We start from the raw sequence: 69,261 nt of genomic DNA on the forward strand, positions 1-69,261 counted from the left end.
CAGATTGAAATTTTTGTCAACTCTGAAACTGTTTGCGTCTCCTTGTTTATCTCTGAGGTTTTTTTTTCTATTTCTGACTGATTAACTGAAATTTAAATTATTTAAACTATATTCTGTAGGATGTCATGTGATTAAGATCACAGTTGCTGTTCTGTGAACAGCCACACTGTCCCATTAAGGCTCAGTGTTGATCTGCAAGCAACTTGGTTTCAGAACTAATACTGATTATTTAACTTCAAACATAAACTAAAAATGTCCAAATGAACTTTAAAACAGTGAAGTATATCAGGCTGTTTCCTTTGGTGTGTTTTTTTTTCTGATAATTCAGATTTATATGACACATTTCTGCTGATCAACACAGACAAACAGTCAGCAGAGTCAGTATTAAATAGGACAAAATAATTACTACCACTGTTTAAACTAAGTACTGTATACTGACTATTGAGAGCTTGCTAAAGCTCTGTCTGTATGACTCAGTTTTTCTGTTATCTAAACCTGAATGTTGCTTCCTGTCTTGGTTCCTGTAAAAACCTATACTTCACGTAATTCTACGCTTCTATCTATGCTCCAGTTTTCAGGCCCCTCTTCTGTGGAACCAGCTTCAGTTTGGATTTGAGAAACAGACACTATCTCTACTTTTAAGATTAGACTTTCCTTTTTGCTAAAGCATATAGTTAGGGCTGGAACAGGTGACCCGGAATCCTCCCTTAGTTATGGGTGGAGGTTTCTTCCTGTTAAAAGGTTTTTTCTTCACACTGTCACCGAAGTGCTTGCTCATAGGGGGTCATATGATTGTTGGGTTTTTCTCTGTATGTATTATAGTAGGGTCTACCTTACAATATAAAGCACCTTGAGGTGACTGTCGTTGTGATTTGGCGTTATATAAATAAAATTGAATTCAATTTAATTGAAATGCAGTCTGCATAGTTCACTTTTAAATAGTAAATTTTACATGAGCACAAAAGCACAAAAGCTCAGATAACTCATCGAATAAATTTGCACATTGAAAATAAACAAAAAACTGTGATGTTTTATAGTATTATATAGTGGAACTAATGTTACAAATCTACTTCTGTGTTCTTCAAAATAACATGCTATGGCATCATATTACCTAAGAGATACAGATTAATCCAGAAAACAAAAACCTGAAATTCAACGTAATATATATATATATATATTTTTTTTTTCAGAATTGTTTTTTCACTTTGAGAATGAAATTACTGTACTACAAGCAACTAACCATATAACATTCATGCATCACTCACACACCTAGCATCACATCATTTCCCCAGAGAACAGAATAATCCAGAAAACACAAAACTGCAATTTAATGTAAAATATTTTTTATTTTTTCTGAATTGTTTTGTCACTTTGAGATTGAAATTACTGTACAAGCTACTAACCACACAACACTCATACATCACTCACACCTTTGAGTAATAAACATTGCAGGTTATTTTTTCCTGTATCACACTGACTGACGCAAAACAGACTTTTTTCTCTCCACCAGACTTTTCTTACAGCTTCTAACAGCCGTGCTTACTTAATTTCCTGTTCCCAAGTAAACAAAGCAGCTTGTATGAAGATAAAATACGTGGTTGCACAACATCATAGATTGCATGTCAGTGCAACCCAAAATGTTTGGTGTCTTGAGCAAATTACTATCTTGTTAGCATTTAGAAATAAATGTGGTATGCTGTGAAGTCCTGATAGATTCGAATTCTTAATCTGCAAACAACAGCTTTATGTTTTACTAAAAATCACAAAATCACTCGCAGGGATGGAGCTTTCTAGGCAGTGGAAACTGTCCAGTGTCTTTATGTTGTACAGACTTCTTTGGCTTATCATAAAAAATAACAAAATCAAGATTGTAAATTTGAACTAGCTCCGCTGTTGATTATCTAAATGAGACTGTTATGAATAGTTAGTATTTCAAAAATGCAGAGGATGTGTAAAAGCTACAAAAACCACACAAAACTGTCTCAGTCCAAATAAAGTGTTTCTTATCTGTTTGATCGAAGTTTTTAAGTTATGTACATACAGATAGGAGACAGGAGGGTGGGGAGGGTGAGAGGGGAAATGACACACAGGAAATGGTCTAAGGCGGATTGAAATCCATGTCCTGCATTGAGAACTCGAACCTTCAGTATATGGGTCGCCTGTTTAACCAGGTTAATTATATCAATACTGTAAACTCTGTCTGGTAAATTTCACAGAAGTCCAAAACAACTCCCAAACTTCCAGGAAGGAGACAACAGAAGTGCCTATTTTTACCTCCACTGTAATTTGTTCCATCTTCCAAGCTGGTGAGAGGTTGTTGTTGTTACTTATGAATCTGTTTTGTAAGATTCCTACATGAAATGATTTGATCAGATATTTTTTATTTTATATTTTTATGGTATACTATTGGCTGCTGCCCTCACTGACAGACAGTGTTGAGGAGTAAAATAATACATGCACCACGTATTTAAAATACAAAATATGAGTAACTGTATTCTGTTACAGTTACTGTTTAAAAAGGTGATATTCAGAATACAGTTACTCTGTTGAAATAAATGGATTACACTTTGTTTTTTTCCTGTTTCATATTTTAGGTTATGCCCTCTCTATTTTTGGTAATTCCACGCCGGTGGAAACCCAAACAAAACACGCATTAAGAGGCTCTAATGTCTGGGTCTCAATCTTGCGCCCCATGTCACCCCTACTTGCGGCCGCATTATGATGTGAAGAAATATTTTTTAAAGTTATTATTCAAAAACGTATTTAATATCAAGGCAACAGGCAGAGAGTTACAGGCATAGCCCTAATGAATGTAGCATCATGGACAGTGTAGTCCGTGCAGCAGGGAGAATGGGCTGGGAGAAAGGAGATTCGAAAAGTCACCAACCAGAAATTGGAGACAGAAGCATGCAAATATAATAATAACCACTGCAGCCATCTAGTTGGTATTGGTATGGCGAATAACCTCCAGTAAAAGTAATAAATCACACAGCAATAGTACATTCATGTAGTTGTAAAATATGTTACTCTCATTGAGTAACGTAACGGAATACGTTACAAAATACATTTTGGGGCATGTATTCTGTAATCTGTAGTGGAATACATTTTAAAAGTAACCTTCCCAACACACTGACACACATGATATGTGTTTTCCTTGTCAGACATTACAAACTGATTCACATTCAAGAAATTCTTTAAATCCATTTTACACTTGGCACCATTTGGCGCACTGTGCCATTAATTTTAATTATTTGATATTGAATAATTTCAAAATGCAAAATCAAAAGAACATGGTGATTTATAAATAAATACATTAATATTCTTCCTTACTCCTATGTTTTTTGCATTTCATTTTACTGTTCACAACAAGAACATTGCATTAATTATAAAATGGTTACATGGCTACAAAACAAAGAAACAAATGTTTCATGTGTTCCTCTCAGAGCCTGAACCACCTGTCGTCAGCATTTCAAAGTCACATTTAGTCTGAAACCTTTTTATTCACATTTAGAGCATCAGAGAAGCTTCACACTACTGATCTGCAAACAGGCGGATTCATAATGTTAGATATACGATGTTTTGTACACACATACGTTTCATTATCACATCATCATCATCGTGATTAGCATGTGATGAATGTATCTAAAAAATTTGAAGGAAGTGATAAAAAGGAAACAACTTATTGAGTAACTTCAGTTTTCTGATGATCTGACAGACACAGACGGAGTGAAGAGTCAGACGCTGTTCTTCTGAAGTTTAACAACTTTTCTGCATCAGGATCAAAGTCAGAATGAAAATCCTCCATTTTCTTTTCTTCTGCTTCTTATCAGGTGGGGACTGATGATCTTAATGTTTCTCTTTAATAAAAAAAAAATGGAAGTCATCTTTATGAATCATTTCATAAAATACACATATTTTCATCTTGTGATATTTATAGTTTTTTTCATCTGACAGATGCAGCTGTGCAAGTCGAGGCAAAACATAATATCTGGTCTGCAGCTGAAGGAGGAAATGCATCATTTTTCTGCTACTTAACTTTATCTGGAAGCACAAAGTTCTTCTGTAAGGACAAATGTGAGCGATCAGAAGATATCCTCATTAAAACAGATGGAAGCACAGCTCAGAGTGGGAGATACAGCATTAATTATAAAGATGGATCTCCGGGAAGAGGAATTGTGTCTGCGACCTTCACACATATGGTCAAGTCGGACTCAGGAATGTACAGGTGTGGTTTGGGAAGACCTTCTGTTCCAGATACATACTATGACTTTGAGGTCAGAGTTTCAAATGGTGAGTTTTTACAAAAATTCCCTGAAATAAAAAAATGTAAAGAACCCCACTAACTCTTATTTAGCAATACAGAGCATGTTTATATCAAGGTGTTTAATTAATTAATAAATGTAACTTTAATGTAAACTGTAGTGTCATAAGTTGAATTGAAATTCTAGCACCTCAGTGTAAAGCCTACAACAATATAAAATAATTTTTGGAGTCAAATTTCAGCTCTGCTAAAACCAACGCAGTTTTACAACAAATCCAACTATTACAGTCTAAAGCCAAATCTGTCTCTTGTTCACATATTTGACTGATTTTGAGTGTAAGTATGATGGGTTATATCATGATTTTAATAGCAAAATTCTATTAATGTATTATTTATAAGTAACAGAAGCCATTTTTGTGTCATTTGAGAAACCTTAAAAAAGATGAATATCTTCCAAAAGTCTCATCATGCTAAAAACAAGTTAGTCACCATTTATTATAAGTTTTGATACCAGGATCTTCTAGCTGCAAGTCCTGAAAAATGTTTCACAAAATAAGCCAAATGAAAGAAAAAAATAACTTCAAGGGTCCGTATCTCTGCCCTTCAACTTCACAGTATGAAGGTAACATTTTTCGTGGCTTCATTATATACTGTACAACAAAAAGTGTTGATTCTGAGAGGATCAGGTAAGCATGTGTTGTTTTCTGATCTAATATGAAATGATAACTTTGTTTATTTTAACCAGGAAATATAATTATGATATAACAGCTTACAGTTTCAGTTCTTACTCCAATCCAACTGAATGTTCTTGTATTTCACAGATCTGGGCAAATGGGTTGGTTTTTATCGCACACAAACTGAGGGAGAAAACATCACATTGGGATGTTCCAATACTGTGTACGGACAGAGGAAGTTCTTTTGCAAGAATGAGTGTAAGAATGAAGGGAAGATCCTCATTGACACAAGCAATGATAAATCTGTGAGTGGCAGATACAGCATTGAATACACAGCAGGATCTCTGTTTGGACTGTATGTGACCATCACACAGCTGACCAAGTCAGACACAGGAGGGTACATCTGTGGTTATGGAAACCCTCTGTCTCCAGATTCATACAGCAGTGTAAATGTTCTTGTCATAGATGGTAAGTTTCTTTTCAAAATAGTAAAAACATTATTATTATTATTAAGATCACAACTCAAACAGGAACTATAAGTATAAGAATAAATACAATCACCGTGAGATTGATGTTATTGCCCGAGATCAGTTGATACACTGGCTGAGACATCATTAAACTGTCCTAAAACAGTCTAAATTGAAATAGAGGGTTTGACGTTTAAAAAAAGGTTGGATGACCAATCTCAGAGTATTATTTTCTTTTTGTGCAGGTAAATTTAATAATCTGTTCATCTGCAAAACCATTTCTCTTATGATGCTTTAATTAAAAAAAAAATGAAGATATTGTCATACGTATTAAGTTTCACAGCCACGTTTTCTTTTAATCACTGCACATATCTCCAAAATTCATTTTCTTTTGTTTTTGATACATGTTTGTATTTACCTGCATGACAGTATTATTATTATGGTGTATTAGTGTGTATCACTATTGATTTTTTATTAATTGTTTATGTATATCATTCACAGCTTTAAACACAACTGCCTCCTCACTACAAACAGCAACACAAATGGCTTCAAACCCACCTGCTTTCACTCTACAGACGGAAGCAACACAGAGTGAAAGTGTCACTGCAGGAGTCTCTACACATTGTCCTGACTCCTCCTGGCTTCTGGTTGTGCGTGCGTCCTTGGATGGTGTTTTGCTGATGGCTGTTTTCCTCATGCTCTGCTACATTAGTAAGACAAGGAGGAACTTTGGACTGAACACCAGAGAAAATGACACAAACATGGAGGTGAGTTTGTGTCACTTGTGTCACTCATCAAACTTCTTTTGATATTTTGAATGTTGCATCATTTTATTCCTGTCTCTGAAAAAAAACAAACACTTTGTGCTTCTTATTTTTAAACTTCAATGTCCATGAAACGGTAATGTGGTAATATGGTTGTTGAAAATCTGTTGTACTTCTCATGTTTTATGTTGTTTGCTTTATTTTCAGTTGTTTGCTGCACATGACAACTTGGATCCAACCTCAGAACATAAAGAGCCCAAACGCAGCGGGACCAAACCTACTCTGCATTATTAAAGACCAAAATCTAAAAAGTAAAAAAATCCCATGATTTAAAATTTGGTTATCTTCTCTCTCATATCTGTTTAGTTTTGATGTTTTTGAGCATGTTTCTGAGATTTGATGATACAATCTGCTTCACTATGTTTTATTGTTGTTCCGTTGTTCTATATCTGTATCAGCATAATTAATAAGGAGACTTTGGAGGAAGTTCAAAGCTTGGCTACCTAATCATGTAATCAAGCAACATTGTTGTGCACAGGTTGCAGGTTGTGCACATTTGGTTTTACTTTATGTATTTGTGTACTCTGTGATTTAGAAATTTATGTGCTTACTTATGCAATGTGTTTGAAACTACTAGCTTTTCTTACAACGTATATACAATCAAAGACAAATGAAGATATTGTCATACGTATTAAGTTGAACAGCCATGTTTTCTTTTAATCACTTATACAAAAAAAATAAAAATCTGCAAAATAATGTGATGTTTCCTTAAATGAATTAGAAATATACAGAGTGCTCTACAATAATGAGGCTGTGTCCCAATTCAGAGATCGCATTAGTGATGTTCGATTCGTGAACGAATCGTTCAATACTCGAGAATCACTTTACTGACTCGTGAATTATGATTCACAAGTCCAACTGACTCACTGACTCATCCCTGTTGTTGTTAGCAAACTAATTCGCTTAGTAGAAATATATCTAGCTTATAATTAAAATTGGGGGGGGGGAGGGACAACAGCCAGAACTGGAAGAAAAAACCCTGAGTAGAAGCTCACATCAAGAAAATAGCACCTCGGTTCACAGTAGCATCGCTCTGCTAACATGCTAACAGCACATTTGAGCTACTCAACCCCTCCCTTCCTGTGCTGAATCGTAAGCATAAGCGATTCACTCAGGACTCACTAACCCCTCCCTCCCGTGCTGAATCATACAGCGAATGAATCACTCAGGACTCACTCGCTAACTCCTCCCTTCCTGTGCTGAATCGTAAGCGTAAGCAAATCACTCAGGACTCGCTCACCCCCTCCCTCCTGTGCTGAATCATAGAGCGAGCGAACGAATCACTCACTCACCCCCTCCCTCCTGGCTCACAGCTTCTTCTTCTTCTTGGTTGGAAACCAATGTTAAGGCGCATTACTGCCCCCTGGCTCACAGCTCAGTGGACATTTAGATGAGAACATATTTGACACATTTAAGGAAAATACTAATAAATACAAATAAACAAAATAAATGTTTATTAAGCAATTTTGATAGGAAATTGCTTAATTTTAGAAATGTTTTTGCTCTATAAAATAGTTGGTTTTTTTTAGAATCATTCATCTTAGCAGTGGGATTTACATGAAAAGAGAAACAAATTAAGTTTGAGTGAAAATGTAAATTTTTTGCACTCTCTGGTCAACTGACTCAGTGAATCAAATGACTCAAAAAAACCCGATTCAGCAGCAGAATGGAGCTAAAAATAAATGTTTGTTTCAGTTCTATGAAGCTTTGGGTATTTTGGATTAGTAGCACTGCTGTGTTTGTTGCATCATATTGTTGTAATTGTTTATATGCTTTATATATTCTGAGGTAAGTTGATCTATAGTGTTACATCATATTCTATAAGGATGTTATGTGTTTGTATACTTTGTGCCCAGTTTGACCCATTTAGCAGAAGTCAGCCTGTTTGAGGCTCTGATATCTATTCTGTATGACTTAAAGCAGTTATGACATGGTCTGATTTTCTCACCCAATAAAGGAATAACCGTTCGATACAGTGCTTTCAGTTCGGTACGCATATGTATCGAACAATACAAAATTTTTAATTTATTTTATCAACTTTTCTTCTGACGATGCTGTCTGTGTTGAGCGCTCAGTGGATCTGCGCTCGACAGTGCAGCCTAGGCGGAGTAGTCGAACGCAGATTCACTGACCGCAGGGCAAGCTAGCAGACAGAAGTTAAGCTCTCGTTGCAACATGGCAAATTGAACCTCCCCCACCCTAATTCAGATCTGGCCTTTGGAACTATTTTGGTCTTCATGTGAAGTGTACATCGCACTCGCTTACGTCATTGTCATCATACACTCTCGCAAACAAAATCACGGTTTCGTAACGCAGTAACACAGCGTGCTTACGGGAAAGTAACAATGATGTAATTACCTTTTTTGCAATAGTAATCCCTTACTTTACTCATTATTTGAAAATAGTAATCAGATTACACTAACGTGTTTCTTGTTAACGCATTACTGCCCATCTTGGCTCATAGGGGTTCATTTGATTATCTGGTTTTCTCCGTATGTATCTACCTTACAATATAAAGGGGTTGACTGTTGTTGTGATTTGGCGATATATAAATATAATTGAATTTAACTGAATTGAAATGCAGTCTGCATATTTCTCTTTTAAATAGTTAATTTTACATGAGCACAAACTGTGATGTTTTATAGTATTAATGAGAAATTGGAAAATTCTCAAACAGACAGTGGAACTAATGTTACAAATCTGACAACCTACTTCTGTGTTCATTAAAAACAGCATGTTATTTTGAAGAACCTAGTATCACATAATTTCCTCAGAGAACAGAATAATCCAGAAAACACAAAACTGCAATTTAATGTAAAATATTTTTTATTTTTTCTGAATTGTTTTGTCACTTTGAGATTGAAATTACTGTACAAGCTACTAACCACACAACACTCATACATCACTCACACCTTTGAGTAAGAAACATTGCAGGTTATTTTTTCCTGTATCACACTGACTGACGCAAAACAGACTTTTTTCTCTCCACCAGACTTTTCTTACAGCTTCTAACAGCCGTGCTTACTTAATTTCCTGTTCCCAAGTAAACGAAGCAGCTTGTAGATAAAATACGTGGTTGCACAACATCATAGATTACGTGTCAGTGAAACCCAAAATGTTTGGTGTCTTGAGCAAATTACTATCTTGTTAGCATCTTATCATTTATCTGACATAGTTTAGAAATAAATGTGGTATGCTGTGAAGTCCTGATAGATTCGAGTTCTTAATCTGCAAACAACAGCTTTATGTTTTACTAAAAATCACAAAATCACTCTCAGGGATGGAGCTTTCTAGGCAGTGGAAACTGTCCAGTGTCTTTATGTTGTACAGACGTCTTTGGTTTATCATAAAAAATAACAAAATCAAGATTGTAAATTTGAACTAGCTCCGCTGTTGATTATCTAAATGAGACTGTTATGAATAGTTAGTATTTCGAAAATGCATAAGATGTGTAAAAGCTACAAAAACCACACAAAACAGTCTCAATCCAAGTAAAGTGTTTCTTATCTGTTTGTTCTAAGTTTTTAAGTTATGTACATACAGATAGAAGACATGAGGGTGGGGAGGGTGAGAGGGGAAATGACACACAGGAAATTGTCTAAGGCAGATTCAAATCCATGTCCTACATTGAGAACTCGAACCTTTAGTATATGGGTTGCCTGTTTAACCAGGTAATTATATCAATACTGTAAACTAAGTACAGTTTACAGTCCTTGGATGGTGTTTTGCTGATGGCCGTTTTCCTCATGCTCTGCTACATTAGTAAGACAAGGAGGAACTTTGGACTGAACACCAGAGAGAATGACACAAACATGGAAGTGAGTTTGTGTCACTTATTTTCTGTCTGTTGTTGCAGGTCTCAGTGAGTGTTGTTGATTCATGCTGTCAGTGTGACTTTCTCAGTGACATTTAGTGAAAAGAGGGGATTATCAAAGTTCTTTAACCATACCGTCTTCACCACCAGAGGGAAGTGAAGATAAGATGAACAATTTTTATAACAGACAGAAAGCTTTTCTATCTCTGAACTATCTCTTCTAATTCTATCTCTGGGAAAAAAAGAAAAAAAAAACAACAACTTTGTGCTTCTTATTTTTAAAGTTCAGTTCCTTTCGACACTGTAGCAATCAGAATTGCTGTCTGAAGACCAAGAAAAATGTCCAACAGATTTATTTTTCCAAGTGGATCTTCATGGCTTTGCCACACTGTTCAACTTGATGTTACCTGATTTTTCCACAGTATCATAATTAATGATCAATGGTCATGAGAATTTGCATAATTAAGATTAAGGAACTGACCTCCCAGCCTATTGTTCCTTCAGTGGGCTGGTTTCAGTCATGTAGAATGTACTGTTTATAAGATTGGGGAAACCTGCAGTCAGCTGAGACTGAATAAGTCACTTGGATGAGTAACAAAATGTTTCTCCCACAAAACGCTACGTCCAGATAAACAGAATCAACTTTTTGGAGATTTACTTTCCTGGATAATTGAGCATGCATCAAGAAATTTCTTTGATGGGTTTCTTTTGTTTTTAGAACTTAACGATGCCTTTTTCTCTGCATTCTTCTGCATCTCCATGTTGTCTTTTCACAGCAAAACATGCCAAATGCCAGCACCACACCACAAATCAACTCCAAGCCTTTTATCTGCTTAATTGATAATGGCATAAAAAAGGGACTGCCACACCTGCCCATGAAATAGCCTTTGAATACATTTTGCAATACTTTTGGTCCCTCTAAAAAATGTGGCACAGGTTAAGGAGCTGAAACTCCTAAACCCTTCATCTAATTATCACAGTAACATATTTGTTCCCATGTCCATTTTATAACTACAACTGGCTTATGTTTCAGTAAACAGGTCACAAAAACAAAACTTGTGTCAGTTTCCAAGTATATATACAAACCACAATGAAAACTGTGAAGACTTTAACATGTGCACTGTTTTGAGAGTAAATCAAAGTGCAGGTTTTTCTTTAAAGCTCAACAACAGATTCGTAGTGAACACTGATTCAGCTCTGGTAGCTCTAAAGTCAGTGTCACTGGTAAGTTGATTCAGTAGAAGTTAATATGTATGCTGAGAGGGAGAGAGACAGTATATATCCTCAGTTTGTTCAAAAGCTTCACCGCCATCTGGGCAAGACGGGAACTTTAGTTGCCAACAGGAATAAAATATGTACATGTAGAATTTCTAAAAAAGAAACTTTGTTCATCTCAATTTAATTAATCGTACATCCTGTAATTTCCTGTATTTGTAATACTGTACATGTAAACCTGTGCATTGTTGTATCTATCACGTAGGAGCAAATCCCCACCAGGACATTTATTCACTATACTGCGTCTCCATCTGCTCAGGGCCGCGGTTACCATAGCTACTGTGGAAGGTGCAGTGAATTAAACAGCTGGCACTGCGATGACTTACCGGCGATATGATTGCTTATGTTTTTCATTACAAAAGAATTGTCTGATGTGGCTGTGTCCTCGGAAATCTGGATATACACCCCGAGTTGAATACATATAAAAAAATGGATGGTGTAATCATTTCTGGAGGCTGGAGTTTTCAGTATACACAAACAACAAGCTGCTTCAGACACTGATCCTCCCGGTGGAAATGCACCTTCTCTTTCATCCTTGTATAAAACAGACTTTTAATGTTAGTTTAAATTCAAAATACACGGTACATAAAAATATATATGAACACTAGATAATAAAGCAGGAGTGGGGAACTCCAGGCCTCGTGAGCCGGTGACCTGCAGGATTTAGATGTGTCCTTGATCCAACACAGCTGATTTAAATGGCTAAATTACCTCCTCAAAATGTATTGAAGTTCTCCAGAGGCCTGGTAATGAAGTAATCATTTGATTCAGGTGTGTTAACCCAGCGTGAGATCTGAAGCCTGCAGGACATCGGCTCTCGAGGCCTGGAGAGGCCCACTCCTGTAATTAAAAAAAGTGAATGGTTTAGTCCAATGTGTGCTCTAGTGAGACATTAAACTTCACTAAAACTATGCAATTATGAAACATAACTTTAATCTGAGCCAAAGCGATTTGCTTAGTTGTAAATAAGAGTGCTGTAAACGTGACCCGACAGACAGAAGCTAATTATGCCCAGTGTTTAACCTCCACTGAGAGCTAAAACTCAGTGAAGTTTTAAAGCTGTGTGCTGACTATCACCACGTTACATGGACGCTACAGAAACACAGAGACACGAATCCAGGCGGAATTGTAGTTAAAATGATTTCATTGTTGGCTGAAGAAAATACTGATACTATCACATCCATATCTGCCACACAGAGCTCTACATTTACTGCTCATTTAGAACAAATGACTGTCTAAGCAAACGAGGACACAATCACACAGCCCACTGTCTTTGTTAGATGCGCCTGTTTCAGCAAAATTCACAAACTCCCTCCAACACAACGTCCGGCCCACTGTGCGGCTCCACCAATGAGATCCGAGGGCCCGCGCAGTGGTATTAGCATACAGCCTGTATAAAAAGCGCTGCTCTCAGTCACCGAGTTCATTCGTTGCTGTAAAGTATCGAGGAACGAAAATGCCTGAACCCGCAAAGTCCGCGCCCAAGAAGGGCTCCAAGAAAGCCGTGACCAAGACCGCCGGGAAGGGCGGCAAGAAGAAGAGAAAGACCAGGAAGGAGAGCTACGCCATCTACGTGTACAAGGTGCTGAAGCAGGTCCACCCCGACACCGGCATCTCCTCCAAAGCCATGAGCATCATGAACTCGTTCGTCAACGACATCTTCGAGCGCATCGCTGCCGAGGCATCTCGCCTGGCGCACTATAACAAGCGCTCCACCATCACCTCCAGGGAGATCCAGACCGCAGTACGCCTGCTCCTCCCCGGTGAGCTGGCCAAGCACGCCGTGTCTGAGGGCACCAAGGCCGTCACCAAGTACACGAGCTCCAAGTAAACTGGCTATCAGACGTCAACACAACGGCTCTTTTCAGAGCCACACACTTCATACTGACGAGCATATTTCCTACTATACATACCGTTACTATGTTGTGGACCTTTGTTTCACTGGGTGGTATAATCTGTTGTACTGACTGAGGCTGTTTAAATGTTTCCTTTTTAGATTTTAGGAAGGAACTCTCTAAAAATCCAGCATTGATATGACTTTGTGACACTCGTTGCTTTTATTACACGGTCTTGTGTCTGTATCGTTTTCGGTCGTCTGTCTTTTGTTGCAGTTTTTTTTTTTTTTTTTTTTTCTTCTCCCACACACGCACATTTATGTGGTCATGTGTCTGTTATATGGAGCACCATGGTCTTGGAGGAATGCTGTCTCGCTTCACTGTGTACTGTAGCACTGCACATGGTTGAAATGACAAACCCACTTGTCTTGATGATGCACATTAACATTGTAAACAAAACTAGACTAACAACTTTGATACATAAAGGGCTGATTTGTTGGACTATCAACAGGCAAAAATTGGCGGCAACTACATGCCAAAATGTAAACACAGAAATTAGTATCAGTTTTTTTGTAATTCCCCCTTGGTAACCTTGAATGGATGACACCTTTAGCGTTTGCCTATATTCCCTATGCCACAGGCCCTGCTGTGTCCTTCACGTCAAGTTTTTCTAGCTATAACCGAAGAGGAATTTCCATCAAAGCTATCTTCAATCTAACTCCTAATTTGATGGCTCCGTAGCCACCTTTTTATCTGCCTTTATATAATGTAACTATTGTAGTAAATGCTGTGCATAAGATGGAGTTGTACAGGATGTCGGTAGGAATGATTTCCTGTGCTGTTCAGAGGTGAATTTTGGTTCAGTCTCTCACTCCTGTGACTGGGCAGCATATGGAGTGGGTCGGAGGAAACAGTTTCTATCATGGACAGAAATCTATGATTACACATTTCTCAGTAGGTGGAAGAATAACAGAATCCTCCAGAAAGAAGAGCAGAGATATACTGGGCATAACTAAAGACAGTAGATTAAACTGAGGTCTCTATCCAGGACATGAAATAAGCTTTATTAGTCCCACAGCTGGGAAATTCACCAACATGGGCAGAGCAGGATAAAATAATTATAACAATATTACTATGAATAGGATTAAACATGTTTGACTAGTAGAGTCAACAAGTCGAGGTTTAACAGGGAGATAAACTGGATGTTTTGCAGGTATTGAGTATTACACATTGAGATACTTAGTGATCAGTTTGTGGATGTGTGTATTGACGTGTTCATTCACTGCTGTTGTTTATTGTAGAGTCAGTAACTGTAGAAGGAAACTGGGTCAATGCAGACTAAGAGATCAGAGCCAAAGTGTGAAAGCGAGCTGCTGTAAGGTCACTAATGAAGCTTCTGATGTACAACAATGTGAGTGAAACTGTGCTTTGGTTAGAAGTGAGCAGCTGTCGCACAAGTGTCGCTGCTCCGTGGGCCTCCAGCAGCATCGGTGTGTTTGCTGGGAGCTCGCAGCATCACTTTGTCCCACAGCTGCGCTCACCAGATGCTGCTTTTAACTCTGAGTGCGTGAACAAACATGTGTATCAGCTAGAAAAGGCTTTTTACGGAGCTCTGCTGCGGCTCCATCGGTTTTAGCAGAGAAAAGAGTGCAAGAAGCCGCCGAGCAGCGCTGAGCTCCGCACCGAGTCGCTGAGCTTTGGAAGCTCCACGAACCGAGAGCAGAGAGCACGAGAGCCCGACACGAGGCCTGCACGAGGAGACACGAGCCCGCTGTGGACGGCTCCATTGTCGACCTGCAGTGCTGCTCACACACTCACTTTGAGCTCTTTGATCCCGAGACACGAAACACAAAATGAAGCATTGCGGGGCACACGCGAGAGCTGCGCGCGCTGCCTTCACTCTCAACGGTTCTCATGATGCGTTTAAGTGCAGCGTGGCGCTTCCGACTTGCCATCACTGTACTGTGAATCTCGATCAGACACGAAAGAGGAAAATGTCCGAGGAAGCTCCCGCACCTGCTGCCGTCCCGGCCAAGGCGGCCAAGAAGAAGAAGACGACGGCTTCCAAGCCCAAGAAGGTCGGTCCCAGCGTGGGCGAGCTGATTGTGAAAACCGTGGCTGCTTCCAAGGAGCGCAGCGGCGTGTCCGCAGCCGCGCTCAAGAAGGCTCTGGCTGCCGGAGGCTACGATGTGGACAAGAACAAAGCCCGCGTCAAGACCGCCATCAAGAGCCTGGTGGCGAAGGGCACTCTGGTGCAGACCAAGGGCACCGGGGCCTCCGGATCCTTCAAGATGAACAAGAAGGTTACTGAGAGCAAAGCCAAGAAGCCCGCAAAGAAAGCCGCTCCTAAAGCCAAGAAGCCCGCCGTGGCCAAAGCTAAGAAACCGGCAGCAGCTGCTAAGAAGTCGCCCAAGAAGGCAGCAGCTAAGAAGCCCGCAGCCGCTAAGAAGTCGCCCAAGAAGGCCAAGAAGCCCGCAGCGGCGGCCAAGAAAGCGCCCAAAAGCCCCAAGAAGGCGGCAAAGAGCACCAAGAAGGTGCTCAAGAAGGCTCCCGCAGCAAAGAAGTCCCCCGCCAAGAAGGCCCAAAAGCCCAAAGTCAAGAAGGCGGCCACAGCAGCCAAGAAGAAGTGAGCTGACACCACTCTCACACTCAACAACGGCTCTTCTCAGAGCCACCACAGCAACACACAAGAGCTCCTTCCTCTCACTCAACACTCTTGTCATTCACAATAATGTCCTTATTATTAAAACCCCCACTCCCCCCATTTTACTCATTACAATTACAACTTGGATTACTATCATGGTGCACATTAGTGCTGTCTAAGCAAGTCTACAACTCAAGAAAAAGACAACAATACAAATATTAACTCAATATTTACAATCAGACCTTTGTAATACAAACCACCACACCACTTCTTTTACTGTGAAACATTATCATACAAGAATAAACTGTTAAAAGTTATCATCTACATTTTAAAATATTCTATTAAACAACACATAATGCATTCATAGATGCATGTTATTATTCATGTATGAAATATTGAGTTCTATTTTTTGAAAGCCTACACTGGCTGTTTTAGTAGAAGTACACTGTATATTTTAATGATACCTAGCCAATATTATCCACTTGAAATGCTCTAATCTACAACCTTACCTGACTAAATCTAGTCCAGTTGAATTGATATTAGGTGATTTCAAGGACACACATTTTACTCCAAGCTGAGCCCTTACTGCTATTTATTTTACCATGGAGTTCTGTAGCGTGAAGGATGAGGTGAATTAAATTATTTCAAAATATAGTCTTGAGGTTTACTTCTTCTTGCCCTCAACAATTCTTTGGATATCCCAGCTGAAGAAGAGTCCAGGGCTGCCCTGTGTCCCCCTCCACAGTAGTTTTCCACTAATTCTATTGTTCAGTCTGGGGGGGCTGTCCTCTTCCCAGACTAGTAACTGTGGCTTCTTGTTCTTGGCTGAGGCAGCTTTTATTCATTTTATAACAGGCAGACCCCCACTGTCAATGCATTTTTCATACTATACAGTTACACACCAAAGTTTATAGCTGATTTGGCATGTCAGAGGTCAGGGTTCAGCAACTTAATGTCATTCTTGAGAACTTTAAGGTCGCATGAAATGCTTTGAGAACACAAATCCACTATTGTCTTTAAAACAGGGGTTGACAAAGTCATTCTAACAAAACCCACCCTTAGGAATCATTTCCTGTTGTTCTGATTTCCAGCTGCCCCCAATTATCTAAGCAAACCTAAACTCCATCTATTCTTCGAATTTTTTTATTCTACTCACGACAGACACAAAAACCTAAGCAGTGATGTAAGTGACTTTGCAAAATGTCCCAAATTCAGCAGCAGTGCTGAACACTCCTTGTCATTGTTTGTTCTAGTATAATGTGATCACTGTTTTTGTCCTTGTCACATGACCTGTAAATAGTGTCTCTGTATGTTTTTACTAACTTGTGTTTAACACCAACCTGCCAGAGGGTCTGCAGATGGAAATTAGCCCAAGGTGATAATCTGGCATATTTACATTTGTGAAAAGGTTCATTAATATGTATTGCCCCTCTTTCTAAAAATAAAATAAATAAACACGTCGCAAGCAGCTCCACATTTTCCTCCCGCTGTACCGAAGAACTCCACCTGTCCCTCTCGGTTATGATTTCCTATTGTGTTTTACAAGGTTTGATCTTGCCACGTGTCATGAACGGCATGTTTCCATGAGTTTAGAAACCACTTTAATTATAAAGCGAGTGAACCGTGATGAGTGTCTACAGTCATAGTTTAGCTATTAGTGATATCCAATTTATTCTTAATTAGTAAGATGAGCAATGAGGTTGAACAAGGCACGAGCCTTAACCATAAAGCAGGAGAGACTGAGAGCTTTTTGCTCTCGTTTTATATCAAGACCTGAAGTTTGCTTTATTCACAAGACAAGAATAGACCAAACACATAGTTTTGGAGTTAATAAAAGTAGTTTTGAAGGTGGATTTCAGTCCCTGACTATGTAAGATGACATGAATGAACATACATTTCAAAGTAAATCAAGATGCATAATCCACATTTTTCTGTACACAAGTTGTTAGACACAGTCAGAGCAAGAAGGATGTTTGCTTCGAGAGAAGTGTGTGGCTCTTAAAAGAGCCTTTGTTTTTGTTGAAGCCGAGCGCTTTGCGTTTACTTGGCCTTGGCGGGCTTCTCGGTCTTCTTGGGCAGCAGCACAGCCTGGATGTTGGGCAGCACACCACCCTGAGCGATGGTGACTCCCCCCAGGAGCTTGTTGAGCTCCTCGTCGTTGCGCACAGCCAGCTGCAGGTGACGTGGGATGATACGAGTCTTCTTGTTGTCGCGGGCTGCGTTGCCAGCCAGCTCCAGGATCTCAGCGGTCAGGTACTCGAGCACAGCTGCCAGGTAAACGGGGGCGCCGGCTCCCACACGCTCCGCATAGTTGCCTTTGCGCAGAAGTCTGTGGACACGACCCACGGGGAACTGAAGCCCGGCACGGGATGAGCGGGTCTTAGCCTTAGCTCTGGCTTTACCTCCGGTTTTGCCGCGACCACTCATTTTAACAGGTTTTTTTCTTCGTAGTATCGAGACTAAGAGAAAATGTGGCTCGATCAGCTCAAAGCCTCGCTTATATTTCCGCAGAGCGCGCGCAGCTTCGTCACGCACCAATCGCAGAGAGGCTTGCGGCAGCGCGCAACATCAATGCACGTTTCTCCAATGAGCAGCACACACCGAGGCGGGGCGGTGCTCCTCTGAACGCTGCTGAGCACCACGTGGAGCCTCTCACCAATCACGAGCCGGAGCGGCACCGCGTCATAGCCAGTCACACACTTTAAGAGCAGCGAGTCTCGCCTGTTTCTTGCAATTTCTGCTCTTATCACAGGGAAAGAAAAGTGAGGAAGAATGGCAAGAACCAAGCAGACCGCTCGCAAGTCTACCGGCGGCAAAGCCCCCAGGAAGCAGCTGGCCACCAAGGCTGCTCGTAAGAGCGCCCCGGCCACCGGAGGCGTCAAGAAGCCTCACCGTTATAGGCCCGGTACCGTAGCTCTGCGAGAGATCCGCCGTTACCAGAAATCCACCGAGCTGCTGATCCGCAAGCTGCCCTTCCAGCGCCTGGTCCGCGAGATCGCTCAGGACTTCAAGACCGACCTACGCTTCCAGAGCTCTGCTGTCATGGCTCTGCAGGAGGCCAGCGAGGCTTACCTGGTCGGACTCTTCGAGGACACCAACCTGTGCGCCATCCACGCCAAAAGGGTCACCATCATGCCTAAAGACATACAGCTGGCTCGCCGCATCCGCGGAGAGCGAGCATAAGCTACAAACTCTCCTACCAACAACGGCTCTTTTAAGAGCCACCTCACTCAAACCAAGAGCTCGCTTCTTTAGTGGCAGTAGTAGTATATCAATCTCGTACTCTCACTTCAATCTTCATGCTCTTTCTATTCTAGAAACTACAGTCGGCATGAGCATGAAGTTCACTAACTTCCGTTTTTAGCATGAATTGTTGTATGCTAAAATGGCTCCCTCCTTTACTTATTCACATAATATTATCCAAAGCTCATCATATTTCAGTGCTTTGCACTAGACAATATGATAGACAAAGTGCTCTGAAGTACCCAGCGTAGACTCCTATTGTTTACTATAGATACTATAGATATGACAGTAAGGCAAACACGTTAATATTAGTTTGCGGAGGCTGTTAAAATGTTATCTAACATTAACATGTTGGTGACACAATTTCATCCTAATGGTAATGACAAATTCATAGGGTTAATTTTTGAGACCAATATCAAGATCTGCACAAATTGACAGAAACACTGAAGTAGCTACCCATTTTATTCTTGTTGTCATGTATGTCCTATTGTCAGGTGACAGAAGAACCAACACCAAACTCAGAATAATGGTGATACAAGATCACAGGTGAAGTTGGATGATGACTTGGTGGTTCATGACTGTATTTGAAGCACGTGTGACTGCATGTATTTGGAATGTCTCACTGTTATTTATCAGGTGACAGAGGTGAAGAGGTGAGGTCACAGGTGACTGACTGATGATTTGGTGCTATAGATTAACTAGTATTTATTATGATGATAATTGTCAGGCTGCTTTTAGTCATCCCAGTATCCTCGGCTGAGGCTGAAAGAAGCTTCAGTGCTCTCACAAGACTAAAAACATGGCTAAAGTTAACAATGACTCATATGAAATTAAACAATGCTGCTGTGTGCCATGTCCACCAGGAGACACTGGACAGTATAGATATAAAACAAATATGCCAGCAGTTTATCTCAGTTAATGAGAGAAGGCATGTGTTTGGCTCCTTCACACAGTGGACATTGAGTTGTTGTGTGGGCATCAGTAGTCCATGTCTGTTGCTGTAACAATAGTTCATGCTTAGAATAACAAATCCCAGCTCACTGATTTGATCGGTTTGAAGTCTAAAATACTTAGTCAATCATTTGTTCAATAGTAATTTAACATTAAGTAATTCACATATAAAACTATGAATTTTAATTTTAAATTGTTTAAAAGCATGTAGAATAGCATATGTAGGCAAGTATATTTCTCCTCTTTTTTTTATCAGGAAACAAAGACAAAAGCAGGGCAGGGTTCGGTGGTTGAATCATCCGTCCCCACCAATGACAAAACCAAATCTACACCCTTTCCAGGATCATCCCCCACCACCTGCAGCTGGCCTTCCACAACGACGAAGTGTTGAACAAGCTGCTGGGCCGAGTGACGATCGCTCAGGGTGGTGTGCTGCACAACATCCAGGCCAAGAAGACTGAGAAAGCTAAATAAAGTCCTGCGACTGTTCTCAACCAACTAACGGCTCTTGTAAGAGCCACTCACAACCTCTGAGAGTACACTTGATTGAAGTAATAAAACTAAATCTTTAATCCATAGGTGTCAAGCTCATGTTCAAACTAGAACTGAAGTGGCCCAGCCCTGTTAGTCTATCAGTATGTGCAACACATTTAGTTGTTTTACTGCATGAATAAAAATCTGACAGACTTAAATTGTAAAGTTATTACCCAGACTTTTTTTTTTAAAAACTTGTTGTAAAAACAGAAATCTGTGTAGTAAGAACATGAACATTGTCTCTTTGTTTTTTCCTTAAAGTACTTGCACTAAAACTTAAAAAAAAGACAGCTGAGTAGATTAAAGAGGTTCAGACTTATAATTATAAATCACTACAAACTCTCATTTAGGTCTCAGATTCATTTAGACCGACAGCGAGCCACAGCTGTGAGCTACATGCAAACACACTTTGTGTGTGGTGTATTTTCTGTAATTCTGATCTGCTCCCTCAAAGGAGCTATTTTTTCTTTTTACCTGGAAGCATGTCAACGTAGACAACCTGTCAAAACGTCTTGTTTGCGATGTGGGTCATTTTATCACAGAGATTAACAGTTGCCTTTGATACTTTGTTTGCAGTTTAAACAGACATGTTGCATGTTGGTGAAAATAAATTTCAGGCACACATCAGGAAGAGGCTTCAAAAGCTTCATAGGGCTTCATCCACTCATGTCCACCCTCTACTACAGCGGTCCCCAATCCCAGTTTACGAGGGCCGGTGTCCCTGCAGGTTTTAGATGTGTCCTTGATCCATCACAGCTGATTTAAATGGATAAATTACCTTCTCAACATGTCTTGAAGTTCTCCAGAGGCCTGGTAATGAACTAATCATGTGATTCAGGTGTGTTGATCCAGGGCGAGATCTAAAACCTGCAGGGACACCAGCCCTCGTGGACTGGGATTGGGGACCCCCGCTGTACTAGATCTAGACCTACTACATAAGCACTAGTGATGTGTCGGTCGCGAAGGAAATTGCTCTTAGAGCCGGATCTTTGACGTGAACGATGCGAGCCGGCTCATTATCGCGAGCCGTGGGTTGTTGTTTTTTTTTCTTTCTCCACAACTATTTTCAGTTGCGGATGATAAAGGATTCAGAAAGTTTATTCATGCAGGCCCATATGACAGATTATGTACATCTTCTTTTTGTTTTCATATTTTAATTTATATTTAATTGTGTTGTGGTTGGCAGTGTTTTGTGTTGTTTCACTTTAAATTTGTTTAAAAGGAAAAAGATGAAAATGTAAATAGTTAAAAGCTGAACTGTGAATAGTTGGTTTTTGTAATATATGATTTATTTATTACATTTTATGTGGAGTGAATAAATCAAAGTATATTTACGGTGGACACAAGAGACAAAGCACGTACAAACCCCAAAGCACGTACAAACACAACAGAAGTGCTCCAGGATGCTAGGCGCAGTGTTAAGCTTTAGTTACCGAGTGGCTACACAAGCCAGCAAGTACCAACGACCGGATTTGGTGTGTGGTAGTAACAGGTAAATGAACATTTTAAATTATTTGAATATATATATATGAGTGCTTGTGTATAAATACACAAACAATACACATATGCTTTCAATTGTGTAATTTAAGTGATCTAGGCAGCTCTGGTTTGGAAGTTCAGTTAACGCTAGAAATGTGCTTTGGAGTTTGTCTGCTTTGTCTCTAGGGTCCACCGCATATATTTATAAACATAGATAAATAAAAACACTTTATTTTGCATTAGTAATTCCTTTTGTACATAATTTTATATGGTTAATAAGAAATTGATTAAAGCAACAAAACAACCTGAAGACCTGGCTCTATTTAGTGAGCCAAGCTGATTCTCTAAAAAGAGCCAGAAATCCCATCTTCTTGTGCATTTCTGCTTTAAGCGGATTTGTGGCAGGAAGACATTTACAAATAAACAGATCAGTGAAATCTTTCAGTTTTCTTTTGGTCTGACTGTTCACACTTCTGCTATAGGCGAGTTCAATTAAACAGTGGTATTGAATAGATCTGTAACCTCTGAAGTTCAGTTTGTGGCTCTGGCAGTTAAGAAAGAAAAGCACACATGACAAACAGATTAATTTTATACACTTTAGAAAAACGCCGAGTCAATAATATGTTAGGTAATTGTTTGTTGTAAACGTTGCTGGGGAGATACTGGCATGTATTTTTTCAGGACTTCAAACCAACAAGACCGCAGAACAAAGCTCTCAAAGTGAGGTGGGTGGCTCTTAAAAGAGCCGTTTGTTGATTAGGGCGAATGAGTTTAACCGCCGAAGCCGTACAGAGTGCGGCCTTGCCTCTTCAGAGCGTACACCACATCCATGGCGGTCACAGTCTTCCTCTTGGCGTGCTCAGTGTAGGTGACGGCATCACGGATAACGTTCTCCAGGAACACCTTGAGCACACCGCGGGTCTCCTCGTAGATCAGACCGGAGATACGCTTCACTCCGCCACGGCGAGCCAGACGACGGATAGCGGGTTTGGTGATACCCTGGATGTTATCACGGAGAACTTTACGGTGACGCTTGGCGCCTCCTTTACCGAGTCCTTTGCCACCCTTGCCTCGTCCACTCATGGTTACAGTTTCTTCTTCGTACGAGAAAAGTCGAATGAAGTTCAATCAGACGGAGCCGTGTTATTATGTGTGCTCGGCGGACGTAAAAGAAAACAGCTGGACGGCTCGAAGATCAGTGGCTCCGCCCTCTCTTCTATTCTCTATGTGGAAATCATGTCTTTTGTTAATGACAAATTAAGTCTAACCAAAGGGAGGCTCTCACCAAATCGCACCCACAATGCCCGAGTCGAGTTCATATTTTTATTTCACATAATTAATCAATTGAAACTAAACCCAAGTGTCCACAATAGTAACAAAAAACAGACACCCTCTTAACGTTTTACCCAGAGTCTAGCATAACTTTTCAAGCTAAATTAAAATGTATTATTAATATTAAACATGAAACTAAAGGCTAAAAGTACAAAAACAAATCCCGTTTATTTATTGTATTTGTAAGCCTGTCCTTTACAGTCAGAATTGTAATGTGAAGCCAAATGTTTGCTTCACCAGGATGAGCGCTATAAGCTCTTCTTCACATGTCATTTTATTTCTGAGAAATCTACAAGTGTATTTATTCAGTGTACAGTAAAATGCTACGGGGACAACCAGAGCTACTCCACCCGCAGTCACAGTCATGCTGTTCCTCATTTCCGCCAAAGGCCAGTAGATGGCGGTAGTTTTAGCCGCTCCTGTTTTCTTTTATGTCTTCTTTTACATGAGATGTACATTTAGGAGTCCATCAAGCAACCCTTCAGATTCATTTCCTAACAGCAAAAGTGAGTGGAAGAGTTAAGTCTTTTGTTCACAAAGACATAGCTGACAGGCACTTTTGACTTTTTGTACACAGTTGATTTTGTAAAGCCCCTCGCATTGCATTCATAATCAAGTTCACTGATTGACTGTCCCGCAGTGTTGTTTTGTGTATTTCTGTTCCATCCACTTTAATAAAGTGTCCTGTGTTGTCAGTGAGTTGTGGATTCACTTAATGAATGCCTAAGTTGGGCTTTAATCGGCCTTAGACTTACTGACCTTCTTTGAATCAGCATCACAATAATCCTAAGGGCACTGATAAAACATACAAATATAAATAAATACAATCAATATATAGAGAGAGAAACATGTTTGATATGTTTTTTTTATTAAGTTACACAAAAATAGCATTCTCTGCCAACAGGCCCTGAAGACACAACTATGTAGAATTACATAACAGACCAGAACCAAAGAAGCAATGTGTACAGGCAGGTGGCAAAGACATGTTTTTGAAGTATTTGTACAACACATGCCTCCCCAACAGCTTCAGTGTTTCCTGGAATTGATTATCTATCTGTTATGTCAGTCAAATTCCCCCCAGATAGTCTTGGTTGAGATCTGGTGACTGTGAAAGCCATGGTATATGATCACACCATTTTCATAATCAACTATTCAGTGACCCCTCTTCAAATACTTATTGACAGGACAAAGATTATGTCTCACAGCACTGACTTTACGACTCTTTTCCCTTTGACAAGTGGACCCTAACATGGCAGCAAAATGCAACAATCGCTGTGTCCCAATTCAGGGTCTGCACGCTTGAAGTACGCATTTTAAGTGCGATTACGTCACCGCCACGCGACGATGGCTGTCCCAATTCGAAGTGTACTTCAAATGCATACTCCAAATGTGCCGTCGATTTCCCCAAATATCAAGCGTGGTCCGGTGCACGCTTCGTGGTCCCATATATCCCACAATTCATAGCGCGGAGGTGGGTGTGGATAATTTTGCCAAATACGGCAGAAGGGAGCGGCCGAAGAGTGAACTGTCAAAAGTACTGAATATGACGTCACTTATTTATGTGTGAATGTTTAATGACTAAGAACATTAAAACATTGCTGTTGGCCACATGTCGGCAAAGTTATGTGACATTAGTGATGTTTGTACTTTCAGCATTAACTTGGTTTTAAAGCCTCTACTTCTAAATATACAGTGGGGCAAAAAAGTATTTAGTCAGCCAACGATTGTGCAAGTTCCCCCACTTAAAATGATGACAGAGGTCAGTAATTTGCACCAGAAGTACACTTCAACTGTGAGAGACAGAATGTGGGAAAAAAAAAAAAAAAAAAAAAAAAATCCATGAATTCACAGGGTAGGATTTGTAAAGAATTTATTCGTAAATCAGGGTGGAAAATAAGTATTTGGTCAATAACAAAAATACAATTCAATACTTTGTAACATAACCTTTGTTGGCAATAACAGAGGTCAAACGTTTACTATAGGTCTTTACCAGGTTTGCACACACAGTAGCTGGTATTTTGGCCCATTCCTCCATGCAGATCTTCTCAAGAGCAGTGATGTTTTGGGGCTGTCGCCGAGCAACACGGACTTTCAACTCCCGCCACAGATTTTCTATGGGGTTGAGGTCTGGAGACTGGCTAGGCCACTCCAGGACTTTCAAATGCTTCTTACGGAGCCACTCCTTTGTTGCCCAGGCGGTGTGTTTTGGATCATTGTCATGTTGGAAGACCCAGCCTCGTTTCATCTTCAAAGTTCTCACTGATGGAAGGAGGTTTTGGCTCAAAATCTCACGATTCTTGGCCCCATTCATTCTGTCCTTAACACGGATCAGTCGTCCTGTCCCCTTGGCAGAAAAACAGCCCCATAGCATGATGTTTCCACCCCATGCTTCACAGTAGGTATGGTGTTCTTGGGATGCAACTCAGTATTCTTCTTCCTCCAAACACGACGAGTTGAGTTTATACCAAAAAGTTCTACTTTGGTTTCATCTGACCACATGACATTCTCCCAATCCTCTGCTGTATCATCCATGTGCTCTCTGGCAAACTTCAGACGGGCCTGGACATGCACTGGCTTCAGCAGCGGAACACGTCTGGCACTGCGGGATTTGATTCCCTGCCGTTGTAGTGTGTTACTGATGGTGACCTTTGTTACTTTGGTCCCAGCTCTCTGCAGGTCATTCACCAGGTCCCCCCGTGTGGTTCTGGGATCTTTGCTCACCGTTCTCATGATCATTTTGACCCCACGGGATGAGATCTTGCGTGGAGCCCCAGATCGAGGGAGATTATCAGTGGTCTTGTATGTCTTCCATTTTCTGATGATTGCTCCCACAGTTGATTTTTTCACACCAAGCTGCTTGCCTATTGTAGATTCACTCTTCCCAGTCTGGTGCAGGTCTACAATTCTTTTCCTGGTGTCCTTCGAAAGCTCTTTGGTCTTGGCCATGGCGGAGTTTGGAGTCTGACTGGTTGAGGCTGTGGACAGGTGTCTTTTATACAGATGATGAGGTCAAACAGGTGCCATTCATACAGGTAACGAGTGGGGGACAGAAAAGCTTCTTACAGAAGACGTTACAGGTCTGTGAGAGCCAGGGATTTTCCTTGTTTGAGGTGACCAAATACTTATTTTCCACCCTGATTTACGAATAAATTCTTTACAAATCCTACCATGTGAATTCATGGATTTTTTTCTCACATTCTGTCTCTCACAGTTGAAGTGTACCTCTGGTGCAAATTACTGACCTCTGTCATCATTTTAAGTGGGGGAACTTGCACAATCGGTGGCTGACTAAATACTTTTTTGCCCCACTGTATGTATAGTCGACTTTGATCTTACAGAGAATCTGATGATTTTATGGATAATTAAAGTCAGTCATATATCCACAAACACAACAAGCTGAAAGTCAGTGATATATGTATATATGTATATATGTATATATATGTATATGTATATATGTATATATATGTATATGTGTATATGTGTGTGTGTGTGTGTGTGTGTGTGTGTATATATATCATAATAATCTGACAGTACTATAATATTGGCCATATTCTATTTACATTACCACAGTGAGATGACTTTAGTCTCATGAACAACATCAGCTAATTGTTATTTACTAACTAATCTTGAACTGACTGTTCAGTACAGAAATGAAGCCCAACAATCATGTTTTACAGTCCTGTGGTCTCAGCCTCAGATACTCAACTAATCAAAGTGATGTCATGACAAAAATGAATGACCAACAAAACGTTTTTCTCCTTCATTTCTGTCACACAAAGCTGTATGTAACGTGTCTCGCGGTTAGTATCATGATTGCTAGGCAACCTGAACAGCGCGACGTAGGCTAGACCGTCCCATTTCACAAGCCTCTCACTTCCGCACTTCTCGTACTTATAGTACGCACCGTACGTAGTACGCGTAGTGTGCATACTTCAAGCGTGCAGACCCTGAAATGGGACACAGCTAATATCTCTCCGTGTAGGGGTCAAGAGTTCAGGGTATGTCTAATTTCTTGCCTGTCTTTAAATGACAGTGTCATGGTATGAATAATCCTTCAGAGTTTACCAGTATAAAAGTAAAACAATTACATCGTCTCATTGGGACAACCTAAAAGACTCCTTATGGCTACTCTTTACACATCATAATAACACAGAAGAAAAGAAATCAATTCTCCATTTCTGTTCATTTCAGGGGATTTTCCAACCTCTTTTGGTTCAAAAGAGGCAAAGGAAAATCCTCATCAATGTTTTAGTAAAAACTAGAATATAAATTATCAGTATATATTATATATACACTGATAATGCTTACTGTTGTCTCACTGTAAACCAGTCAAAATAAATAAATAACACACTGGGATCATGTTGAACCACAGACAGCAGTCGAGGCATTAGGCGGGATAAAGGAGCTGGAAACATCACCTGATAAAGAAAAAAAAGACAACGGACTGAATGAAAAACAAAAGTGTCCTTCATTGCACATTTTTGACAAATCAGAAATCCCCATCTTTCCCCATCTTTCACTCTAGACTTTTGACCAATCACTGATCAGCAGGAATTGCAACACCATATGGTCCATCCCCTACAACAGATTACTTTGCGGAGGAGTTGCTATTTCAGCCCTCTTGGGTGAATCCTCACAACATTTACTCTTTCATCTTCCTGCCAAACAGAAGAGCCATTGAGCTGTGGTTTTTCCAGGAAGCCCCGCTTCGATGTTTCGTGGAAATTGTCCTTTCAAACTCTGGCCACCTAACATGGAAAGACTGGACTATAGACCCATCTCTTCAATTAAAACGACAACACTCGTGGTCAAGTTTTGGACACGAAAAATTCCTAATAAAGACATTGAATTATAATTGAAAAGATATTGTGATGTGATGCGCTACATCCACTTATTAAACCTGTGGTATGGGGTACGGAAGTTTAAAGTTCATCTGCGGAGGGATGAGGATAGACATCTCATCCAAATCCCAAACTCCATCTCCCTGGGCCCATACAATGGTCGAGTTATCTATCCCGGCTAGCGGCTAGATGCTTCATTTGCCAGGCTTTGGATCACCAAGTAAAAGAATCAGAAATACTTTATTAATCACAAAGAAAATTATGGGTTACAGCAGGCAGCATCCTGGTTGGCACATGCGCACTAACAAAGGAACCCTCCGACGAAACACACTCTAAACAACATCACATTGGGGAGACAGATCCGAGAGATAGGGTGATAAGAAAAACAATGATAATACACAACATGAGTTGAGAGGAGGAGGAAAAAAGCTCCACCCAGAATAAACTCCTAATGAGAGAACAGTTTGAGAACAGAAAAAAACACCTCAGCACAAAAAAGCACATGAATCTTAATACAGCATAGAAACACATGACAAGCGACAGGGGTGGGTATGGGGTGACAGTGAGCCAGCGTAGACAGCGCATCTGGTCCTGCAGCATATCTGCGCTGGTCCAGTCGACCTGCCATTTGCATTGGGAGGGGACACACTTAAAAAGTTAAACTCAGAGCAATATGAACATAATTTCATTTGAAAAATGTTTTTTCAGGGTTTTTATTTCCTAAATTGCTTCCTGACACTTAAACAGATGTTGAAGAGTTTATTAAGGTTTATTGGTTGAAGCTCATTTAACTCATCTTGATAGAAAGTTCATCCTCCAGAAGGAGTCCTGCGACTGTTATTGGCTGTCTCTCTGAGGTATTCAACATAAGGCTGTGTATCGTCAGGAGAGCTTCTGATAATCCCAGTGCTAATCCAGCAACAGCGGCCTGTTTGCACTTCATCAAAACAATCTGTAAAAGTCAATAAATTAATTAATAAATAAATCTGATTTTTTTTTTAAAGAACTATCTACACAGTGGGTGTAACAGATAAAAATATTTTTTTTAAAAATCAACTTACTAGTGATACTAAGTTTACAGCTGGCAGAGTTGAAGCCATGATCAGTGTTCACCTCACACAGGTACAGAGTCATCAGTCCTGAGTCTGTTCAAGTCTGATTTTTTTGATCAGTTATCTCTTCACAAAATAAAAAAAATATACTTCCAGGATCTGTCAGGTTTGGTTGTGAACGCCCACTACAGTGTGATGTGTGTCATGTTTTAGTCTCTAACACAGGCAGGCCCTGTGAACAGGCGAAACAGTGGATTTGACCACCTGTTGTTGAAAACTCAAAACAGATTTTGGCACAAAATGGAGAATACACTGTGTGATCATGTAGTTCAAAGTTCAGGCTGGAAGTGAAACAAGAACAAAAGTGAAACTGAGATTCCACCAACCGTTAAACAGAGATGCAAAAAACTTGTGTTCAGCTCGACTGCAGGATTTAACTTCAGGACTTCTCTCTGACAAGTTTTAGGTTCCTCCTTAGTGCTGTGCACCATCTAGTGGCATCTTTGAATATTGCACTGGTGTAAGGAGTGCAGTAAAACTAGCACTGAATCAGTTTTTAAAGAAAAACAAAAACAAACAAAAAAAAACCCACTTTTATGACACATACATACTTAATTATTCTGCTTTATTTTTGGAACATTTTTTACTGTATTTGGCCAAGTTTGCACACACACACAGACACACACACACACACACACACAGACACACACACACACACACAGTAAGTGCACAATAAGTAAGACAAATTAAAAATTAATTTTTAGTTTAATGCTAAAAATTAAAATTAATTTCAAGGGTTTTGTAACATTTTCCGTATTGAAAGTAAAATAAAATGTTGTGTTAATTAAAATGCATTAATAATCAAAATCATGAAAATAAAATCTTGTTTCACAAACCAATAAAAATGGACAAACTAGGCCAACAAAAACTCTGAGCCAATTACCTGAGGTTGGACACTGAATTATTATTAATAGTAATTAACATCTACACCATCATAGCATCTTATTTATTTGCATCTAATCACAGGGCATTTATGTATCTAAATTTATATTTAGAGTTCATAATGAAATATTTGCCTTTGTATTGGGATTTTGAAACAGCTGATCTGTGCTACACATCAGTAACTTGCTGTCTTGAGGAGTTGTTGACTTTTGAAAAGTGCAATTTTCCAATATACCTACATTAAAATTTCTAGTTGTACTTAAGATAACAAAGATCCATATAAGTATGGGCTCATATTAGCTCCTATTACAGAGGATCATATTTTTTGTTTCAAGGTCAACACACACACATAATTATTATTATATTTTACTTCTGCTTTTACTGTTGTCTTCAAACATTACTCATGAAACCAACCCAAAATAATAACTGTGCGTTTCTTCGAAGTTGCTGAAAACAGAACTGAAGCTGTAGTGAACACAAACAGAGGAACAAACTGGCTGATGTAACCTGACTCCAGGCAGCCGGGCGTGACGGCTGTGTTTGCATATGAAACTACACTTGGTTCCTTAATGACTGATAAAACCTGGCACAGAGTGAAAGAAGTGACACACGGCAGACGTATGTATTGTATTATTTTTCTTTACTGTAATTCTGTGTCTTCTGTCCTGTTACAAATCAATTAGTAACCATCCAGCTATCTGGTGAATGTGGTTAAATTTTTCTGTCAGTGCACATCATCATGTGAAGCTAAGACCAAACAGCTGATTATATGGGATAATGTTGTCCTCTGAAAGGGGCTCCTGACCACAAAACCTTTGAGAACCTTTTTTCTGGACTGAGGAGGCTGAAAGTTTCCCACTGCAGGCAGAACAGACTCTGTTGGAAGGACTAAAGGTGAAATATGAACCATGAATTTGGTGTTTTCAGACATGAGTTATTTAAGCAGATGATGGTTTTATGTGCTTTGACATAACCATTAATGCCTCTGGGTGATGAGCTCTCTGTGTAATTTATCATGTTTTTGATTCAGATCATTTCTCGTAGCGAAATGTGTTATTCAAAACTTTGTCGGGACAGAGAGTTCTACAGTTCTTAAGACAATTATTATTTGATTAAAATGTTATACTCCATTTAGTAACTGGATAATTTATGTTTTGCTGTTCAAAACTTTCACTTGATAGAAGAAATTCAGTAGCCATGGGCAGGAAATTCAGCAAAACATCAGAACAAAGCAGTGAGACTAAAAACTTGTTTAACCAGTTGGACAGTGTGGGTGTGTCAGCCGGGTACGGTGAGCACCTATATTCAAATCATTAACATCCAGGAGAAAAACAAGGAAGTGAGCTGCAGAATAAAACACAGTAATGGTGGACATTTGGCAAGCTTTGAATTATTATCTTTGTATTTGTTTTAAAAATGACTGTGTGAGGAAGTTACACTTTAGAGTGTTAAACAAGAATGAAAGAAAAGCTGAGACAGCTGAAGTAGAGGATAATTTCTAAAATGTGTGTTATGTGATTTATGATATTAAGCAGGAAAATACTTTTACTTAAATACAGATTCAAACTCCTGAAGCATAAAGTGATGAAGGGAGTAAGACAAGACCTTAATAGAGAAAGAACACAATCAGATCTTATCCCAGTGCAGACAGCAAAGAACTGCAGACAGACAGTGTTCAGGACGATGATGAAAAAGTTAACCTTTGATCTGATTTAAATTATGTATGTTTTTATATTTTTGTTCTATTTAAAAAGTTTAATAATTACAATATTTGTTTGTTGACTTGTTGATGGTCAGACAAAAAAGCTCACTTTATTTCAGTTTTTTTTTTTTTATATCATATATCATATCATAATTATTATTCAGCATTGTTATAATTAAACAGGTCACCACCTTCTAGTTATCAAATATCTCAATGCTTGACCCCCAAATTATATTCTGTTGTATTCTCACTTTTCTCTTCCATCAGGTGACTGCAGGTTTTTACCAACATGGAAAGGTATCACACTAATAACCTCACATTATATTCACTGCTAAAAGAACAAATACAGAAATTATTCCAGGCTACATGCAGTAACTCTATACAACAGATCTGTTTACCAGCATCATCTGGTCTCTTTGTTAATTCAGTTTAACCCTGCAAAGTTTGTCCAGTATATGTTCCATCTGGAGAGTAAAAATGGTGGATATATTACCCTGCCCAATTCCTTTCCTCACTCCTCAGACCAGACCCTCCTGAACATCAACCTGGACTCAGCTCTGTAACAATGAGGAAGAGAACCAATCCACAGGAAGACTGCTCTGACTTTAAAAGCAGGAAACTGTCTCCTGATGTGAAGTAAGAGTGATAAACATGTCTAAAACTCTATGAGTAATCAGTGAGAAGGTTTGGTTTGCCACATGTGAAGTAATTTATCATTATTATTATTATTTTTTATTTTTATTTAATTGTTGTTTTTTTTTTCTGTGTTCATGCTGTGGATTTAAACACACGTTGTTGAAAACTCAAAACAGGTTTTGGCACAAAATGGAGAATCCGCTGTGTAAAAAAAAAAAGGATGTTCACTTTTCATGACTTATTTACATAATGAACTATTTTGACTCTTAAACCGTAGTTTATTTACTTTTTGAACATTTTTTTATTTTATTTGGCAAAGTTTATATACACACACACACACACACACACACACACACACACACACACACACACACACACACACACACACACACAGTAAGTTCACAGTAAGTGAGAAAAACAAGTTGCATAAAATCTATACAAACTAATTAGTCTGTTTTTTCACAGTGTTGAGTAACAGCCTGAGGGAAGAAACTGTGATTATACAAAGAAGAAAAGACAGCTGGATAAACACACAGACTAAAGTGAACAAAGTCATTCATTGTGAAGAGCATCAAAGATTTTAGCCTTACTGTAATATTATTACTGTGACTAGCTCTAAGTTTATCCAGTTCTTCTCGTTTTCTGAAGTCTAAAAATGTAATTCCTCTGCCTGATGGTCTTTTTCTCTGTTCACCAGGATCACTGAGGCATCAGATGCCCCTAAATCTGAACCTGGACCCAGCTGTGTGTCTTTGAAGAGTGATCGGTCAAAGCATTTAATCTTTGAATTTAAAGGAACAAAACCCGCTTCTGCTGAGAAGTAAGTTACCTTATAGCTGTGTACTACATTGGGCCTGGCATCATAAAAGCCCTGCATTCCCTGCACTGGCCATCATGCTGATTATAATTTATGTAGTAATCAGAAGGAATGTGTCAGTTTGACTCTGATACTGTGGGTGCCAGTTTTGCTTAGAAAGGTGAAGTGATCCACAGCTGTCTGTGTGGTGGCGGAAACCATGAGCTGCTGGAATTCTCCATAATATGGTCATTACAAGAACACTGGTACAGAACCATCACTGACCTGCTGATTTTGGACTAGTGGAGTCCAATAAATGAATAAATAAATAAGTCTAAAAATTAACATAATAGGTTTGTGACAGCACAGTAGCACTTTTTTAATCAGGATGATCACCAAACAGTAGAAGAAGAAATATTTAGCTTGTATTTATGTTCATAATAGTTCTGATTTCATCATGGTGTCCACAGAGCCGATCAGGAGAGTCTTCATCATACCCAGCAGCATCAAACTGATCTGGACTCAGTATTTAAGGTTTGTACATGTACACCACTCTGTTTGTAATTATTTTCATTTTGCACAGTTCAATATTCATCATAAAATAATGGCAAAATTCCACAAACAATTCAAAAATGAAATATTTTCACTTGATTTTTTTATTTATAAAGCATTTTTTAAAACTAAGTTTCAAACTGCTGATAAAGAAGAGAAGCAATAATGGCAATTAAAAAAAATATGTGCAGAAGGATGAGGAAATGATTAAACTACTTTGATTCACAGTATCAAAAACTGAGCTAATGAGCAGCAGATTATTTGAGACCTTGATGAAAGGAGTCTCGGGATTACGATGTGAACGAAACACAGATTGAAATTTTCCAAAGATCTGAGTTTTTGTTTATATCATCGATGAATTGAGTGGCAAAAGATTGTTCACCCTAAAATTGTGAATAAAAAGCATCATGTGATGATAAAATTACTTAAAATTGATGGATCAAAGCAGGCTTTTTTGTATACATCATAAATACATGTATTTATTTATCACATTTTTTTCAGTTCAATGTTAATAATCACTGTTCTTATATCAATAAGAACCAAAATGACAATCCACAAAAAAAATATTCAGAAATGTTATACAACAATAACATTTTTGAATTATATTTTTTTTCTCTGACAGGAGTTTTATTTTAATGTGTTACTTGCATATATTTTAACACATTTTTTTTTTTTCAAATTGAAAACAAACATAAAAGAAATCTGTGAAAATTTATTTTTACTTTGAAGATCTGATTTTCATGAATTTTAGCTTTGTCATTTATTTTCCAGATGCTGGAGGAAAACATTATCACTTTTGTGAAGAACGAACTAAAGAAGCTGCAGAATGATCTGAATCCAGATTATTCAGAGTGTCAGAGGGATGAAGAGGTGGTGTTGGACAGTGAGGAAGAGAAGCAGAGAAGGAGCAGCAGAGAGGCATTTCTGAAACTTGCAGTTAACTTCCTGAGAATAATGAAACAGGAGGAGCTGGCTGACTGTCTGCAGAGCAGTGAGAGGATTTCTCTCCATTAATTCATTCTTTACAGGAATGAAACTGTCATATTTTCTATAATCATAACACTCATGTTTCTGGTGCTTTCCTGTAGAAAGTCCTGATCCACTTTGTGAGAATACATTTAAATGTAACCTAAAGAAGAAGTTCCAGTGTGTCTTTGAGGGGATTGCTAAACCAGGAACCCAAATCACTCTAAATGAGATCTACACAGAGCTCTACATCACAGAGGGAGGGACCGGAGAGGTCAACACTGAACATGAGGTCAGACAGATTGAAATGTTCTCCTGGAAACCAAACAGACCAGAAACAACAATCAGGTGTGAAGACATCTTTAAAGCTTCGACTGAAAGAGACAAACCAATCAGAACAGTTCTGACCAAAGGAGTGGCTGGCATCGGGAAAACATTCCTGACACAAAAGTTCACTTTGGACTGGACTGAAGACAAGACCAACCAGGACATCCAGTTCATGTTTCCATTCACATTCAGAGAGCTGAATTTACTGAGGGATAAAAAGTTCAGCTTAGTGGGACTTATTCATCACTTCTTCACTGAAATCAAAGAAGCAGGAATCTGTAACTTTAAAAAGTTCAAAGTTATGTTCATCTTTGATGGTCTGGATGAGTGTCGACTTCCTCTGAACTTCCACATCACTGAGATCCTCACTGATGTTACAGAGTCCACATCAGTGGATGTGCTGCTGACAAACCTCATCAGGGGAAAGTTGCTTCCTTCTGCTCACATCTGGATTACCACACGACCTGCAGCAGCCAATCAGATCCCTGCTGAATATATAGACATGGTTACAGAGATCAGAGGGTTTACTAATCCAAAGAAGGAAGAGTACTTCAGGAAGAGACTCAGAGACAAGGAAGAGGCCAACACCATAATCTCTCATATCAAGACATCACGAAGCCTCCACATCATGTGTCACATCCCAATCTTCTGCTGGATCACTGCTACAGTTCTAGATAGCGTGTTAAAAACCAAACAGGATGGAGGAAAGCTGCCCAAGACACTGACTGAGATGTACATTCATTTCCTGGTGGTTCAGACCAAACTGAAGAACATCAAGTATGATGGAGGAGCTGAGACCGATCCTCTCTGGAGTCCAGTGAGCAGGAAGATGGTTGAAGCACTGGGGAAACTGGCTTTTCAGCAGCTGCAGAAAGGAAACCTGATCTTCTATGAATCAGACCTGACAGAGTGTGGCATTAATGTCAGAGAAGCCTCAGAGTACTCAGGAGTGTTCACACAGATATTTAAAGAGGAGGAAGGACTGTACCAAGAGAAGGTTTACTGTTTTGTCCATCTGAGCATTCAGGAGTTTCTAGCTGCTCTTTATGTCCATCTGACATTCACCAACTCTGGTATCAACCTGCTGGAAAAGGAACAAATGGCATCAGTGCAGACTGGAGAGTCTTTAGTACAACATTTCTACCAGAGTGCTGTGGACAAGGCCTTGAAGAGTCCAAATGGACATCTGGACTTGTTTCTTCGCTTCTTCCTGGGTCTTTCAATACCAGCCAATTGGGATCACCTACAAGGCCTACAGGCCATCAGCTCACAGATAAATCAGGAAACAGTCAAATACATTAAAGAAAAAATGAATGGCACTCTCTCTCCAGAGAAAAGCATCAATCTTCTCCACTGTTTGAATGAATTGAAGGATGACTCTGTCGTGAAGGAGATCCAGCATCACCTGGGTTTAGGACATCTGTCTAAAGTTAATCTCTCTCCTGCTCAGTGGTCAGCTCTGGTCTTCATCCTACTGTCATCAGAAACAGGTGTGGATGTGTTTGACTTGAGGAAATACTCAGCTTCAGAAGAGGCTCTTCTGCAGCTTCTGCCAGTGGTCAAAGCCTGTAAGAAAGCCCAGTAAGTATCCAGTAGGGCTGGGTATCGTCATTGATTTCTAGAATCAATTAGATTCCGACTCACAAGGTCCCGAATCTATTCAATCCATGATTCAATTCAATTCTATTTGATTCGATTAGATTTGATTGGGGAAATTTTACCTCAGACAGTCAGAAATATTATAATTCTGATCAAGTATCAGTACATTTCCATATTTTTATATCTATAAAAAGAAAGCTGAAACTTGCGAGACTTTATCAAAAGTGTAAGCATCACAGCAGATGCCTTTGTGTCAAAGTAACTGAGGATAAAACACAGAAATGAATTCAATTTTCCTGGCCTGGGATTTTTTAGCAAATGACCTTTAAAATGTTCTGCAGTAGATCAAAAACGAAAGAAAACCATTAATCAACATATGAACATGCTGCCGAAGTGAAGCAGAGCAAAGTTACAGAGGTTTTATTAGAGACACAGCTAGGATCTCTTTTCGGAAGTAAGTAAAAGGAAAAAAAAAAAAAGCGGCCGTCAACGCTGTAAACAACGGTAGACTTGTGTGTAATAAGCAAGCGAATAACCCAGAAAACAGATCTTTAGATGGGAAACTGTTCTTGAAGTACACACACACATAGAGAGAGAGAGAGAGAGAGTGAGAGAGAGAGAGAGAGAGCTGTGGATGAAGTGTGATTTTATCATGGTGGAAGCAAAACAGCAAAAGTAAGAGGGAATTCATGACAATGTTTATGTGAAGCAAAATGTGAAGCGTATTTTGGATCTTCTTTTGCTGCTGGTTCAGTCAATATTGTTTGGAGAGAGATAAAACCTGCAGCTTCAGAATCAGCGCAAAAAAGGGTGTAAACACAAAGCGCGGACCGGCGGAAACATCAGAATCAGCTGCCTGTGCCGTCAAAGTGTTTATTTATTCGAGTTTGGAAAGTTCACTGATATACTGATATGTTTCTAGGTTAAGCGGCTGTAACCTCACAGAGAGAAGCTGTGAAGCTCTTTCCTCAATTCTAAGTTCTCAGTCCTCCAGACTGAGAGAATTGGACATGAGTAACAACAACCTTCAGGACTCAGGAGTGAAGCTGCTTTGTGTTGGACTTGGGAGTCCACAGTGTATGCTGGAAACATTCAGGTTAGCTGACTCTTTGTTTCAGGAGATTTGGATATTTCACAACTGTCATTATTTTATAGATTTTAAGATGTTGTTTCTGTTGTGGTGTAAGCTCTGAAAGAGAACAGTAGAATAGAAAGTGAAAAAAGACAGACTTCATAAATCATAAAAATATAACTTTATTTATAATTGTCTATCATAGCAAAAAAGACAGAAAGTCACTGCTTTTATTTCTTTTTTTAACTGAGTGAAGAAAAGCCAGTTTGTTTGTTTTTGTAACAACTTTAACTGAAATCTGAATCCGTTAATTTGACTGCATGTACATCATCAAATTCAGAGCAGTTCCTTACAGTGATTGTGTTGTATGTGTTTGAAGGCTGTCAGGCTGTCAGATCACAGGAACAGGCTTCACCTCTCTGGCCACAGCTCTGCGCTCCAATCCCTCCTATTTGAAAGAGCTGGACTTGAGCTATAATCACCCAGCAGACTCCGGAATGAAGCTTTTGTCTGCTCTAAAGGAGGATCCACATGTGAAACTGGACATACTCTGGTAGGAAAAGAGGAAATAAAGCTAATATTTTTTTTTTCTCCAGCATATTGTAAAGTAACCACTGACCTGATTGCCAGTAATACAGCTGTGTGGGTGAATGACTCAGAACCAATCACAGTTTAAAGCCCATCTGTGGACACACAAGGAAGGATACACAGCTTGAAGGAGAATGTAACAAATACATAAGGGTTGGACCCTCGATACTGACGTTTCAAGACTGTGTCGATCTTCCTAATTACAGATGTTTTAAAACACTGCTCTAAAGTGTGGCTCAAAACACCCACATCACAGCACTTCGTGCTCCACACAGTCACAGCCATACCTCCCTGTTTTTATTCAGCTCTGACTTCTCGGTTTTAGTTTTTTCTGAAAATGTTATGAAACTTTTACTAAAAATCAGCATCAATTGATTTCATCCTCACTCTGTCATATGAACAGGACATGAGTGGACCCTGCATGTAGGACTCAGTAGCTCTAATGAGGCTGGAAATAACCAAAGCAACCAAACAAAAACAATATCACGAACAACATTAACTGATATCAAGCAGGCTAACAGAGATTACATGAACCACGAGGAAGGGGGCAACACAGAGCAGAGTGAGATGAAGATTAGGGCCGAGTGGGCGCACCCGGGAAACGCAGCTGAACAACTAATTGATGAGACTGGGGAAGCAAAACTGAACGTGACGCACATGAGATGAGGAACTGTCAAAATAATACAGGAAATAACAGGATACCGAGACTGTGACAGAGACACATAAACTTGACAGAGACAGAAAGGTAGATAAACATGAAGACAGATGCTGTGTCCCAATTCAGGGTCCGCACGCTTGAAGTACGCATTTCAAGTGCGATTACGTCACCGCCACGCGACGACGGCTGTCCCAATTCGAAGTGTACTTCGAATGCATACTCCAAATGCGCCGTAGATTTCCCCAAATATCAAGCGTGGTCCGGTGCACGCTTCGTGGTACCATATATCCCACAATTCATAGCGCGGCGGTGGGTGTGGATAATTTTGCCGCAAAATACGGCAGAAGGCAGCGGCCAAGAGTGAACTGTCAAAAATAAGTACTGAACATAACGTCACTTAATTATGTGTGAATGTTTAATAACGAAGAACATTAAAACACATGTTGGCAAAGTTGTGTGACATTAGTGATGTTTGTACTTACAGCGTTAACTTGGTTTTAAAGCCTTACATATACACACATATATATATATATATATATATATATATATATATATATATATATATATATATATATACATATACATATACATATATCATAATAATCTGACAATAATATAATATTGGCCATATTATATTTACATTACCACAGTGAGATGATTTTAGTCTCATGAACAACATTAGCTAATTGTTATTTACTAGCTAATCTTAAAATGACTGTTCAGTACAGAAATGAAGCCCAACAATCATGTTTTACAGTCCCGTGGCCTCAGCCTCAGATACTCAACTAATCAAAGTGATGTCATGACAAAAATGAACGACCAAAAAAACATTTTTTCTTCTTCATTTCTGTCAAACAAAGCTGTATGTAACGTTTCTCGCGGTTAGTATCATGGTTGCTAGGCAACCTGAACAGTGCAACGAAGGGCTAGACCGTCCCATTTCACAAGCCTCTCACTTCCGCACTTCTCGTACTTATAGTACGCGCCGTACGTAGTACACGTAGTGCGCGTACTTCAAGCATGCAGACCCTAAATTGGACTCATGGAGTGACAGAGGGAAAGCAGGCAACAATTGGAAACTCCAGGAATCAAAATGAGCAATTACTATTACCAGGAACACGAAAAGCAGAAAAAGCACAATTTCATAATAAGTAATGAAGAAACCCAGGAGCACTAAATCAAAGACACCTACCATCAAAACTCTCAATTATAAAAATCAGAGAATAATAAACATCAGTCAGAACTTAGAGTCCAAACACAAACGTTTGATCGAAGTCCCAGGACCATGACAGTGTCGGCAGCAGTCTGAATGAACTGGACAGGCAATTAACTTTGACAGGGTGACATTCGACTCTTTTTACCATTTTTAAATAAACAAAAAAATCAATATATATTTACAACCATACAGTCACAGTATACTCAGAAGGAAATAAAGTCATGGTTAAAATAAATACAAAGATATCTGTGTTAGATTGTAGATGCAGGAGACAAGCTGGACACAGTGTTGACCTGGACAGCTGACTTTGAACACACAATATCCTCAGGAATGTTGGGCTTTGAAAAAGTAATTAATTATAGTTCCTAGTTACTTCCTCAAGTTAGTAACTGAGTTACAATATTAGAAAATTAATTAATTACTAGGTAAAGTAACTATTGCGTTACTTAAAAAAATGTTTAACCCTCTGGGGTCCATGGTGTAACTGGCCATTTTTGACTACTTTTGATTTTCCCTCTATATTTTACCTTTAAAAACTGTTTATCTTGCCTTGTTTGGTATCATTCTTTTCAGCACAACCTCACATGTCTGAATTTACTGTATTTTTTTATTTTGACATACTGTATTAACACAATTGATCTAAAATCACACATAAAACATAAAATCAGGAGAGTAGAAAAAACGTAGATTTTTTTACTGTAATAACCACAAACATGTTTAATGAATCATATTTCATAGCTTAAAATGCAAATAGAAATTGTAAATTTTAAAATCCTGACACCATTTACATTGTAATCTGCCTTTGGTGACTTTTCGGCAGCACCTGTGACATTCAGTAGTCACCTCATTGTTCTGACACACAATACAAAACTATCAACTACACTACAAACTATCTATGCAAGACAACACACTAGCTACACACTCTGAACACACTAAACGTCACAAATCTCTCACATCTCAAAACTCTCTCTCTCTTTTTATTCCACTATCTTTCTTTCTTTCTTTCTTTCTTTCTTTCTTTCTTTCTTTCTTTCTTTCTTTCTTTCTTTCTTTCTCTCTCTCTCTCTAACCGCCAACACTCCTAAAACTTCTCCCTTTTCCTAAACAACCAAAGGCCATGTTGCCATATTATTTTTTGATTGGTCGACATGGTACATTTTTCCACCAAACAATCAACAGGCAATCTGTGTACACATACATCTGCAGACACTATGCGCTAAAGCACATTTTTTCCACATTTCTAATAGTTTATGAACAAAGCCTTGTTTAGCATTAACATTAGCATTGTTTGTGATGAAAGTATTTAAGAAAAAAACATTGTTTTTTGTTTTTTTTATCATGACTCTGGTTTTACGTGGCTTATCAACACAATTTAAAATCTGGCACATGACATAGCACCTTTTTACTATGTCATCTTAAAGTGGTAAAGTGGTCGTGTGATTGGTTTACCACAACTACTTTATTCTTCCTCAGCCAATCAGCAGCACTCATGCAATTACACACACACCCCCACACCCCCATCTCCTGGTCAGCTGAAGACAGCTTTAACCGTGTGTTGAAAAGTAGTATTGCAACCACACTGCATTTTCTTGTTCATTACGGACAACGGCGTTGCAACGATAGAAATAGGAATTAGTTAGATTACTCGTTACTGAAAAAAGTAACACCGTTAGTACTGCTGTTACTTTTAATGCCGTTATTCCCATCACTGATCCTCAACATATTTACATGATGATGAATGAACTAGACTTTCCATGATGCTCATGCTGCCCTGATGCCTCCTGCTCTGTTATTCCCACTGACACTTCTGGTGGAAACATCTCATAAAGGAGAAAGACTTGCAGGTTCAGTGGAACCAAAACCACAGACTCAGACTGAGTAAAATCTCGTGGCCATTTCAAAATATCTGTCATCCACAGTAGTACAGGTGGTAAATAAAGTTAAGGAAACTTTATTTAATGGTTTAGAGGTTGCACAGAATGACATGTTTGCTCAGATTTAGAAGGTAATGGACAATGTAAAAATTATGTTGTGACTGGTCAGAATTAGCTCACAAAAATTAATAATTGTTTTTAAATATTTATTTTTGAAAAAACTGGAAATAAAAGTTAATTCTTCACCAGCTTCTAGCTTTGTTTGACGGTGTGTAGGACAAACTGGATGTCACACACTCCCAGAAACCTTGAAAGCTAACCAGACTTTGAGGGTATTTCCCACCAATGCTGGAACAACAATGACAAAGACAGAAGCTGACTCAGACTCAAATAGCTTAAAATCTATGTGATTATAAGAATGAACAAACACATTGTAGTGACAGAAACAGAGGGAGGCAGAAAATAAACCAGACTGAAACCAAGAAATGCTGCTACAAGAAAGTATGAAACCAATACAGAATATATAATCATGAAACCAAGAATAATCAAAAGTAAAAAAAAAAACAGAAAAACCTAAACATCCCAAAACTCCAAACTCCAAAAACCCATCATGACATCATGTTACACTTTTGTTTCATTGCTCCCTCCTTACCACATTTATACCTTGCCAGTGTTTTGGCTCAGATTGTCTTCCCAGAGTTACTCTCAGTTTGGAGCTTACTGTGTACCTTTATGCCAATAAATGCTGATTTACTGTAAGCATTGAAACAGGAGTTTGACCTTCCTAGTGTCAAATAAAAGTGAAATAAGCACTTGCTATTTCATGCAGTGCAGATATAGTCATGTGAAAAAAATAAGAATTCTTCTGTAAATGATTCTTCTTAAGTTATTCAATTACTACTCATTGTTGAGGTGATCTTACAGGGGTGCACTGTTTTATACAGAGTGTTCTTTATACAGGATTTTGGCTTTTTACATCTCTTATACACATCATCTGATACAGACCAAATAATTTTTGATACATAAAAACAAAAATAAAACCTTAAATGGGTAAATGAGAAACTATGATCATTTTCACTTTATTGTGAGATCAAATAAAGCACAGGATAATTTCTCTAGAAGAGATGAATCAGAGAATATAAAGGCCATGTTTTTGCACTAAATGATAATGTGCTTATTTCAGCGTGGAGCCTCAAGGAGACCAGTGGATGAGACCAGGTCTAAGAAAATGTAAGTGTGTTTTTGATTTATTAGCTGTAAATCATGCTGCACTGTGTTCTACATTTTGTCACATTTTTTTATGCATTTTTTATGCATGTGAAAGGACCTTTATGCTGCGCACTGTGACTCACAGCAATGGTCCCGGGTCAGCCCTGACGTTGTGTTAAACTAATCCTAAAGTAATAATGGTATTTCTAACCACTGATATACCACAACTTTATCCTTTCAACATCTGCTGAAAGTTAGGGGACCTAGCTTCTACCAGATATTTATATAGAGATCGTCCAGCTTCAAACTGTATTACCCTTCAAGGACCTGCAGTTCAAAAAAGTGCCCCTTCGACAGCCAAATCCATCTGTTCTCTGATTGGATAGTTAAATTTGTGATTGACATGACATTGGCCAATCAGATGAAAGGAAAAAAAATCGAGTCAAAATTCATACTTGTAACTTGAAACTTGAGTGCAGACTTTCTCACGTAGTTTTTTTTGGCTCAGTCCACACACAAATCTTTTTTACGCACATACAAATTCTTTTTACACATACAGATCTTTTTTACACACACACAAATTCGTACACAAAAAAGTACAAAACTGATTTACAAGTACAAAATATTTATGACCACAATTTGAGCCCATACAAAAGAGTCTCTGGAAAAGAGTAGAATTCTTGGAATAGAGTTTAATACACTGCAGCCCGGGACATCTCGACCCTCCTCTTTATATAGGGTCAGTGTCCCCTCCTCCTGATGTTAGGTATTTTTTCATTCCTTGCTTTTTCCCTGTTCAATATCAAAAATTAGACTAATACGTATTTTCTCAACTCTACAAATGTCAACATTAACCCCAATTATTGATATAATATGTTTGTCAATACTTTTCCCCAGTCAATTGTCAATTTTCCACTTTGTTCTTCTTAAATCCTCCACACTTGCCTTACATAACCTTCTGGCACTGCTCCATAACTCTCCGAGCACTGTTCCCAACATCAATCATTTTTATTGGGTACTTTTTGACAGTTCTATGACCAAAACTCCGGAAAACTACAGATATCAAACATACAGCAAAGAGAAAACAATTAATCTTCCTTACAGCTAAGTCGGGTTCGCTGCCAGGGGTGGGCTGCTATACACATTAAAAAAGGGTTTTTCACAATTTTGGCAACAAGAGACGGGCAAAAGTGTCCCAGGTGCACTCATAGGCGGGGAAGTTTTGTTTACTTTTATGGGATAGAGATGGGTGCTTCATCACTTTCTGGCAGTGGAGAGGCTTCCAGGTGTAGCTCAGCGGGGCAAAGTTTATTTAACCCTTTGTTTGGACTGGTTACCATTGGCCATAATACAATCAAAGGTTACTTATTGATCCTAATCAATACATTTCAGACAGTATTGATCACATATGCTCATTCAACAAGTAGCACCAACTTCATTAATATACTTGTGAATAATATTTGATCTAAAGATGTGGGTCTTGTGATTTTAAACATGCATTTTAAAGGCTTATAAAAGTGATTCCATTATATACTCTGGTGCATATATATATATATATATCCATCCATTCGCTTCCGCTTATCCTTTTCAGGGTCGCGGGGGGCGCTGGAGCCTATCCCAGCTGTCATAGAGCAAGAGGCAGGGTACACCCTGGACAGGTCGCCAGTCTGTCGCAGGGCCAACACATAGAGACAGACAACCATTCGCACTCACATTCACTCGCACATTCACACCTAGTGGCAATTTAGATTATCCAATTAACCTATCCCCACAAGCTGCATGTCTTTGGACGGTGGGAGGAAGCCGGAGTACCCGGAGGGAACCCACACAAACACGGGGAGAACATGCAAACTCCACACAGAAAGACCCCGGCCTGATGGTGGAATTGAACTCAGGACCTTCTTGCTGTGCGGCAACAGTGCTAACCACCGTATATATATATATATATATATATATATATATATATATATATATATATATATATATATATATAGAGAGAGAGAGAGAGAGAGAGAGAGAGAGAGAGAGAGAGAGAGTATCCGTGTATATATGATTGCATAGTGTACATGTGAGTATATGTCCAGTGTATGATATATATGTCATAAAAATCCACAACAGTATCACAGCTTCTCCTATCATCATATAGAGAATTTGGGGATGTGTGGGAAAAATAAAATATGATCATTTCAATCTAGAATCACCACAGGAGATATTTTCACCGTGTAGAAATCAGTGTAAAACAACTGTGGCACTCCTAGTTGCCTAACAACACATTTACACACATTTCGATGTGCACATAAAATGAAAATAATCAAATCACATAACATCGCTTTCATGTTTGTGTTTAGTGTTGATGGTGCACCTTAGACGTTAATGCATGTGAAGTGAATGTAAATGCAAAGCCTGTATGCTTATATTTAAATGTTAATATTTATTCTAATTCACTTCCCTTTCAAATAATTATTGTTGATAATTTTATTTTTTAAGACTATTTTTTTCTTTTTTCTCATTTACACTCATCATCACACTGCGTGCATCCTTGAATGTTTAAGCTACAGACCACAAAATATGAGGACCACATTTACTGTTACACATTGGCTCTAATTAATAATTTGCTAATGAGTTGTTAGAGTTAAGTGTTTATGCACTGTGTCTTATTGGCCCTTTTAGATTTCTGTGATCTGACGCTGGATCCAAACACAGCACACAGGAACCTCAAACTGTCTGACGACAAGAAGGAGGTGACACACATGAAAGAAGACCAGCTATATCCTGATCATGAAGATAGGTTTGATCACTGGCCTCAGCTGCTGTGTACCAACAGTCTGAGTGGTCGCTGTTACTGGGAGGTCGAGTGGAGTGGAGATGTTCATGTTGCTGTAGCTTATGGAGGAATCAGAAGGAAAGGAGAAGAGGATGAAAGCATGTTTGGAAGAACTTATCAATCCTGGAGTCTCTACTGTCGTGATAATATAGGTTACTATGGAAACCATGATTACATAGCAAGAGCCATCCCTTTTCTCCCCTCAGCTCTCTCTCACAAAGTAGCAGTGTATGTGGACTGTTCTGCAGGAACTGTGTCCTTTTACAGTGTCTCCTCTGATAAACTGATCCACCTGCACACCTTCAACACCACCTTCACTGAACCTGTATATGCTGGGTTTAGAGTGAAGCCTGACTCTAGTATCCACCTCTGTGCTGACTCAGAATAATGGACTTACTGTGGTGTTTCATACTTTTTTGCACTTAATTATTGTAAATGTTAAATCTATCAGGTAAATTGTCTCACATGTAGTACATATATTAGTTTGATTTGCAGTCCAGAGATTCTCCTGAAAAAATGTATTTTATCATCTTATTGTCTGAGGTGCTTATTTTTCAAGAGCAGTTATCCGTTTCTACTAATATGTTACAGTTTAAATACCCACAGGACTTTGCTTTAAAATCTGTTGCATTATAATCAAACACTGTATTTGTTCCATTATACATATTTTAATTGTGTTTAGACTGATGGATGAAATCTTTGGAACAGAAAATTAAGACATTTTAGACGTTGTTGGGCTTGTGAGGAGGAGAGCTGCAGGCTTTAAATATTTTGGGTTTGTAATTTTTTACATTGCATAACTATACATTTGTGTTTTTCTCTCTTGTTATGCAAATGCAGTAACAATTCAGTACAAGTAATTCCTGGAAAAAGGTAATATAACCACCATGTGACCAGTTTTCTCCCAGATGGTTCTGGATTCACAAGCACTTTATTCATCTGTGTCGATTCAAATGTAGCTTCAAACACTTATAAATAATATAAGTGCAGTTTATGGAGGTTGTACCTGGAAGCTTTGGAGACGTCTCTCTTCATTTCATATTCAGTAAAAAAAAGTCTGACTTATAGATCTAAGGAAAGTGTCTGGACTTCTATAAGTTAACTTAAAGAAGTCCAGACACTTTTCTTTCCAAGCTCTTTAGACTACGGTGACCTGGATGACTGAGAACCTTCACAGACATATTTCTCGACTTATCAGAAACTGTTTTACAATCTCAGAGTTAGATTTTTTTTTTTTTTTGGACCGGGGGTTTCTATGTATAAAAATACAATCCCGAATTGTAACAGAAAAGGGAAGGTGAAGAAAAAAGAACTAAGATGCAAACAGTGGGATTTTTTTTCTTGTTTACTTGTTGCATATGAAACAAACACTGAGACAGTGTCAGTGTATAAGGTGTGTTGACTTCTCCCATGTATATATGTGTGTAATAAACTTTAAACCTTTGTCAGTTTAAATATTCTCCAATTGGATTTAAAATCAGCTGGGTTTTTTTTAATAAATGAAAAAGGACTGTTCATCTGTTAATGTGTTGCAATGTTTATATAAAACAATAAAATGAAACTGTTTATATCAGGATAAACTGTACACTGTGTTCAGAGGAGGAACAGAGGACAAAACAGAAAGCAAGATGTTTTTAAAGTGTCTTTGTAAACATTTATACAACAAGTGTATTTATAGCATACAGGTGTGTTATGCTGAGGAAGTTGTGCCAGACGGTATGTTTGCAAGATGGCGGCTGTCGAGCTAGCGTTTGAAGAGAGAGTCTCCCTTCTCTATTTACTGTGGAGAGCAGAGCAGCGGCGTTAAGGACGTCCTCGCCGTACCTGGGTCCAGGTCCTCCTGAAGCGTGAGCAGTCTGGTGAGTTTCACCACTTGCTCCCGGAGCTGCGCCTGGATGACGGCCGCTTTCAGCGCCCAGTTTGAGGAGCTGCTGTCCCGCATAGGTCCAAGCTTCGCCCGCCTAGACACCAACTACAGGCATTCAATCCAACCTGCAGAGCACCTGTCCGTCTGCCTGAGGTTAGTAAAAGTCTTTAATACAGTAGTCCTTTATTGATACCTGTGCTAATATATGCTAAACTATCGTTTATACAGTGCTGACATGGATGTAGTATGCTATCAGCGAATGCCGTTGGTGTTTACTGATAGCAAACTGTGGTATGGAGACGACTGTTTATAATATTTCTAGTGATACTCGAAAGGTCTCATCAAGTCCCGATTTAATTTGATTTATGCTGTTATCAGTGTTTGCAATGATAGCATGGCTGTGGTGTCATATCAGTGTATGCTCTCGGTGTTTGCTGATATCAAACTGGTATGAGGACCACTCTGGGTTAATCTTTGTAGTGATTAGTGATGTTCGATTCGTGAACGAATCGTTCAATACTCGAGAATCACTTTACTGACTCGTGAATCATGATTCACAAGTCCAACTGAGTCACTGACTCATCCCTGTTTCTGTTAGCAAACTAATTCGCTTAGTAGAAATACATCTAGCTTGTAATTAAAATTGTGGGGGGGGGGGGAAACAGCCAGTTTCTTAACAAAAGCATTTCTGCTCTGAACTGGAAGAAAAAACCCTGAGTAGAAGCTCACATCAAGAAAATAGCTCCTCGGTTCACAGTAGCATCGCTCTGCTAACATGCTAACAGCACATTTGAGCTACTCACCCCCTCCCTCCTGTGCTGAATCATAGAGCGAACGAATCACTCAGGACTCACTAACCCCCTACCTCCTGTGCTGAATCATAGAGCGAACGAATCACTCAGGACTCACTAACCCCCTCCCTCCTGTGCTGAATCATAGAGCGAGCGAACGAATCACTCACTCACCCCCTCCCTCCTGTGCTGAATCGTAAGCGTAAGCGAATCACTCAGGACTCGCTCACCCCCTACCTCCTGTGCTGAATCATAGAGCGAACGAATCACTCAGGACTCACTAACCCCCTCCCTCCTGTGCTGAATCGTAAGCGTAAGCGAATCACTCAGGACTCGCTCACCCCCTCCCTCCTGTGCTGAATCATAGAGCGAGCGAACGAATCACTCACTCACCCCCTCCCTCCTGGCTCACAGCTTCTTCTTCTTCTTGGTTGGCAACCAATGTTAAGGTGCATTACTGCCCCCTGGCTCACAGCTCAGTGGACATTTAGATGAGAAAATATATATTTAACACATTTAAGGAAAATACTAATAAAATACAAATAAACAAAATAAATGTTTATTAAGCAATTTTGATAGGAAATTGCTTCATTTTAGAAATGTTTTTGCTCTTTTTTGCTCTATAAAATAGTTGTTGTTTTTTTTAGAATCATTCATCTTAGCAGTGGGATTTACATGAAAAGAGAAACAAATTAAGTTTGAGTGAAAATGTAAATTTTTTGCACTCTCTGGTCAACTGACTCAGTGAATCAAATGACTCAAAAAACCCGATTCACTTTGGTGAGTGACTCCTTAAAACTCGATTCAGTAAAAAGAATCAAATTTACCATCACTAGTAGTGATACTCCTTTTTTTTTTCTTTTTTTTTCTTTAGACCTGGTTTAATTCTGGTACAGAACCAGTTGAATATTTGTATATAATCCCTGCAGTTGTCACACTCTATAGCAGGGGTCACCAGCCTTATTTAAAACTGAGAGCTAGATAAAATTGTGAACTATTAATCTTTAGTTATATTATAATAACAATTCTATCGTGATATGCTGTCTTATCACAGGTTATTTTTTCAAAAAAAGGCCTGGGTCGTGTAGCAGCCAAAAACTCCTCCAGAGAGGCTGTCCTGGTGAAGAAGTAGTTCATGGCCCACTTCTTGGCGGAGGGAGCAGTGTCTTGGCAGCCAAAAGAATAGCCTGTTTGAAGACCCATTGACTTCCCCACAACCCTGCCTTTTAAATTTTTTCTTAATAAATGGAGGTCTACTCCAAAATAAACTAACCTCTCTTTATTCTCTTAAATAATTGATCTTCACTATGTTCCTATATAGTAGTATATTTTTTCATTAGTATAATATGAAATGAATTCTACACGTGTCAAGTTGTGTGCCAATATTTGCTGTGTAGTAGAACTGAGACATAAGTCATTACAAAAATTTATTTCAAATAATATTAAAATTCTCAAACAGAAAAACGTTAAACATAAATATATAAAATATAAGTATTTACAGAGAGACAAGAATAAAAAGGACCCAGCTTAAAGTGGAAAAGCCTCAGGGGGAAGGAGGAGAAGAATAAGAACATTGTTTCTGCCCTGGAGAGCCTGCTGCCTCATCAGAAAACTACTGATTGCTGGGGTTCAATGTTTCCAAATTTAACACAGCTGTGCTGTTTTCAAAAACTAATTTATAAATTTGAAATTTTACAAATTCTCTCGTGTGAGGCGGCATTGCTCTCAAGAGCAGGAACAAGGCTGAGGAGCAAATGCTCCGTTGGAGACTGGCGTGGCCTCTTCAGGGACTCCAGGATGGCCAGCTCCACTGCTGATGGACCGTCCTGGGACCTGTCCCTCGTCCGCCTCGGAGCTGTCCTTCTCTGTGGCAGAGGCGGAGCCAGGCATTTGAAACACCCGGGGCTTAGCCCTAAAGGGTAGTATGCATGTGGGATGGTTTTTTTTTTTGTTTTTTTGTTTGTTTTTGTTTTTTTTTTGGGGGGGGGGGGGCAGAAATGACTGAAAGATTAATAGGCTCTGTTTTGAGTTTTGTTCAAAAAAGAATGACTTCATATAGGAAAAAAATATATCACATATGCAGGACACCTTAAACTAGTTTTTTAATTAAGCAGCGAGGCAGAACAAAATCAGGGCTGTATCAAGACACAGGGACTAAACCCCAATTCAACCAGACCCAGAACTGATCTGGAATTAAAACAGGACTACAAGAGTTCAAAATCAGGACTACTGAGGACTTAACCAAGACAGAGCAAGAATCAGAACTAGATGATAGTAGCACTAAAAATCATCATAGACCTGCACTACACTTATTTTTTAATTCTACCAAAGTCCACTATTTAGATTGAGAAAAGTTTATATAATTATTTAGCCTTGTTGTGCAAACAAGCCTGCATAACTTAATAAATATAGAATTTGAAAAATAACAAACCTAAAAAGAAACACTAGGTACGACCCATATGGAAAAGATATATATAAATCTTATAAAGTTTGTATCTGTTTTGTATGAAACTTGTATGAAAAGCATACAAGAGTGAAAACAGATATAAGATCCCTTGAAGAATTATATAATGAAACTTGTATGTTTTGGATACTTACTAAAACAATATATGAAAGTAATGAGAAAGTGGCCACTTTCATGAGTAAATCATATAAGTTTTTACTATTTCTTTTCCATATGGGGAGATACATGAGTACCTATGATACGGTGATACTTTTGGTAAACAACCATTTGACTAACATGTGTGTCTCACCTGCTCTTGTTGCATCTCTGTTCTGTCCTCATTCTCCTCTCTGTTCCTCTCTCTCCCTCTTTGTGCTGACAATCATCAAATATACAGTTGAAACCAGATATTTACATACTCTTCAGATAAAAACACTTTTTTAATTGTAACATCAAATCAGACTAAATGTTTATTTTTTTTAGATTGATAAATATAAAAAACATATTTGTTAACTTTAAGAGTAAAGAGAAAAATTCTGTATTTCTTAATTGCAAATGGCACCAAATTGTATTCAAATTGAGCCACACTTATGGAGCTCCACATTTCTTTTCCTGGTGTTTTGGTTGACATTTCTTTATTTTCCCATTTTAAAGAAACAGGCTCTGTGTTTTGCCTTATATGCATCCACAGGTGTGCCACCAATTTACTCACATGGACTCTGCTAACCTATCAGAAGCTTCTTCAGCTCAGAATGGAATCGTCTGCAGTTTTCTTATTGATTAACAATAAACTTAGTGTACATGTACTCCTAAATTTGATGAAAGTGATAAAAAAAAGACAGCTCTGGCTCTTTATTCTGACATTTAACTCATTCAAAAGATATTTCAATATTTATTTAACCAAAACAAAACAAGTTTACTCTAAATTGATGTTGTACAGTAAAAAAAAAATTGTGTTTTCCATAAAGTGTATATAAATATCTGGTTTCAACTGTGAATATACTGCTGTGTATTGAAGTTCCTCTTGTTTTGCACAGAAATATACTGAACAACATACAAAGCATAATATATAAAATACTACCAGAGTTTTTTCTTTGAAAGAAGCCCCTTATGTCCATTCTTGTATATCAGTGCATTATTGAAACCGATTTATTTAGCCGTGGAGGGAAACAACTGAAAATATGAAATAAACACACGTAAGCTAAGACTCTCTAAAGAAACAGCATTGTTGTTGTTCGGCTTTTCATTTCGCCATTTGTTGATTCACTTAAAGAGCAAGTAACGTAATATGGGTCAAGTGATCAGTTTGTTATCAATCTTTCGTGATACACCGTACATATTTGTACAGTACGAATGATTTGCTTCCGTAACTGGTCGAACTTCAGTTCTCCTCTATCTGCCTCGCTGCGTTTCTCCAACAGGCAGCAGCTGCCCCGCCCCCTCGCTCAGTCGTGTCTGAGCTCGGATCATACCAATATTAGGGGGGGATTTACGCACAGTCGTAAATTCCCACACTGTGCACTATGTGCTTCGAGTATTGTGTGTAGTTTTTGTTTTATACAGTGTCAGCAAGGCATCTAACTATGAAAAAATTACACTCCAAAAGACCCCGGGCTTCTGAAAAAACAACCCGGGCTTAAGCCCAGTAAGCCACCCCCCCCCCCCCCCCGCTCCGCCACTGCTCTGTGGGCCTGTAAAATACAACACAAAACAACACAAAGAAATGAGAAGGCTGCTACTAGATTTTCATTTTCAACATTGAAAAAAAAAAAAAAAAACAGGATATAAACAGATATTTAGTAAAGGTAATCACAAGGGAATCCAACAATCCATCGTGAGCAAATGCTTCGAGAAGCTGGTCAGGGACTTTGTTTGCGCTTCACTACCCGACTCACTGGACCCTCTACAATTCGCATACCGCCACAACAGGTCCACTGATGATGCCATAGCCCTGACACTACATACTGCCCTGTCACACCTGGAGAAGAGAGACACGTATGTGAGAATGCTGTTTGTGGATTACAGCTCAGCATTCAATACCATCGTTCCCTCGAAGCTGGACAGGAAACTGCAGGATCTAGGACTGAGCAGCTCCCTCTGCAGCTGGATCCTTAGCTTCCTGTCTGACAGACGCCACGTAGTCAGACTGGGCAGCATCACCTCATCCCCCATCACACTGAACACTGGTGCTCCACAGGGGTGTGTACTGAGCCCTCTCCTGTACTCACTCTACACCTATGACTGCACAGCCACTAACAACTCCAACATCATTGTGAAGTTTGACGACACTACAGTGGTGGGTCTTATCACCAACGGTGATGAGACGGCCTACAGGGAGGAGGTCAGCGCCCTGACCCACTGGTGTCAAGACAACCATCTCACCCTCAACGTCGCAAAGACAAAGGAGTTGATAGTGGACTTCCGGAGGTGCAGAGAAGTACACACCCCCATCACCATCAACGGTGCTGCTGTGGAGAGACTGAGCAGCTTCCGCTTCCTTGGTGTACATCTGGCGGAGGATTTTACGTGGTCAGTACACACAAACAAAACAGTGAAGAAGGCGCAGCAGCGCCTCTTCTTTCTCAGGAGACTGAAAAGATTTGGCATGAGCCCCCGCATCCTCAGGACCTTCTATCGCTGTGCCATTGAGAGCATCCTCACTGGATGCATCACCACCTGGAACCACAGGAAGCGGTGCCTGAGGAAAGCGGGAAGGATCATCAAGGACTCCAGTCACCCAAGCATAAACTGTTCGGACTACTTCCATTAGGAAGGAGGTTCTGCAGCATCCGGTCTCGTACCAGCAGACTGAGAGACAGCTTTTTCCACCAGGCCATCAGACTGCTGAATACGTCATAGACACCTCACCTTCACTACTGGAACTTCAACATTATGCACTCCACACTGTATATAAATGCCACTTATTTTGCACATGTTCAACTACCAACCTCTGTATATTTTATATATTTATTTTATTGTTTACTCTATTTAATTTGTAAAATATGTACACACACACACACACACACATAGAAAAACATATTTAGTATACACATCCAGTAATGCATACACTCTTATATTGTACATATATTTATTAGTCTCAGATTTAGCCATTCTTATATTTTACTTGTTTTATGTTATTGTATTTTTGCACACCTCTGTTGCTTGTGAAGCTCGCACACAAGAATTTCACTCACATGTACTGTACCAGTGTACCTGCACATGTGATGTGACAATAAAAGTGATTTGATTCAGAGTAAAAAGCGATCAGTGCTTGCTGACATCTGTTGCTACAATTTCATACCTGTGGTTGCAGCAGCAGGAGCGGAGGGACCAGGGACTGGGGAGCCAGGAGATGCAACAGGGGATGCTCTGCTCCAGAATCAGTTGGTTCTATCAAGACAATATTAAATGTTAACAGGTTGAAAACAATAGTCATAGAGAAAGTATATACAGTGGTCCCTCATTTATTGCAGCAGGGGTTCTCAGAATAACTAGCCCCTCGCCACGCACTTTATAAACGTTTTCCCTACACACATGAACAGTAGTCACAGTTCTCACAAGTTGATTCTCAAAGTGCAAACCTTTGTAGATTGCAAAACGTAAAAGTGTTATTGAGGTTCCGAATGAGGGCCATAGTTATGGGTGTTTTTGTGCTGTTTTTTTCTATTGGACGTGATGGTTATCAAAACCAAACATGACAAATTTGGCAAGCGCAGGAGACACGACATGGAGGAGATTTGTCAATCAGGCTGTCAATCAATTGAAAGTTGTACTGTGCAATAAAAAAATCAGCGAAAAAGCGAGGCAGTGACGGATGAACAGCGGGACCACGGTGTGCTGTTTATTAATAAACAATAACATGTCTCAGTAAGTCCTTACTGAGAGGACTTACTGTCCTCTCAGTAAGTGAGTGAGACAGTAGACAGCAGTGAGGAGGGCTGTGTGAAAGCAAGAACACATAAATATGTCTGACATCCATAAACGAAGCAGCATCTGGCTGCAGTTTAAAGACTTTTTTGTCTCGGTCTCGTCTCGACTTTGTTTTGGTCTTGGTGTTGTCTTGGTCTCGATACCCTCTGGTCTTGGTATTGTCTTGGTTTAGGCGGTCTTGACTACAGGTCTACAGTCTATAAGGGGAAAAAGCGAGAAGCAGAAGACTCATTCCAACTTTAATTCTGCCAGTTTCTTCTCTCATCACATAAATACCTGAGCAGTGACAGAGACCGTGGGTGCAGCGTGTTTCTCATCATGGCACAAAATACTGAGAAGCATCCAAACTTTTGTAGGCCTTCAGATCCCATCCAGGATAATTTGAGGCCTTGTTGATAACATAATGATATAAATCATGTGGTGTGAAGTTGGGGAGAGTGCCAGAGTTGCAGGTCATAGAACCAGTAAACACACTGGAGACAATAAGTAAACATCCATATTCAGTCCTCCGTTACACAATTTCTCCAAAACAAGCAATTTACACTGTACACTTGTTTGTTTTCTCATAATTACCATAGTTTATTTCTTTCATTGGATTGGAAAACAAAACTGTGGTTTTGGGGTTTGTTTAATTAAAGTTTGGTGTGATAATCACTGTAATATGTTTACATCCTTTGTAGAGATTTTGTGTATTTCAAGGGTAAAGCTTTCATCCACATCAATCTTATGTGTCAAGAGAGAGACCTGACTGTTACCCCAACTTTGATTACATGAACTGTCACACAGTCACCTTGATTGCTGACCAATCAGAAGAAAGCTTCCTGATGGTGTGAACCACAGTCCTCAGAGTGTCCCAGCTCTGTGGAATAACTGATCTTCATGATGAGTCTTAATCTCCTCATGGTGTTATTTTAACTTTGAAATATTTAATTTATGATTTCACTTTATTTGAATTATTTTTACTTATTTTGTTTATATTTCCAATGTTTACATTTTTTAGCTTTCATAATTCAACTGATCATCTAAAACAGAACTATTTCCCACCTCGGATTAATAAAGTGTTCAAGATTCAAGAAGTTTATTGTCATGTACACCGCAAAACACAAATGGTTACGCAGAGCAATGAAATTCTTACGTTGCAGGTTCCCTTCACACGACCAAAAGAAAGTAATAATAAGCAAAAGCAGTGTTTTGTAGATCTTGTAGCTTACATGTGGGTGTAAACTGAATTGAAAGTGCAAGTACTTGTAACACTGTCAACAGTCATTGTCAGCACTGTATCTATCCACATATCTATATAACTTCCCCTATATGTGGCTTCATTACCTTGTATATAATTTATTTTCTGGCAATAAAACAGATGTTACAGTAAGAGATGTTGTTCCTTTGTAAAACAAAAATAATGACAGCAGACAAACAGAGCTGCTGCTGTCAGTCCCAGGACCATGTGGACTTTAACTCATGACGTTTATTGCCATGTACAAGAATACAGTTCTTAACACCTGTCATTCACTTCTTGTTTATTTAAATAAAGATAAAAATAGCAATTATAATCATCTTACCAGTGACATTGAGTTGACATTTTCCAACACTGAAGCCATAATCAGTGTTCACCTCACACAGGTACAGACCCGAGTCATCAGTCCTGAGTCTGGACAGTTGAAGTCTGATTCGTCCTTCTCTGAGGGCGTCTTTGTCACTCTGGACTCTTCCTGAAAACTTTTCATCCTGAGACTCTGACACCTCAACACCTTCATGAACATGATACAGGACTGAGAGTTTATCACTGATAAAGAGTTCACAGAGGTTGTTGAGAGTTTTGGAGATCTGTCAGGTTTGGTGGTGAACGTCCACTCCAGTGTGATGTTGTGGTTCTCCTCTGCCTGATAGCAGGTCTGTGTCACATTGACTACAAATGATCCTGTTGAGGAGACAGAGAGGGAAAGAGAGGAGCAGACACACTGAGAACTGGAACAAATCTGTTGTTGAGCTTTATTTGGAGTTCATAAAGTGAAGCTGTAAACTAACCAGAGACACATGAGGTGAGGATGATGAGCAGCAGGATCCTGCAGATCATCTTCTCCCTGTGAGAGGAGACAGAGGTGAAGAGCCATCAACACATGAGGTCAAAGGGCTGTCAGTACAGATAGAAGAAGGAAAATGTCAGTCAGATAATAACACTGACTGATCAAAACTACAAGAACTTCAACCACTGCAATAGAAACAACCAGAGGAAAAACCTGCACTTTAATTTGTTCTGAAAATATTTCACATTTTAAAGTCTTCAGAGCTTCAGAAATGATTTTTATCCACAAGGTGGCGCCATGTTTCAACTCATAAAGAAAATGAAACTATAAAAGTCTTTTTCTCTGGCTTTCAGTCCTTCACTGACTGATGATTAAGTACAGAAACGTTTATCACTTTCACTGATATTAGTCTATATTATCTGAAGATTTTTCAATTTGACCTAAGCAGTGTAACAGCAGTACAGAGGGCACCTGATAATTAGAAGCATGACTGTGGCTACAAATAAAATGAGTACTTTTATAATAATGACTTTCAGACATGTATGTAGACTATTTATCCTTAAAAAAAACTGCATACAGCTAGGTATTTTTGTGTAAATCATTTTTCTCCAAGCACTTCTTAAACTGTCTGAATGTGTCAGTGTGACTCTTTTCTACACAAAGGTACAGTACGCTACCAAAGCTGACAGCAACCACACTTAGTACCTGTCGGTAGGTGTCACTCACTGCAGCCTGAGAGTGAAGATTCTGAATTGAAAACTCCAGAAACATGAGCCACAGCTACAGCTTAAGTTTATATATTTTATATATGTATAAGTTTATATATTTAGTTTATATATTTAAAGTAAAAGAAAAGATATGAAAAAAATTAAATTTTTTTGTCAACAACAATTTGTATTTCATTTTAAACTTTGATAACAGAACTGAAAAATAAATACATAAATAAGTAATTCAAAAGCAAACAAACAAACAAACAAACAAACAAACAAAAAAAAAACCAAAGACAAAGGGAGGTTATCCTATTCTTTTTTCGCACACCAGTCCCCACACCACCACTCTCTCCTTACTCCTCTGTTCTTCAAGTTACAAAAAGCCAGCTTTTAAAGGGGGACCAATGAAAGGGGAAAAAAATGCTTGGACACTGCTAGCACGGGCGAAACGCAAAGCAGGAGATGAAGCATCGCTGAATAGGTTTCCAAACCAACTTCATTCTAAGCCAAAGACTAGAAAATATGGTGAAGCATATCTTCCCTTTGGATTCACCTGCACAAGTGCTAAGGTAGGTCTCCCCTGCGTAATTGCTTTTCCCTTCGTTGGGAGCAGCGCTGGGCTGTTTAAATCACGGACAAACAGCATCCCACATTCTTGATTTTTAGTTCACAAACACTTGTTGTAATGACTAACTACTCCTCACATTTTGGAGATGTTAGCTCTTTATACAGTAAAGTTACAGTGGGATACAAATAATATCAGACTGATCCTGCCACTATTTGTTCCCCCGGTTCAAATCACAGACTAGCAGTATCCCACAGTTGTTCATGTTTTTAAACCCATTTTGCACACAGAGGCATTTTTTTGAAAAAAATGTATTGATAGCAATGTTGAATATTATTACACATGAAAAAAAAAAACAACTGCATGTAAAATAATCACACTGTGACGCCTCTGCCTTTCTAAATGGACGGACAGTAACTGCGTGTCTATATGTAAGCATGTAAAACCTGGAGATAGTCAGATTAACAGTAACAGTATTTTGTCTCTATCTGCCATTCTGCAATTCATCTCATGTAAACAATAACGTGGCGCACAGTGTGATGTGAAAAAAGGCACATACCTTTGATGTTGCGTGATAAACTCTGTATTCCTCGTCCATGCATAAACGCAAAAAAAGGAGTTTAAAAAATCTCAGTTTTCGGTGATTCAAAATGCCGTTTATGTGTGGACGAAAGGCCCAAACGCATAGAAACAGCTGCATTTTCAAAAATACCCGTGGAGGTGTGGACATAGCGTAAAAGTAGTTTATTTTATCACTACCTGTAATTTATTGCAGATTACTTGTATTTGATTAATTGTTTACTAAATGTTTGAGGTTTGAAATAAACCGCAATGGAACAAAATATGGGTGTGTGTGGTTGGAGGATGTGTCTGTGCGTGTGTGCGCGCGCGGGGGACTCTTAATGAATTTTGAAGCCTCCTCAGGTGAAGAAAATCTGTGCCTTGCTCCATTATGTAAAGGACACACGCCGGTCCATGGTTCGTCAGGAGTAATCCGGAAAAAACATTATCTTCGCCCCACGCCATAGAATCTGGCCTTTCTCTCTGGCCACCCGAAGAATACATTTTTAAGCACATAATTACTTCAGTAACTTGAGAGAGTTGATCTAGATACAATATTGATGTCGAGCTTGCAGTTCAGTTTTGGGGTCCCGTGTTGGCTGAGAGAGTCCTGTGCCTCTACCTAGTCCACAAATAGAAAAAAATAATCTCTGGTGTTTGTTCACTGAGTCCCGAAAAATCTGTGGAGGGTCTGGTAGGCTGAGAGATGTTGAGGTTTCCTTTTACTATGAAAAAGAAACTGAGACCTGCTTTACAGTTAGGGTTTCCAGAGAGGATCTGCACACTCTGATACAGACATGCTCTGTTGAATAAGGGGTGACACCTTGCATTGTGGTCAGAGTCAAAGACCAGCCATCTTTGATAAATGTCTGCTAACAGAATAGTTCTGGTGACTTTGCTTCTGCAGATTTGTTTATTTGTATTGTTTGCTGCCCTGATCGCTTACAGGGGGAGTCTCTTCTAACTGAGCTGGTCACACACTAAACCAACACATCACATAATGATGGTGACTGTGAAGTTCACCATGCAAGAAACGACAGAGTTTATATGTTCATACACAAATATGTAGTAACCAAATCAGTTTACAATTAAATGTTTTTATTTTTTCTAACAGAAGATAAATGCAATAAGTTAAAAAGCCATAAATATTTCTTTATTCCAGTAATCTGATCAGCCACGTTGGTGAAGAATTACAGAATTTCCCCATGTTGTTCTTTACGTGTAAAAACACTGCACTGAAACTGATGGGAAATACAAAAGGTTTCTTCAACCTGATAGTAAAATGTCAGACACAACAGTGTCTATGAGTTCTCACACTGAGATGACATCAGGTGCTCACAAAGCTTTTAAATTAGAGTAACACTGAAGGTCAGTGGATTAGATTGAGGAGAGGAAATAATTCCACTGATTTCTGTTAGTTTCTGATCTTTCTTCTTTTTAAACTTTTTGAAAGTAGATGGTGCAAACAAACTGTATCAGGCCTACCTCATAAGAATAAGAACATGTTACCTAATTATAGCCTTACTAGAACTTGTATTGTACTTTTAAAGCCACACTTACAAACACAAAGTAAAAGAAGGGTGAAGGAATTCATAAAAACAGAATTACAGATAAACTACTTACTGTTTTGGGCTCTTTGTCCTTCCCCTGGATGATAGGTTTGTGGTAGTGAGGCATGAATCTCTCTGGGGAATTTGTGTTTGAGTAAAAATTTGCCTGTTGTTCTTATGAAGCCTGTGTCACATGTGTTTAGCTGGTTTCAGCTTCATGTTTCTTTTCCTTTTTGTCCCTGTCAAGTTTGTGCAGCTTAGTCTCTGTCTCAGTGTATGTTTCCTGTTTTATTTCTGTTTTATTTTGGCCCTTTGTTTAAACCCTTAGTTGGGAATAAATGTGGATTTTCTGCTGCAGAAGATAATGGTCAGTTTTGCAATTTATGTAGTTTGCCCTCTGGATTATGGCTCAGCTTCCAGCTAAACTGTGACATAACTATGGCAATGATGAGATACAGATCTCCAGTGAAGGTGTCACCATGATGAGCAAAGCAAGGCTTCATGAAAGATTTGAAGTGTTTGTGCTTGTATTGACGATTCAAAACAACGTGAAAACATGTCCACAGTGGCACCTGCTGGACAATTTGGCTATTGCCACCTCTTGATCATATTCTGTGAAATGGTGACACAGACAAGTTCTGCACATCTCCAAACAAAACCACTTATTATACCAGACCATCCATAACTCTGATCATCACATTTTGGAGAAATCCTCAAAGAAACAAGGCACCTTGCCTTTTATTGGATAGTAATAGTGAAAATGAAGAGTAAAGTGCAGAGGAAGAGGGAGACGGGGAAGACATGCAGCAAAGGGCCGCAGGTTGGACTCAAACTCAATTCGCTGTTTTCCACTGAGCTAAACTGGCCCTGGTGTTTGGTTGACTTTTAGGCTTTCTAGCACTTCTAGTTTTACTAAACTGAAAAGTAACTTAAAACGGCTAAATCACCAAAACACACACTTCACACAGGAGGAGCAAGCAGCCACCAGACAAAGCTCACCAAGGTGGGAGAGTTGACAGGACACACCCACACAAGGTCATTAAAAATTCCCCTCTCGCCCCTGTGGGCGGTCTATCGTTTAAGGTCCTCTCGGGTCTCGGGTCTCGGGCAAGCTCGGGTCCTCTACCAGAGGCCTGGGAGCTTGAGGGTCCTGCGCAGTATCTTAGCTGTTCCAAGGGCTGTGCTCTTCTAGACAGATCTCAGATGTTGATCCTGGGATCTGCTGGAGCCACTCGTCTAGCTTGGGAGTCACTGCACAAAGCACTCTGATTACCACTGGGACCACTGTTACTTTCACCCTCCACATCTTCTCTGAGCCCTTGGTATTTCTCCAGCTTTTCGTGTTCCATCTTCCTGATGTTGCTGTCATTCAGAAGTCCCACAGGATCTTAGCTCGGTCATTCTCAACTACCTTCAACTCTCCCAGTTTGACCTCGGGACTTCCAGGCTACACTCAGCACAGATGTTTCTGTATACTATGCCGGCCACTTGGTTATGGCGTACCGTGTAGATGCCTGCTAGCACCTTGCACCCTGCTGTTATGTGCTGCATTTATCATGAACAGGCTGTGTGCTGGCATTGGAGGACCCAAATGCAGACTTTGGCTACGTTCACACTGCAGGCGAAAGCGCATCAAATCCGACTTTTTTGACCCTATGCGACCCATATCCGATCATGGTATGACAGTGTGAACGGCACAAATCCAATATTTTCAAATTCGACCCAGGTCACTTTCGTATGTGGTACTGAATCCGATAAATATCTAATGTTTTAGAAAGCGACTGCTGTTTGAATGGCCATGTCACCTTAAATCCGTCTTTTACTTCACTGACACAAGACAGACGCCAATTATCAGCGGCGGAGAAGAGCCCGAAAAGATATCGTGAACGCTTTCTGGTCATCCCGTAGATGTCAGTGAAACTGTTGGGAAGACAACGTTGGAGAAACGTGAACATTTTATTTATACTGCATAATCTGCAGATTCTGACAGAAATCTGCAACTATCCTTTGAAGCACCACTCCTCTCTAAAACAGCAATAAGGATCATTATTAGGCCATATGTAATTAACACAAAAACTTTAAAACTTAAAGCAAAATTGGGAAACGTAAAGTCCGAAACAAGTCTTTATTTTAAGGGACTTGTTTAACGTGTAATTCTTCACGTTGGTGAAGAATTACAGAATTTCCCCATGTTGTTCTTTACGTGTAAAAACACTGCACTGAAACTGATGGGAAATACAAAAGGTTTCTTCAACCTGATAGTAAAATGTCAGACACAACAGTGTCTATGAGTTCTCACACTGAGATGACATCAGGTGCTCACAAAGCTTTTAAATTAGAGTAACACTGAAGGTCAGTGGATTAGATTGAGGAGAGGAAATAATTCCACTGATTTCTGTTAGTTTCTGATCTTTCTTCTTTTTAAACTTTTTGAAAGTAGATGGTGCAAACAAACTGTATCAGGCCTACCTCATAAGAATAAGAACATGTTACCTAATTATAGCCTTACTAGAACTTGTATTGTACTTTTAAAGCCACACTTACAAACACAAAGTAAAAGAAGGGTGAAGGAATTCATAAAAACAGAATTACAGATAAACTACTTACTGTTTTGGGCTCTTTGTCCTTCCCCTGGATGATAGGTTTGTGGTAGTGAGGCATGAATCTCTCTGGGGAATTTGTGTTTGAGTAAAAATTTGCCTGTTGTTCTTATGAAGCCTGTGTCACATGTGTTTAGCTGGTTTCAGCTTCATGTTTCTTTTCTTTTTTGTCCCTGTCAAGTTTGTGCAGCTTAGTCTCTGTCTCAGTGTATGTTTCCTGTTTTATTTCTGTTTTATTTTGGCCCTTTGTTTAAACCCTTAGTTGGGAATAAATGTGGATTTTCTGCTGCAGAAGATAATGGTCAGTTTTGCAATTTATGTAGTTTGCCCTCTGGATTATGGCTCAGCTTCCAGCTAAACTGTGACATAACTATGGCAATGATGAGATACAGATCTCCAGTGAAGGTGTCACCATGATGAGCAAAGCAAGGCTTCATGAAAGATTTGAAGTGTTTGTGCTTGTATTGACGATTCAAAACAACGTGAAAACATGTCCACAGTGGCACCTGCTGGACAATTTGGCTATTGCCACCTCTTGATCATATTCTGTGAAATGGTGACACAGACAAGTTCTGCACATCTCCAAACAAAACCACTTATTATACCAGACCATCCATAACTCTGATCATCACATTTTGGAGAAATCCTCAAAGAAACAAGGCACCTTGCCTTTTATTGGATAGTAATAGTGAAAATGAAGAGTAAAGTGCAGAGGAAGAGGGAGACGGGGAAGACATGCAGCAAAGGGCCGCAGGTTGGACTCAAACTCAATTCGCTGTTTTCCACTGAGCTAAACTGGCCCTGGTGTTTGGTTGACTTTTAGGCTTTCTAGCACTTCTAGTTTTACTAAACTGAAAAGTAACTTAAAACGGCTAAATCACCAAAACACACACTTCACACAGGAGGAGCAAGCAGCCACCAGACAAAGCTCACCAAGGTGGGAGAGTTGACAGGACACACCCACACAAGGTCATTAAAAATTCCCCTCTCGCCCCTGTGGGCGGTCTATCGTTTAAGGTCCTCTCGGGTCTCGGGTCTCGGGCAAGCTCGGGTCCTCTACCAGAGGCCTGGGAGCTTGAGGGTCCTGCGCAGTATCTTAGCTGTTCCAAGGGCTGTGCTCTTCTAGACAGATCTCAGATGTTGATCCTGGGATCTGCTGGAGCCACTCGTCTAGCTTGGGAGTCACTGCACAAAGCACTCTGATTACCACTGGGACCACTGTTACTTTCACCCTCCACATCTTCTCTGAGCCCTTGGTATTTCTCCAGCTTTTCGTGTTCCATCTTCCTGATGTTGCTGTCATTCAGAAGTCCCACAGGATCTTAGCTCGGTCATTCTCAACTACCTTCAACTCTCCCAGTTTGACCTCGGGACTTCCAGGCTACACTCAGCACAGATGTTTCTGTATACTATGCCGGCCACTTGGTTATGGCGTACCGTGTAGATGCCTGCTAGCACCTTGCACCCTGCTGTTATGTGCTGCATTTATCATGAACAGGCTGTGTGCTGGCATTGGAGGACCCAAATGCAGACTTTGGCTACGTTCACACTGCAGGCGAAAGCGCATCAAATCCGACTTTTTTGACCCTATGCGACCCATATCCGATCATGGTATGACAGTGTGAACGGCACAAATCCAATATTTTCAAATTCGACCCAGGTCACTTTCGTATGTGGTACTGAATCCGATAAATATCTAATGTTTTAGAAAGCGACTGCTGTTTGAATGGCCATGTCACCTTAAATCCGTCTTTTACTTCACTGACACAAGACAGACGCCAATTATCAGCGGCGGAGAAGAGCCCGAAAAGATATCGTGAACGCTTTCTGGTCATCCCGTAGATGTCAGTGAAACTGTTGGGAAGACAACGTTGGAGAAACGTGAACATTTTATTTATACTGCATAATCTGCAGATTCTGACAGAAATCTGCAACTATCCTTTGAAGCACCACTCCTCTCTAAAACAGCAATAAGGATCATTATTAGGCCATATGTAATTAACACAAAAACTTTAAAACTTAAAGCAAAATTGGGAAACGTAAAGTCCGAAACAAGTCTTTATTTTAAGGGCCATCATTCAAACAATATTGTTTGCTCTGGGTCTAAACAGAGCGCGTTGTGTGTGACGTCTTCTTTTGCGCATGCGGGCCGCTTTGAGGGTTCACACTAGAGCGCGTTTGCTGTCACATTTTATTTGTAGTGTGAACAAGCAGACAAAAAAATTGGATTTGATCAAAAAAATCGGAATTGAACATTAAGACCTGCAGTGTGAACGTAGCCTAACAGAGGCGAAGAGTAAAACAAAAAAAAAAAACACAACTTTATTTGCTGGATGGGAGCTACACTAGGAAATAATATAACCTAACACACAGCAAGGGAAACATGGGGCTTAAATGTACTGAGGGATAATGAGGGAATGAGACACTGGAGGAGAGCACAGCTGGGAGAAATGAAACCTGACGGGACCAAGGGGAAGCAAAACTTGAAGCACTGGCATGAGACAAGGGAACGTCAAAGATGTGGACTTGACATTGAACAAAGGGAACACGGAGCACAGAGACAGGAGTGAAAGAAGACATGACTGATTGGGGAACAAGATAATAAACATGAAGACTGAACTAAACCTGCCTACCTGAGTACAGTTTCAGGCAAAACCCAGCAGACTACTGTGTTTATACCAAGGAGGCAGAACATGGCAAGGTGATCATCTGGGTGGACAACCTGGGTGGATAATTGAAGCTGGCAATGAAAAGGTAATGAAGGATGTGAAGGAAATGCTTTCAGTCCGATTTAAAATGAAAGACTTGGGCAGACTTCAGCATTTTCTGGGTATTGATTTCACTCAGTCTGAGGGATGTATAACAATGTCACAAGAAACATATGTCAATAAGATACTGATGAGGTTTAACATGCAGAACTGTAAACCCAGAGAAACTCCCTGTAATCAAAGGTTGTGATACAAAGAAGATGCTGTTAAGGTGAGAGATGTGAGGATGTATAGAGAGGCTGTAGGCAGTCTTATATACCTCACATCAGGTACCCGTCCCACCTGTCAGTATATTTGTATTTGTATCTATTATTGCTCTTAATTGGTTCTGTGAAGCACTTTGGCATACCTCTATTTTTTTAAATGTGCTATATAAATAAAGTTTTATTGTATTGTGTTGTAGAGCACAAACTGAGTTTTTAAATCACAATAAAAACAAAATGCTGAAGTATCTATTTTTAAACTAATTTTAAAACCAGCATTTATTTTTTTTTTCACATTTTTAAATGCCAACATCAAGTCATGTGACAAAATATTTTGAAATATATCTAAAAATTCACACTACATTTAAGCTTCATGTGTAAGGGTTAAAGCTCTCAAAGTGCGGCCCTGCAGGCTGATGGTGGCCCTCGACTGTAACCAGAGACATTTCATTGATCAACAGTTCAAGTTAAACTGTGACTCAGTGCAGAACAACGTTTCTATTTAACCTCTTCCGTTGCAGCAGTCAGGGCAGTGTCGACCTTCCTCACAGTGTCAGAAAGCTGCTGTCAGCTCACACCTCACTGATGGCTGACTGCAAAACTACAAACCAAGGCGAAAATGAAAAATCAGCAACATAAACCAATATCATGTGAACACACACATTTAAAACACTAATAGTTACTGAGTTTTTGTGAATTTCTTTCTTCCTGTTTGCAGCGTTTGCAGTGGATTAGATGCAGTGAAATAAAAGGGTAAGTGTGCTGTCGAAAAAGGCAGGCTTCACAACACCCACTGTCAAATTCAAACATACAAAGGTCTCAAAGTGCATTAAATACTATCCCTAGCTTTCATTTTTGAAATAATTGTGTCCTTCACGAACTTGGTGCAAAGCTGGATTATTCAAAATGAGGTGTCAGCCAGTACCAATGACAAGCTATCACACATTCTTTATTTATTTCTAACTACCGAGTTAGAATAAAGAACACAAACACAACAGCACTACTTTATTGAGCTTCATACCCCTGAACATTCTTACAATTTCATGCCCCAACTTGGAAAACATGGTTTTGAACCACGATTAGTCACACGTGTCCCTGATGAATGACTGCTCAGATATTTTCAACACTTTCAATGTGAGTTGCACGGATGTTTAAATGTATCGCTTAAACTTTTGAGCGCCAATTAGTCACATTTGGGGTGTTGTAAACTGCACACAGATGATACCAACACTTTGGCCTGTTATGAGCCGTTTAGTATTGCCACCAATGTTCCCTCTAATTTTTCATGTGTCTGAGTGAACACACAAACTCCCTGAGCGATCCCTTGGACCACCGTGAGCGACAGCAGACTTGTGCACTGTGGTCACGTCAGCATCTAATCCATCCAACTTACATGGTTTATTAAAATAATCAAATTACAGTATTTACATTTTTGTTAGACTACTTTTAAATAACTGCTTTAGCCCACTTACAATGAAAAAAAAACAATCTTGTTCATGACCTTTGTAGTATGTTAACACTATTGGAAGTAAAAATAACTTGAACTCCAATTTAAAAAAAAAAACAACTTTCTTTCCTTTTTTTTTTTTTTTTTATAAAGCTCTGACTTGTATTATGAGTCTGCGGTCTGGGAGAGAGTCCTGTAACACTCTGTCTGCAAATACAGTATATAATGACCAATGTTGGGCAATTAATTACATAGTTACTTCTTCAAAAAAGTTATTGAGTTTTGCAAACAACAACGTTTTTTGCAGCTGTTTATCTAAAAATGCAGCCAAGGCATTTTTTAAATAAACATTTCAAACTATTTTCAGAACAATCCGGTGTTCTGCATCAAATTTGATGCCACACAAATTATTTGTGCCACTCCAAAACAACACACTAACTTTAGACTCCAAACATGCTGCAAATCTCTCACATCTCAAAACACCACCGTCACTTCTAAAACCTCCCCCCTTCCTAAACAACTAAATGCCATGTTGCCATATAATTTTTTTGATTGGTCGACATAGTACATTTTTCCAACAATAAGAAAGGGTGGGGTTATTTTTGGTTTTGGTTTTGCTCACAGGCGGAGAGAGAGCTTTCCTTATAAAACGCAGTTTTTACCGTTTCTTCCTGCAGTAAATATAAATACAAACAATGACAGTATTCAGGAAAACAAAGAAACAAACATTGCATTTTTTTTATCATAACTCTGGTTTCACGTGGCCTATCAACACAATTTAAAAACTGGTATAAAGTCCACACATCAAGTGTACTTGACTCTGCTGTATGCTGTGTAAATGTGACTTTTGGGCGGTGAAATCCATGAAGCAGAAATAATATTTTATTTTAACATTGCACTGCTAATCATCGGTTGTGGCCAATCAAATTGTATGGTCCGACTATAAATAGTAGCTGCTATTTTGATTCATTTATTTATTTATATTTATTTTTGGTTGATTGAGGCTGTTGGTACTACTGGTATGTTTGTGGAGTCGGATTAACCACAGATGACGTATTTGATTTCCCGTTTCGGGTATATTAATAAGTTGTGTTTTTACTCTGAAGGCCTAAGAGGTGACTGGGTGCCCTGGTGGTGGGAAATCCCGTGGTTCGTCATTATTTATGCATTCGCCCACTGGTAATCCAGGCTCTGAATCAGTTAACAGTACACGTGCAAATACATGATTTGCTCTTTTGATGTCTGTTTTAAATAGCTGTCAATAAATTCGTTAGTTTACTCCCAACCACGGCTCTGGCTCAAGTGTTACAAACTTTAGAAACTATGTAAATGAACAATTTCATTTACATAGTACATAGTATCTATAGATACTGTCTGTGTGAAACTCCCAGGTTGGCGTGGTCGGGTTTCCCCTGTGACTGTAAAGCTTTAAGTTCCCGATCGCCACAACACCATCTTTGTGTTTGCAGAATCTGATGGATTCCGGTCAGCTGTACAGATAATCCTGACAATATACAGTAAACCCGAGTCTTAAAAAAACGGAATTAACTGAATTTGAATAAACAATAAACAAATTTATTCACCGGTGTTTGAGCCTCAGGCATGGTACCAT

The 69,261-nt window shown here is 39.3% G+C and overlaps 7 protein-coding genes and 1 pseudogene across 10 annotated transcripts; 5 read left to right on the plus strand and 3 right to left on the minus strand.

Moving 5' to 3' along the window:
- The first annotated feature begins 3,363 nt into the window (after positions 1-3,363).
- Positions 3,364-7,106, plus strand: LOC146522678 (polymeric immunoglobulin receptor-like). Its single transcript, XM_085153561.1, has 5 exons — positions 3,364-3,830; positions 3,955-4,290; positions 5,083-5,403; positions 5,904-6,169; positions 6,374-7,106. The coding sequence occupies exons 1-5, from the start codon at positions 3,791-3,793 to the stop codon at positions 6,458-6,460; spliced, it is 1,050 nt and encodes a 349-aa protein (XP_085009687.1). The 5' UTR covers positions 3,364-3,790; the 3' UTR covers positions 6,461-7,106.
- Positions 7,107-12,737: 5,631 nt separating this feature from the next.
- LOC146522679 (histone H2B 1/2) lies at positions 12,738-13,190 on the plus strand. The gene has a single exon (XM_085153627.1). It carries the CDS (start codon positions 12,772-12,774, stop codon positions 13,144-13,146), a length of 375 nt encoding a protein of 124 aa, XP_085009753.1. The 5' UTR covers positions 12,738-12,771; the 3' UTR covers positions 13,147-13,190.
- A 1,798-nt stretch (positions 13,191-14,988) lies between these two features.
- Positions 14,989-17,938, plus strand: LOC146522680 (uncharacterized). The gene has a single exon (XM_085153580.1). The coding sequence runs from the start codon at positions 15,004-15,006 to the stop codon at positions 15,778-15,780; it is 777 nt and encodes a 258-aa protein (XP_085009706.1). The 5' UTR covers positions 14,989-15,003; the 3' UTR covers positions 15,781-17,938.
- LOC146522681 (histone H2A) lies at positions 17,785-18,221 on the minus strand. The gene has a single exon (XM_085153624.1). The coding sequence runs from the start codon at positions 18,219-18,221 to the stop codon at positions 17,835-17,837; it is 387 nt and encodes a 128-aa protein (XP_085009750.1). The 3' UTR covers positions 17,785-17,834.
- A 295-nt stretch (positions 18,222-18,516) lies between these two features.
- Positions 18,517-20,991, plus strand: LOC146522682 (histone H3). The gene has a single exon (XM_085153619.1). The coding sequence runs from the start codon at positions 18,567-18,569 to the stop codon at positions 18,975-18,977; it is 411 nt and encodes a 136-aa protein (XP_085009745.1). The 5' UTR covers positions 18,517-18,566; the 3' UTR covers positions 18,978-20,991.
- Positions 20,992-22,729: 1,738 nt separating this feature from the next.
- Positions 22,730-23,124, minus strand: LOC146522683 (histone H4). Its single transcript, XM_085153631.1, has one exon. It carries the CDS (start codon positions 23,082-23,084, stop codon positions 22,773-22,775), a length of 312 nt encoding a protein of 103 aa, XP_085009757.1. The 5' UTR covers positions 23,085-23,124; the 3' UTR covers positions 22,730-22,772.
- A 7,445-nt stretch (positions 23,125-30,569) lies between these two features.
- On the plus strand, positions 30,570-47,702 carry LOC146522684 (protein NLRC3-like). 3 transcript variants are annotated; one of them, XM_085153483.1, is made up of 12 exons: positions 30,570-30,786; positions 30,963-31,062; positions 32,138-32,167; positions 32,393-32,506; positions 33,204-33,326; positions 33,773-33,836; positions 34,626-34,845; positions 34,943-36,728; positions 37,669-37,842; positions 38,198-38,371; positions 43,338-43,384; positions 46,034-47,702. In XM_085153483.1, exons 3-12 carry the CDS (start codon positions 32,160-32,162, stop codon positions 46,573-46,575), a joined length of 3,252 nt encoding a protein of 1,083 aa, XP_085009609.1. In that variant the 5' UTR covers positions 30,570-30,786; positions 30,963-31,062; positions 32,138-32,159; the 3' UTR covers positions 46,576-47,702. The 3 variants fall into 3 exon arrangements, with proteins under 3 accessions (XP_085009609.1, XP_085009610.1, XP_085009611.1); XM_085153484.1 differs by lacking the exon at positions 30,963-31,062; XM_085153485.1 differs by lacking the exons at positions 30,570-30,786; positions 32,138-32,167 and having other exon boundaries at positions 30,793-31,062.
- A 7,499-nt stretch (positions 47,703-55,201) lies between these two features.
- Positions 55,202-58,020, minus strand: LOC146522685 (uncharacterized; annotated as a pseudogene). The gene is made up of 2 exons (XR_014873001.1): positions 57,247-58,020; positions 55,202-57,139 (listed from the first exon to the last, which is right to left on the minus strand). The product of XR_014873001.1 is annotated as an uncharacterized LOC146522685 (transcript).
- Between the last annotated feature and the right edge of the window lie 11,241 nt (positions 58,021-69,261).

The sequence above is a fragment of the Neolamprologus multifasciatus genome, chromosome 3, assembly GCF_963576455.1.
Source record: "Neolamprologus multifasciatus chromosome 3, fNeoMul1.2, whole genome shotgun sequence".
Lineage (NCBI taxonomy): Eukaryota > Metazoa > Chordata > Actinopteri > Cichliformes > Cichlidae > Neolamprologus > Neolamprologus multifasciatus.

Bases quoted from the DNA above. Each gene is read 5' to 3' on its own strand.
- LOC146522679 (XM_085153627.1), top strand. From the start codon at position 12,772: ATGCCTGAACCCGCAAAGTCCGCGCCCAAGAAGGGCTCCAAGAAAGCC.
- LOC146522680 (XM_085153580.1), top strand. From the start codon at position 15,004: ATGAAGCATTGCGGGGCACACGCGAGAGCTGCGCGCGCTGCCTTCACT.
- LOC146522683 (XM_085153631.1), bottom strand. From the start codon at position 23,084: ATGAGTGGACGAGGCAAGGGTGGCAAAGGACTCGGTAAAGGAGGCGCC.
- LOC146522678 (XM_085153561.1), top strand. From the start codon at position 3,791: ATGAAAATCCTCCATTTTCTTTTCTTCTGCTTCTTATCAG. The intron at 3,831-3,954 runs GTGGGGACTGAT...TTCATCTGACAG, and splicing joins TTTCTTCTGCTTCTTATCAG to ATGCAGCTGTGCAAGTCGAG. The intron at 6,170-6,373 runs GTGAGTTTGTGT...CTTTATTTTCAG, and splicing joins AAAATGACACAAACATGGAG to TTGTTTGCTGCACATGACAA.
- LOC146522681 (XM_085153624.1), bottom strand. From the start codon at position 18,221: ATGAGTGGTCGCGGCAAAACCGGAGGTAAAGCCAGAGCTAAGGCTAAG.
- LOC146522682 (XM_085153619.1), top strand. From the start codon at position 18,567: ATGGCAAGAACCAAGCAGACCGCTCGCAAGTCTACCGGCGGCAAAGCC.
- LOC146522684 (XM_085153483.1), top strand. The intron at 32,507-33,203 runs GTAAGAGTGATA...TCTGTTCACCAG, and splicing joins AAACTGTCTCCTGATGTGAA to GATCACTGAGGCATCAGATG. The intron at 38,372-43,337 runs GTAGGAAAAGAG...TGCTTATTTCAG, and splicing joins GTGAAACTGGACATACTCTG to CGTGGAGCCTCAAGGAGACC.